The 72,089-nt window shown below is 41.7% G+C and overlaps 1 protein-coding gene across 1 annotated transcript; it reads left to right on the top strand.

Annotated features, from left to right (window-relative positions):
- The first annotated feature begins 11,545 nt into the window (after positions 1–11,545).
- SLC29A3 (solute carrier family 29 member 3) lies at positions 11,546–69,777 on the top strand. The gene is made up of 6 exons (XM_026672838.2): positions 11,546–11,684; positions 16,501–16,802; positions 55,347–55,429; positions 60,100–60,326; positions 63,233–63,395; positions 66,891–69,777. Coding segments are annotated over exons 1-6 (1,437 nt in total). The 5' UTR covers positions 11,546–11,683; the 3' UTR covers positions 67,552–69,777.
- Positions 69,778–72,089: the final 2,312 nt, after the last annotated feature.

Genomic DNA, 72,089 nt, shown 5'->3' with positions numbered 1-72,089 from the left:
ATCTTCAGGGGAGGGGCCCCTTGTCAGTTAACAGGAGTGCTGATTTACCACCAATCACCAGCCCTCAACACACCAATCAGCCAATAGGAAGGCACTACATAAATACGACTCACAGACTAGCCCAAAACTCGTACTCCAGGCGAGAAGTGCTGGATGGGCTCCAGCAAGAGTCCAAAAGCTCAGAAGGGTACATCTCTGGTCCCAGTGACCGACCCAGATTCGATCTTGCAACATTCTCCTGGGACACATATATTTGCCTTCATTCATGTATTGTACAGTTTCACGGCTGTTGAAAATGAATTGTTGGTCCATTGGTTTCTATCCAACAGAGTAAGATTTGCTGATAAACCTAAAGTGGCATGAACATTGGCAAGAATTTATAGGGTATAAGGTTATATTATACATGAGAATTATACATGAGCTGGTTCATGAGTAACATGAATTACATGTGAGAATATGTATAATGGGTGTATAATCCTTCAATGAGAACGTGGATTGTATAATTTCTGTGGCTGTTGAACACGGATCGTTGGTCTGTTGGTGCTATTTAACAAGGTAAGGCTGATAAAAAAGGTGTGAACACTGATAAGGATTTATAGGATGTGGGGTGAAACCAACAAAAAACTCACTGAAGTGTTTCAGAGCACAATTCAAGGGAGAAGAAAGCTGCAGAGGGGAAGTGCCCGGGATGCTTACCTGGAAGGCCATGGGCCAGAAGATAAATGGAAATCAGGAGATCAAATGTTTACCAATCAACCCAAGGTCACCTGTGAACTCTGTGAGGGATGGCAAATAGTGAATTGCTTTATGAGACCTTTACTTAAACCTAAATGGGTAAATAATAATCAGTAAAATACTGTGGTAAGTACACACATTCAGTTCATGTCTTGAGGAGGGTGAAATAAGCTGACCTCAAAGCTTTGAAGAATCAAACTTTACCATAAGAAAAATAAGCGTGAACATCTTTATTACTCCATGCTTTGCTAGAGAAAGGAGCAAACTGCCCACACAAAGAAATGCAAACTAATCAGCGTTGTTTAAGCTGGAAATGGGAACGTGATTATTTGTTCTGATAAGGCTTCCTTGATACCCAAATTATTTCCTGCTCCCTTTATATAGTGACTAAAAAGGAGGGAGCACCCCACACAAATAAGAAACCTGTGTGGACCTACCTGTTTCAATCAGATCCTCTGTTCTTTGCGCTATTAAGAGTCATCTATGTGTGAACCGAGTGGCGACACAAATTTGTTTAATAAATAAAATACAAATTAAAACCTGAGAGGGGCAGATCAACCAGGAGCAGTCTTTAGAACCTCAAAGAGAAACTTTTCCAGTTCTGGATGAAGAGAGAAGTGTTGAACAGAAGCCTCATCTGTGCAAAATATTTCATTTATCATCAAATAGACCTTTTGGTGGGGTGTGATGGCTCAGTGGTTAAGGACACTGAGCTTGTCAGTTGGAAAGCTGACAGCTTGGGTTTGAGACCTGAGCAACATATGAGAGGCCCGAGCTCCCGTTACTTGCCCCAGCTGCTGCCTAGCAGTTTGAAAGCATGGAAATGTGAGTACCACTTTGGTGGGGAAGGTAACAGCATTCCAGGCACCTCAATGTATACCGTGTTTCCCTGAAAATAAGACCCAGTCTTATATTTTGGGAAGGCTCCAAAATAAGCACCAGGGCTTATTTTGGGGGGAACGTCTTATTTTTCCCCATGTATGGGATGCCCACTTCTGCTTGCTCATGGCCACAATGGGGCAGGAGTCAGTACAGTATGTCAGTGCCACCACCGCTAGGCAAAGGGGTGGAGCTTTCCCACACACCCTGCACTGGCTTACCTCAGGGGCCCTGCAGCCAGGTGATCCATGCCCTGACACCTGCCTCGCCTCACCTCATGTTGGTGGCACAGCTAGCAACCAGATGGAATGAACAGGCTGTCAGCTGCACAGGCTCTTAAGTAGGGCTTACTTGGAGGGTAGGGCTTATATTAGGCACAGATGTAAAAATCATGCTAGGGCTTATTTTTGGAATAGGTCTTGGTTTTTTTGGGAAAACACGGTAGTCATGCTGGTCACATGACCACAGAAATGTCTTCAGACAATGCTGGCTCCTTCGAATAAGAAACAGACATGAGCATTACTCCCTAGAGTTGGGTACGACTGGACAGTGGAATCCTTTACATGTTTACCTTGGGTAGTGAAGAGTTAATCCCAAGACCACCTCAACAGTTTTTCATATAGTTTCTACTTGGAAATCAAGATATATTTTTTCAGGTACTTTGAAATGGACAATGTGATTAATCAACTGCAACATCACTTCCTCACATACCTTCCTAAAGGAAAACTTCAAACAAAACAAAGCCTGGGATTTTTTTTTTAATTATTAGTCAGGCATGATGTGGGTTCTAGGAAAGTGAAAATACTTTAGGAAAATTAGGTCAAAAGTTTAGATAAATCTGCTTTTCCTGCAACTGCTTTGCCTTCCGATTGCTGCTTTCTTGCCCATATTACTTTCCATTTAATCAGGGATTATTATAAACAGAAGAATCACACATCCATCCAGCTTACCAAAGGTATTTAGCGAAGGCTGCTCAGTTAAGTAAATATTTCCATAAGAAAACTTGAAAAATTACCCAAATAGAATAGAACACTAACAGATATAGTAATTAACAGGGTAACAATGTTATAGTAGCATTCAATAAATCCAATCTGTCCCTTTTGTTTTCCCATTTAGCTTTCCTTCTGTGTTTTCATATTCTCCATTTATGCAGAGATACCATCGGCAATACTATTTTAAAAATACCAAGTCTTATTTGGTTTGCTCACTAATATGGTTAATTGGAATGAATGATTGGAATCCACTCATCATGTAAAGAGGAAAGATTTCAGATATGAGAATATGCCATGAGATGGCAGCATTGTTCTTCCAACATTTGCTACAACTGGATATTCGGTGTTTTAAGTTTATTGTGCTCACTTGGAACAAAGCGGACCAATTCTGTTATTCACGTTTGATCAAAACTCACAGCCATACATCTATTGAACGTGCTTTGTATTAGTCATTAAGCAACTCACTGCCTCATTAGCTAAAGTTGGATGTGTACTGACAAGTCATTGCATTTCTCTGGAGGCTGGGAAGAGCTTCTTTTGTGTCCTACAACAATATTAGTTTCCCTATTATATTACAGTTGCTCGTGGCTAATGCAATCAGTATGACTTTAAGATGCCACAACATTTGGTTGGTTGAGTCAAAGTTAAGATGGGTGACTGTTGAGGTTTGTGTCTCCATTATTAGTATTATTCATCAGATATTAAGAGAAATGTTACATAGAATATCTTTGCTTTCTCTTTCAAAGAATATTGCCAATTCTATGCTCCAGTACTTGTGCTTCTTGGGACATTACAATGTCAACACACAATCCAGGAGGGGGAATAGATTTTTTTTTGTCTAGGGCATATACCCAAAACATATTTGTGTAACAGTCATTGCACATCCTGCTCTATGACTGGTGAAGGTTGTAGATTTTGACTTGGCAGTAAGCTAAAGCAAAGGAGAAGGTGACTGTAAGTCACCACATGATAGGATAAATGTCAGTACTGGAATTGTTAGATTGCTGGTTTGAATCCTACACATTACCATCTGGGTTTCCATGTCTAATGAAGGACAAACCAGTCACATGGTGCCTACAGATGTTCTACTTTTCTGGGATATTTCTTTGATTTCCCAGCCTAACTTAGAATTTTCTTCCAAGCAGTATCTAGGCCCAGCCCTGATTAGCTTCTGAACCCAGACAAAATCCATTAAATGTTGTCATCTACTGAGACATTTTGTTACTAATATTTGCAATGTTTGCCTTGGCTATTTCATTGGGTAGCATTAGGACCCCTCCATTCTGAAATAGACCAAACACTAAGGGGAAAAAGAGATCAAAATCAGGAAATCTCTCTATCACTCCCACCCACCCCCCAAAAAGTCGAGAACTGATTAAAATCCTTGGGAGAAAAACCATTAGACCTTCCAATGGGCTTTGAATAGCTGTCATTGGTGCTTAAGAAAAAGGGCAAGGAGAAAACCAAAGCAAATGTCCACCGATAAATTACTATTACATGCATATGCCAAGCTTACATTAGCAGTTACAGGCCACCACACATGTTTGTATTACTAATTTGTACTAGTAATTTAATACATCCATGCTTTTGCTTTCGAAGCTGTCTTTACTGATTGGACCGGAACAGCTACAGCTAAATGCAATTGCTTTCCGTTACTGCTTCCAACTGCATTGTTGTCACAGATCTGAGATCTTGTTCTCATCTGATCTGAGACACAGACTGTGCTCTGACTTATTCACCTTAAGGTATCAGGCATGTCCTTCTAGGTTCAGGTTCAGGTCACGGTTATATTGCTTACTGTTATTTAGTGTTTAATACTCTCTCTCTCTCTCTCTTTATGTGTGTGTGTGTATGTATGTATGTATGTATGTATGTATGTATGTATGTATGTATGTATGTATGTATGGTATTCAGCTTTGTTCGGGTATTTTCCCACGTCATTATAGTTGTGCTTTTAAAGTTGTAGTAACGTTTCGGCAGAATCTCATCTGCCATCATCAGGCTTCTGTATTGTGTTCGTCTGTGAGTCAGACTTTTACAGTTGTTTCAGTTTTAAATTTGGGGCTAGCCTACTGCTGTGCCAGAATGTTTTTTTTCTCTTCATCCTGATTGGTTGGAAGTCTTGGTCTGTGTTTATTGGTCTTGGAGTTTGCTGTGTTCTGCTTGATTGGTGTTTCTAATACCTTCTGTCTGTTTTTTAGCATTTTTTTGTCTTGATTGGCTGACAACATTGTGTTTCCTGTGTGTGTGTGTGTGTGTGTGTGTGTGCGTGCAGGTCTTGGGCTGTTCGGGTCTTTTCCCGTGTAAGATTTTACAGGAAAAGATCCGAACATGCCAAGACCTGCATACCATACCTGTACCTGTGAAAATCTATGAAAACAAATATATATATCCCACCTCTCTCTTTGTCTCTATAGCTTTCCCCATTTACTCTGCTTGTCAGAAGGTCACAAAAATGATCACATGACCCCAGGACTCTGCAACTATCATAAATATGAACCAGTTGCCAAGCGTCCAAATTTTGATCACACGACCATGGGGATACTACAACAGTTGTGTGAAAAACAGTCATACATCACTTTTTTCAGTGCTGTTGTAAGTTCAGTCACTAATGATTGTAAATCAAGAACTATCATCTATCTATCCATCTATCTATCTACCTATCATCTACCATCTATCATCTATCTATATCTATATCAATCTATCTATCTGTCTGTCTATCTATCTATCTATCTAATCATCTATCTAGTTGGGGTCTAGATCAGGGATCAGCAACCTGTGGCTCTGGAGCCACATGTGGCTCTTTCATCCCTCTGCTGCAGCTCCCTGTCCCCAGTCAGCAGAGGAAAAAGGATGCCCCCTAGGAGGAGACTCTATGGTGGGGGAAACAAGACTTCCGGTCAGCTCCAGAATTGAATGGGGAGCTTCTGGTTAGGACCTTTGTGGCTCTTTGAGTGTTTAAGGTTGCCAACCCCTGGTCTAGGTTAAGGGATTGCCTGGAAACTGATGAATATAAAAAACTTATTCTGTTATTTCAGCTTCAGCATTTATGGCTTTTTAATGTCTTGTCAGTTAAGCAATAGAGATCTGAGGGGCACTATCACTGGGCTAAGCTTAGGGCATCATTTGGCCTTAAACCAACCATCCTAGGATTATTTGATATGTGTAATCAGACACATTACCTGCCATATCACAGAAAAATGCACACACGTGACATAAAGATGGTCTTCGGAAAGGTTTGCATTTTCCAGGTTTACAAACTAAAGGATCCAATGCATATGCATGCAGAGAATTAGTAGAGAGCAAACTAGGCAATTTGTAATAATAATGATAAATAGCTGGTATAGACAAAGTTCAAAGAATGGAGCAAAATATGGATAACCTGAAATTCCTTGCCCTTATCATCACAGTCTGATGGAGAGGCTGCACTTCTGGATAGCAGAAATAATAGCATAGCATAGCATAGCATAGCATAGCATAGCATAGCATAGCATAGCATAGCATAGCATAGCATAGCATACAACAGCACATTATAGCAAGGAAAAAGGAAGGAAAGAAGGAAGGAAGGAAGGAAGGAAGGAAGGAAGGAAGGAAGGAAGGAAGGAAGGAAGGAAGGAAGGAAGGAAGGAAGGAAGGAAGGAAGGAAGGAAGGAACTTTGTTCTCAATTCTTCTGTCCCTCTTAGCAGCCCGGAGAAGGGATTTCAGGAAGAAAGGTTTAATCTTGCCCCTGAAATGCTATTTGTCTGTGGGCAAGGATTTTATTCCATGCAATACGGAGGCATGTTCATTTACACAGTCTGAAATGGCAGAGCTTAGGCACAAATTTATCTTCTCCATAAAGAACAAGGGGAGAGATAGGATCTGAAAAATCCTTTCATTTTTGTTAATATCACATTGCCTTAAAGGTGACTGGTTTAAATTTAAATGTTAAGGCAGATCAGTAACTTGCAAATGAAATCCAGCTATGTGATGCCTCCAAGGAAGTGAAGAATGAAAATGAATTAATTTGAAGTAGGCACTTTCTCTCCAATACATAAATGATTTGAACATAGCAACATTACTGAAAGTACAATAATGGGTTGTATTTCTTAAAGGAAGTTGTAATTCTTTATACAGAAGCTTATTCTTTATACAGAAGGTGTATGAACTTTGTTTCCATGTATTTGCTGGTATCTACCACCATGAATGTATGATAGATATGTTTTTCATATATCCCTCTTCTCTCAACACTTTATATCAAGTGTTATTTCTCAACCTGGCAGCTTCCAGATATGTGGATTTCAACTCCCGGTATTCCCCAGCCGGCTACTTTCCAAATAATCAAACCAAGTTTCATAATTTTCAATTAATATGGTCTTACAGTCCCACTCATCTGGAGGAAAGTGTTAAGAAAGTGATCTTCCATCATTTTAGCCAAGCAAAAAGCCTATGGCGTTCAAAATGAATGAGCATTTCATCTACAGTTTGGGAAAAAAAATAATTAGTCTGGCCCTAATATTTCAAAACAGTCATTGTGAAGAAAACCATTGTGAAGAAAAGGGTTATGAGACTGATTTGGAGATTTAATCAGAAAGCAATTTGATCATTCAGATTTCTGAATAGAATTGCAAAATAGGAATGCGAAGTCTTGATTCAGTTTGGATGCCTCCGACTTGAAATCCAAGAGAAATCAGTCAAAGTTCAGGGAGTTGAAGATTTCTGCACAGGAACAAACACTTTTCCTTGATCAATTTTTTGGAATGTCTAAATGGGATCAACTTGATTTTCCCCAAAGATCCCAAAGTCAAAATCAGATCAACTTTGCAGACTCATCTGAAACTCTGAATGGCTTTCTGAGCCAATTTTTTTCTCTCTCTCTCTCCCTCCCTCCCTCTCCCCCTCCCCCTCCCTCTCATTTTAAATAAATGCAGAATCAAATCAAACTTAGGCTTTGAGAAGAGCTTAGCTGGTTTTGTATCTTAATCAACCCATATGCACCATCTCATATGACACACGTCTTAGCCAGCCAACCAGAAAATTACCTTGTGACTCCACAAAATGATACTATAATTAAATGACAAACCGACCCAACCAATTTTAATCACAGACGTTAAAATACTGGGTGAAAAAAATACTGTGAGATCTATATGGGGACAAAGAGTTTGTCCCCTTTATTCAAGCGAAGTTTCTAGAGGCTGTAGGGGGTGCTGTTCAATCATATCCGCCTTCTCTGGTCATATTGAACAAACGGCCTACCCCAACTTGGTCTCTTCCAACTACAGTACATTGGTTCACAGTATACTGGTATCTTCAATTTGAAGAGTAAAAGACTGAAATTCCTTCTTCTTTGAAGAAGGAATTATAGGCTAACGTCTACCTGGCACACTGCTTTACTGTATTTTATTTTATTTTTTATTTTATTTATTTGATTTGCCAATTGTTTACAAGATAATAAGTATAAGTGTATACATAGTTGTGAATACATGAAATGGGTACATATAAGAAAAATAAAAGAAGACTAAGAGAAACAATAGGACAGGGACGGTAGGCACGTTGGTGCGCTTATGCACGCCCCCTACAGACCTCTTAGGAAAGGGGTGAGGTCAATAGTAGACAGTCTAAGGTTAAAGTTTTTGGGGTTTGGGGAAGAAACTACAGAGTCGGGTAGAGTATTCCAGACATTGACCACTCTATTGCTGAAGTCATATTTCCTGCAATCAAGTTTGGTGCGGTTAATAGTAGACAGGGTGAGGTCAATAGTAGACAGTCTAAGGTTAAAGTTTTTGGGGCTTGGGGAAGAAACTACAGAGTGTTCCGGAAGTCAGCTGTAGGTATAAACAATGCTGTGCAGCAGGTCGTGTTGATAAATGATTAACACTGTTACTTTATTCAACTGTACGTAGTTACAAAAGCTGCGTTATTAATTTACTGGCTCTGAAAGGCTTTGGGGGAAGAGAAGGAAAACCCAAGTAGTCAGCAATCAAAAACTTCACAACTGGAAAATAATTTTAATAGGTTCCAACCATGTCAAAACTGCAAATTTTCCAAATGGGGAAAAAGATAAAGCCAAACACATTTGTTGGGGGTTTTTTTTTGTTTTTTGTTTTGCTATTGCCCAGATCTAGCAAAACCGATGATGTAACCCAGAGCTCTCCAAACTTGGCAACTTTAAGACTTGTGGACTTCAACTTCCAGAATTCCTCAGCCAGCATAGCTGGCTGAGGAATTCTGGAAGTTGAAGTCCACAAGTCTTAAAGTTGCCAAGTTTGGGAATCCCTGATGGATCCATTTAAGACAGAGGTGTCCAAGCTTGGCATCTTTAAGACTTGGCATCTTTAAGATATGTTGGTTGGGGAATTCTGGGAGTTGAAGTCCACAAGTCTTAAAGTTGCCAAGTTTGGGAATCCCTGATGGATCCATTTAAGACAGAGGTGTCCAAGCTTGGCATCTTTAAGACTTGGCATCTTTAAGATATGTTGGTTGGGGAATTCTGGGAGTTGAAGTCCACAAGTCTTAAAGGTGCTAAGTTTGGGAATCCCTGATGGATCCATTTAAGACAGAGGTGTCCAAGCTTGGCATCTTTAAGACTTGGCATCTTTAAGATATGTTGGTTGGGGAATTCTGGGAGTTGAAGTCCACAAGTCTTAAAGGTGCTAAGTTTAGAGACACCTCTGCCTTAAGAGAAAAACCTCAGCCAGTGCCTCAAGGAAGGTTTTCAGAGGATACTGAAAATCCCCTCCCTTTTACAATACTGGAATAGAAATGTGCCTTCTGCCTCAACTTTTGCAAGAAAGTACACACACAATACAGGGACATAAGCACTCTGAAGGAAGGATCAATTGTGTATGTGTCACTAGGTTTGCATGACAAAGCCAATCATTTCATACACAATATGTAGAATGGGGTGTGTGTGTGTGTCCAACTTTGACAACTTTAAGAGTTGTGGGCTTCAACACCTCTTGACCCTTGACCACAGAGAACTACAATGATCTAATACATATCAATTTTACAGAAGACAATGCTGAAAAAGCACTATGCAATCTAAAACCATCTCTATCTATTGGACCGGACGGAATATGTGCCTACTTCTTAAAAAAGCTATCCACTGCCATAGCAGAACCTCTAAGCATAATCTTTGAAAAATGTTTCAGGACCAGCTCCTTGCCTAACCTATGGTCACAAGCCACAGTCATCCCCATTTTCAAAAAGGGAGCCCCCAGCCTAGTTGAAAATTACAGACCAATCTCCTTATGCTGCATCACCTGTAAAGTCATGGAATCAATTATTAACCAATCCATTATCCTCCACTTAAAGACAAGCAGCCTACTCTCTAATAAACAATTTGATTTCAGAAAAAAAACTATTTTGCAATCTGCAACTCTTACACTGCAAAAACATATGGACTACACAACTCGATCAGGGCAAAGCAATAGACACAATCTACATAGACTTCTGTAAAGCCTTTGATTCAGTGGTACACAACAAACTACTCCTAAAACTAAAATCTTATGGTATCTCTGGACACCTGCATAACTGGATAGAAGCATTCCTGTCAAACAGACAACAGATGGTCAAAATTGGGAGTGTCCTATCAAATTCTGTACCTGTCAACAGTGGTGTCCCCCAAGGCAGTGTTCTAGGTCCAACTCTCTTCATACTCTACATAAATGACCTCTGTGATCATATTAAGAGCAACTGCGTTCTCTTCGCTGACGATGTAAAGCTATTCAACACCACAGACAATACTGCTACCCTTCAAAAAGACCTCGACTATGTATCAAAATGGTCAAACAAATGGCAACTTCAAATCTCAACAAATAAATGCTCTGTCTTACATATTGGCAAAAAAATCAGAAAATAAAATACAGGCTGAATAGTCAAGACTTTGTTGATGATCCAAACTCTGTCGAGGACGTTGGAGTACTCATCTCTAAGTGGGCTAGAGCCCACTGTAACTACATAGCCAAAAAGGTTGTTAACTTAATCTTACGTAGCTTTTTATCTGGTAATATTACACTACTAACTAGAGCATACAGAACATTTGCTAGACTAATACTCGAATACAGCTCATCAGTCTGGAACCCACATTATGTATCTGATATTAACAGTTGAGAAAGTCCAGAAATATTTCACAAGAAGAGTTCTCAACTCCTCTACTCATTGCAGAATACCTTATGCCACCGACTTGAAATTCTAGACCTAGAACTACGCCGCCTTCAGTCCGATCTAAGTATAGTATGTAAAATCATACATTGCAATGACTTACCTGTCAATGAATACTTCAGCTTCAACCATAACAACACAAGAGCAAACAATAGATACAAACTCAAGGTAAACCGCACCAAACTTGATTGCAGGAAATACGACTTCAGCAAGAGTGGTCAATGTCTGGAATACTCTACCTGACTCTGTGGTTCCTTCCCCAAACCCCGAAAACTTTAACCTTAGACTGTCTACTATTGACCTCACCCCTTTCCTAAGAGGTCTGTAGGGGGCATGCACAAGCGCAGCAACGTGCCTACGGTCCCTGTCCTATTGTTTCTTTTATTTTTCTTATATGTATCCATTTCATGTATTTATAACTATGTTTATACTTATACCTGTTATCTTGTAAGAGATTGACAAACCAAATAAAATAAATAAAATAAAATAAAAAATAAAAAATTGATGGCTAGGGAATTTTGGGAGTTGAAGTCCACAAGTCTTAAAAGATGTTTGGAGACACCTCAGCCGCTGCCCCAAGGGAGGTTTCTCCCGGGGCGCCTCTGCGGCGTTTCCCGGGGCCCCTCTTGGCCTCAACCTTGATTCGAAACCGTCCCGGGGGACGCCGAGCCTGAAAAAAACCCAAGATTGGTCTCAGCCTTGTGGCATGAATCCGCGCTCCCACTAGGCCGCCGAAAGGGCGGCCGGTGTTGCCGCGCGGCTCCGCCCGACTGCAAAGAGGGAAGCGAGGCCGGGCCGAGGCGGCGTAGAAGGCGGCCGGTGGGAGGGGTTTTGCGAGGGCCGGCGGCGGCGCCGGCGGTGGCGTTGCTCGGCAAAAGCCCCGACCACGAGCCGGACGGATGAGTTTGATGGGGAGACGCCTAGAAGCGGCGAGAGTAAGTGGCTTCTCCGGCTCGCTTTTGCGCGGCCCTGCCGAGGCTTTGTTCGCCTTCGCGCTCGGCTGTCGCTCGTTCTCTTCCTTCTTTCTTTCTTTCCTTCCTCCTCCGCTTGCGGCGGCTCTTCGCTTTTTTTCTACCTTCCTTTGAAGGATCGGGGCTTTTTTTTTTTTTTTTTTAACGCGCGTCTTTCTTGCACGTCTGAACTCCGGTTGGCCGGCTCTGTCCCGACGAACGCTACGAATCCCCCCGAGTTGTTTTTGTTTTTGTTTTTTCCCTATAGCTAAATCGCTTGGGAAGGCTGTCTACCCTCCTTTACAGCGGGTAGAAAACCTTTCCTAAGCGAATCGTTTGCCCGCCGATCGTATGGCAGAATAAAGAGAGATTTCCGGGCTGGATGTTCCGAGGTTTCACATTCTGTTACTTTGTTCAAACGTGCAAGGAAGTGTGGCCGGCGGGGTGTGTGTGTGCGCGCGCGGGCGGGCCTCGTGCGCGCGCTTAGACCAAAACAACTTTTGAACGGCTTAGCCAAAGTCTTCAGCGTTCAGTCAGCTTCGGAGCGGCTGGCATCTCTGAGGGATGATCTCTTCCAGGGTTCGACTCAGAAGCCGACCCAGGAGGATACAGCCGTGGGGTTTGGGGTTTGGGTTGGCCCAGCCCTCCCCCATAAGGAGGTCCCTGAGGGTGTTGGCTATACGGGGTCGTCCTCGACTTACAACACTTTTGTTTAGTGACCATTTTGAACCTGGGAGGACAACTGAAAGCAGTGGCTCATGATCGTTTCCGCATCCCCATGATCGTGGGATGCTTGACAGCTGGTTCATATTTATGACCTTGTCAGTGTGGGGGGGGGGTCATGTGATCCCCTTTTGCGACCTTCTGACAAGCAAAGTCAACGGGGAAGCCGGATTTCACTTAATGACGGCGTCACTAACTTAACAACTGCATGATTCATTTAAGAACTGGGGCAAGAAAAGTCGTAAAAATGGGGCAAAGCTCGCTTCACAAATTTCTCACTTAGTAACGTAAATGTTGGGCTCATTGTGGTCGTAAGTTGAGGATTACCTGTAGCCCCTATTATCCCCACCTCCAAATGGGAGGGCAGCTAGAGAAAAGGGCTGTAAGAGATAATTATTCTTTTTTTTCTATTTATTTATTTTACACATCTCTATTTACATTGTTAACAGAATTGTGTCATTGATATTACATATATTTACATTTATGTCTATACATTAATCCTTATTCCTATGTTATATACACTTATACTATCTATCCCATACAGCATAATAATCTGATTCCTCCTTGCCTGTTAGTTTTATTGTAAGTTTGTCCATCTCGGCACAATCTAATACTGAGATAATTATTAAAATAACTGGGCTGTTGTGATTTAGAGCAGTTTTTCTCAACCTGGACAACTTTAAAATGTGTGAACTTTTAAGTAAAGTTGCCAAGGATGAAAAAAAAAACCTGATCAAGAGTATTTGAATCCCGAGACATCTATTGGGCTGGAGTCCTTTCTCCTTTTTATGCAGCCTTCTGTATGTAATCCTCAGCTTACAACCATTCATTTAGTGTCCGTTTGAAGTTACAGTGCCACTGGAAAAAGTGACAACTGGTCCTTGAACTTAAAGACTGTTGCAGCATCAAAATTTGGGTGTTTGGCCACTGGCATGTACAGTATGGATGTGGTGGTGCTGTGGCCCTCCAAAATGCATTGTATATAGTCATTTAAGAGCCATGGGTGGCACAGTGGTTAGAATGCAGGATTGCAAACTGACTCTGCCAACTGCCAGCAGTTCGATCCTGACCAGCCCAAGGTTGACTCAGCCTTCCATCCTTCCAATGTCGGTAAAATGAAGACCCAGATTGTTGGGGGCAAAAGGCCAACTCTGTGAACCGCTTAGAGAGGGCTGTAAAGCACTGTGAAGCGGTATATAAGTCCAAGCGCTGTTGCTGTTATGACGGTTACAGCATCCTGGGCTGATGTGATCACCATTTGCAACCTTCCCAGCCAGCTTCCAACACGCAAAGTTTAACTTAATGACCATATGAGTTGTTAACAACTGCATTGATTCGCTTAACAACTGTGGCAAAAAGGTCATAAAGCCAGGCACAGCTGACTTAACATCCACCTTGCCTAGCAGCATAAGATGTGGCCCAAATTGTGGTCGTAAATCAAGGACTACCTATAATCCCTCCAGAGGGGTTTTCATTATACACCAGACTCCTTTGTCCTGCTTTCTTTTAAAACCGAGCAAGTAACAATTTAGAGGTTTTCCCTCACCCCCCCAAGTAAATGAATAGCAAACTCAACGCATGCCCTCAAACTCTCTCAATAAAGCCATATGACAAAATAGAGACAGAAGACAGATTTCTTACTGGTACCAGTAAGTCCCAGTGTGCCTGCAGATACTGCCTGAGCACTCATTAGACTGTTCCACTGGAGTTTTTAGATATGTTTAGATTAGTTAAAATGTTTAGAAAGGGGCAGAGTGCGAGCCCAGAGTACCTTCTATTTCTGATTACAGTTATGGGCGCCAAATCAACTATAAGCATCTTGAAACAAAAAATAAAAATGGGATTTCTTTGGCCCATTTTCCCAGAAAAAGGTGAAAAGGGTGAGGGGTTATAAGGAACATCCATACTGGCAGAAGATCTCCAGTTGAGTCTAAAAAAAAAATCAAGATCAATACAGAATGATCCGTGTGTGTGTGTGTGTGTATGTATGTATATGTATATGTATATATGTGTGTGTGTGTGTGTGTGTGTGTATATATATATATATATATATATATATATGTATGTATGTATGTATGTATGTATGTATGTATATGTTTTCTTAAGTTTTCGCGGGTACTTACATGTATGGTATTCAGCTTTGTTCGGGTATTTTCCCACGTCATTAGAGTTGTGCTTTTAAAGTTGTAGCAACGTTTCGGCAGAATCTCATCTGCCATCATCAGGCTTCTGTATTGTGTTTGTCTGTCTGACTTTAAAAACACAACTATAATGAGGAAAGTCTGACTCACAGACGAACACAATACAGAAGCCTGATGATGGCAGATGAGATTCTGCCAAAACGTTGCTACAACTTTAAAAGCACATCTACAATGACGTGGGAAGCTCCCGAACAAAGCTGAATGCCATATATATATACATATATACATACATATACATATACATACACATACACACACACAAACACACACACACACACACACACACACACACACACATATATATATAAGTGTATAAGTGGCACATCAAAAATGTGTCTGGTCACCAAGACCTGGTCAGTATCTTGGTTTTTTTTGCCCCACCACTCCCTAGTCTCCTGATCACCAGCTTGCCTTCTGCCTTATATACCAACTATAGCAACCATTTTGTGAACAAGCAGTCAAACTGTCCTATTCCAGCCATTTTCTCTAAGTGTCCACTCAGGAAAGTTGATTATGGCAAATTATCTCTGTCTCTATCTCTCTCTGTAGATATAGATATAGTTACAAACACATACACACATACACACACACACACACACACACAGAGCAAAGAAACTGGGCAAAGCTGGTGCTGGATTACAAATTAGTGCACAATGCCTAACAGTTTTTCAGTCCAGTTCCAGGATCTTCTGGAAATACATCAAGAATGTTTAACCTGTCGCTGCAACACTTAACGATATCTAGATGAGATTTGGTTTCTCAATAGACCCAAGGATAGAGTTACCAGTTCTGCAAAGCAGAACTATGAATCACCAGTAGATGGCAGGAAAGAGTAAATGTTCTGTATCTTTGCTGCCATCTAGCAGTTCTCTGGAGTGCTGCAGTCTGTTTCTGGTAACTTGTTAAGGAGCCCACATCCTTTCATGGAGAAGTTCTCAGCCTCAGTCTCTGGTGTCTTCAGATAGGGCATGGGTAAACTCTCTCCATCCTAAAGGGAGCAAAAGTAATCACTGAGAACGCTGGGCTGAAGAAGCCAATGTCTGACTTGGTACAAAATATTCGATATCAGCTCAAATAATATTTATATTCTTTCCCTAAGGCAAACTAGTGTTTCCATTGTCATATTTCATAAGATGAGAACTGAATTAAGATTGCAGGAGCTAGAAGAAATCCCCATTGTACATTTCTATCAATCAATTCGTTTATTACAGTCTTAGACCAGAGACCAGAACAAATAAAAATGCTCAGTAAGTATACAATTAAACATTCTAGTATAAAATAATAAATAACAATATAAAATCTATAATAAAATCCAACCTGTCAATTATGCATGGTCTAACTGTACTAAAATTACAGTCCATAAACTGTGAGGCCCATTGTAGGTTCAATGCTAAAAGGGAACAGACTAAGCAGTGCAAAGCGTTTGCCACATTTGTTATATAACATAATATGGTGGAGAAGACACGTCTTTGCGACGAATCCCCAGTGGTGCTGTGCAGAATCTGCCACCTGAGCTGTAGTTATGGACTGTTCATCCTTAAGCAGCCACTGGAGATAGGTAGTATCGGAACGGCCAGGATAGCTAGCAGTTATTGGCAGAATGTGTTTTTTCCCCTAATCTCTGTGTAAAAGGAACATCTAAGGAGTATGTGGCCCACATTTTCCACTTCTCCTGAGCTGCAGGCACAGAGCCTTTCCGTCTTTCTACCTGAACGAAAGCTCTAACTTAATTTGTAGCTTTTTGTTGGTGCAAAGAATCGAACCATGCAATAATTCTGATGGTGAGGGCTTGCCTTAGTCATTCTAAAAGTCATTGGGTAACAACGTTTTTGTGATTAATGTATTATCATAATGATATTTATTTTCTTCCTAAAAAGTGTCTCTTGATTTGGAAGACAGTGAACATGACTTCCAGCCCAGCACAAGCTCTTTGTACAAGTCAAAGAATCCGACGATCCAAGTAGAGAAACCACTCCATGAGGAACCGGGAGAGAACCAGTATGTTTTCAGCAAGCCCAAAGACCATTGGAATGCCACCTATATTATTTTCTTCCTCCTTGGGACCAACTCTCTCTTGCCCTTAAACTTTATCATCACTGCAAAGCACTACTGGATGTACAAGCTCCAGAACTGCTCAGAAAACATTTCTCCCGAAGACCAGGGATCCTCCGATATCCGTGTAAGTACGACATTTTTGTGATTTAAGTTAATTTTGCTCACATAAAATCAGGACACAGACAACACCTTCTAAGACTAACAAGTTTGATTAAAAGGCATGAAGTTTTATTAAATTTGTTAATCTGAAAATGTGCTACTGGACTCCTCTTGATTTGTGATTGCTGTAGACGAATCAATTTCTCCTATAGGGTATAGAAAGAAATCATTGACTGGCCTCAGGTGGGTTGTCAAAGATATATGTGATTCCTGTCACTAAATAATTGGGTGTTTTCATTTGGAGAAAAGTAAAAGAAGGATGATAAAGCAGGTCAGGTCAGGTGATGGTCTTCTGATTTTTTGGGAAAGACAACTTCCGCACCTCTTTCCCAACAACCACACTCGTGGGACTGATGAGAGGTGATGTCCAATGTGGTTGGTAAATAGCAGAGTTCCTACTCCTATGCCGTCTGTATTATTAGAATTTATAGAAAATATACATTGGGTGGAGAAATTGAGAGAGGACAGGTTTTTCTTCCCAGTCTCTGGATTTTTCTTCCACCATGGGGAATAGAATTTGGAATTAGGTGGATTCTTTGTTTTATGCAGTGAAATCGACTTGCAGAAGATTGTAGATCTAGATCAGATTCTAGATTGGGCATCCAACCTTGGAAACTTTAAGGCCCGTGGACTTCAATTCCTAGAATTCCCCAGCTAGCTGTGCTAGCTGAGGAATTCTGGGAGCTGAAGTCCACAAGTCTTAAAGTTGTCAAGGTTGAACACCCTTGGTCTAGATACGTGAAAAATTGGCTTTGTCACACAAAACTTTTTCCACATGATCCTTCATGTTCTCTCCCTCTCTCTCCCTCCCTCCCTCTCTCTCTCTCTTTCCCTCTCTCCCCCCCCTCTCTCTCCCTTCCCCTCCTCTGTGTGTGTGTATGTAGTTTCCTGCAAAAGAAAGTTGAGGCAAAAAGCACATTTCTATTCCAGTATTGTAAAAGGGAGAAATTTTTCAGTATCAGTAATGCCTTTTCAAGACTGGGAATTTTTCAACGATTTGATTTAAACATCTAAATTAATTCCCCAAAATTGGCATCTGCAAAACATGTTTAAAAGCCTGTAGCATAATGTTCAGACACCCTTTTGTTGTTGTTGTTGTTGTTGTTTCTATCTAGGATGCAAAGATGGGGATATAAAGCTCCGTTTTTTTTCTACATTAATCCAAATCCTGACCCCCTCAAGCTACAGCTTTGTTTTAACTATGTGTTTGTCTAGTCTCATCGGCTGCATTAGGTTTATAGGTAGCCCTTGACTTACAACCATTCGTGTAGTGATCATTTGAAGTTGCAATGTGCTGAAAAAAAGTGACATGGACTGTTTTTCACACTTGTAACCATTGCAGCATCCTCACGGTTACGTGATAAAAATTCAGACCAGAGGTGGTGTTCAGCAGGTTCTGACCAGTCCTGGAGAACTGATAGCAGAAATTTTGAGTAGTTTGGAGAACCGGCAAATCCCATCTCTGACTGTCCCTGCCTCCATCTATTCTCTGCCTCCCGAGTCCCAGCTGATCGGCTGGGTTTTCTTTTGTTGCATTAACAGAGGGATAAAATCAAGATCAAGTGAGGTACTAATATCACTCTATAAAGCCTTAGTAAGACCACACCTAGAGTACTGCATCCAGTTTTGGTCACCACATTATAAAAAAGATGTTGAGACTCTAGAAAAAGTACAGAGAAGAGCAACCAGGATGATGATGAGGGGACTGGAGGCTAAAACATACAATGAACGGTTGTAGGAACTGGGCTTGACTTGTCTAGTGAAGAGAAGGACCAGGTGAGACATGATAGCAGTGTTCCAAAATTTGAGGGGCTGCCACAGAGAGGAAGGGGTCAAGCTGTTTCCCAAAGCACCCGAAGGCCAGACAAGGAATAATGGATGGAAACTGACCAAGGAGAGATTCAACCTGGAAATAAGGAGAAACTTTCTGACAGTGAGAACAATCAACCCATGGAACAGAAGTTGCCCTCGGAAGTTGTGGGAGCGCCATCACTTGAGACTTTCAAGAAGAGATTGGACTGCCATTTGTCAGAAATGGTGTAGGGTCTCCCGCTTGGGTGGAGGGTTGGACTAGATGACCTACAAGGTCCCTTCCAACTCTGATTATCTGTTATCTGTTGCCCTGTGCAGGAGAACGGAGCTGGAAAGCAGGTTAGTGGGGTGAGGAGGGAATGGAGATCTTGCAGTGTCCTTCCCCTGCTAGGCCAGGAACTGACTTATATTTATGACGGTTGCAGTGTCCTGGGATCACGAGATCCCCTTTTGCGACCTTCTGACAAACAATGTCAATGGGGAGGTCGGATTCACTTAACAACCGTGTTACTAATTTGACAACCGCAGTGACTCTCTTAACAACTGTGGCAAGAAAAGTTGTAAAGGGAGCAAAACTCACTTAACAAATGCCTCACTTAACAACAGAAATGTTGGGCTCAATTGAGTGGTTGTATAAGTTGAGGGTTACCTGTATTGCTGACACTTAAGGGTTACTTTTAATGAAAAGAGCATGAAGCAAATTTGAGGTCTACCTTTTATAGTGAAAGGATCTCACTGCTCATCCCAACTCCTGAAAGATTTTGCTGATGTTTAGAAGAGGTAAGGGTGTGTGTGTGTGTGTGTGTGTGTGTGTACAAAGAGAGAGAGTTGGTTGAATGCTATTGCTTTACAAATAAATACATCCTTTGGCTTTTTAAAATGTCTGCATAAGCATTTGAAATTCCTTCACTGCCCGGCATAGGAGTTCTAATTCATAGAGAAGAAATCAATATATGAGAGGGTACAAATTGCCAGCCTTGAGATAAAAGAGTTTCTGAGCCTGATAAATGTTTATAGCTTTTGCAGTTGCCCTGACCGTCGTCTGTTAAGCTCACAGACTTAAAAAAGAGACTTTGGTATAATATATGGACCGTCACAATTTTCCAGCTACATAATTGTAACTGCTATTTAAATCAGGGGCTCCAATCGAATAAGAGAGCAATGCAGACCACAGGTTTGGATCTGACGTGCAAAGATGGAGACATAATTCTCACGGTCGGTTTTGGGGATGCAGTTTTTAGTCATCACGTGTAGACCTCATGGCCATGACAAGTTCAAGAAGCAGATTTGGGAGGCTTGAATCACTATCAGGCATACAAGGCTGACCTGGGCCCAGTATTTATTGGCCTTCCAGCTCGGCTGAATAGCAGAATTAGAGAAGAGGCAGTGTAGATGCCTTTGGAAATGGTGGTAGAGATATCAACTTTTCTAGCCAAGCAGAAAGTCAAATCATAGTTTCCATATAGTCAGATCTTCTAGTTATTTGGAATATATACTGTATTCAACTCCAGTCTTAATCAGAGCTCCAGTATTGAAGGAGGATATGTTAGCCCTTTGGCATTGTTCTAGACTAGATTCCCACTTCCAACAGCTATGAGATTCTCAACAGGAGCTTCAGTAAGAAGGTGAATTTGATGCAGAAAATAGGGAGGAAGTGAAGAACTACGCGTGTCTACTTCTAGCTATTCTGTTCCAATACAAATCAAAATTTCCAGAGGCTGACTGACTACATTTAAAAATGCAGAATCAAGATCCTGGAAGATACAATAGTACTAGGTCTAGAGCAGAGGTGTCAAACACAAAGCCCGCGGGACAGATCCGGCCCGCAACGTGATCGGATCCAGCCCACGGGGCCGTCCTGGAAAATGTAAGGGGACGCTGCATCGCTTTGGCACAGTTTACGAAGTGAAGAGGAAACATCGAGCCAGTGTGGCTTTGGGCGAGTCTACCCACAAGAGGAAACATGCCAGCAGTTTGGGAAGTGGAGTCAAGCTGGCCAGGCCCACCCAGTCAACCACACACACACACACACACACACACACTCACACGGTCAAACCACAGCCCTAATTCGGCCCTCGATGAAATTGAGTTTGACACGCCTTGTCTAGAGCAAGGATGCCCAACCCGTGAATTTGGAATGGTACCCGTGAGTACCAGCAAAGCAATCTGAGAATGCACAAAACTTTGTTTGCACATGTGCAGGATTAGACTGCACACACAAAACCACCCCCTCCCCCCACCTCTGCCACCACTGCTGGTCCATGGAATAAAAAAGATTGGAGGCCATTGGTCTAGACCAGGGGTGTCCAACCTTGGTAACGTTAAGCCTGGAGGACTTCAACTCCCAGAATTCCCCAGCCAGCAAAGCTGGCTGGGGAATTCTGGGAGTTGAAGTCCTCCAGGCTTAACGTTACCAAGGTTGGACACCCCTGGTCTAGAAGATCCTTCATGTGTAACTTTTTGCTCCTGCAAAGAAGAGCAAGTGGATGAGATATCTGCCTTCCTAAAAGTTTTAACATTTTGCCAGCTTTCTGCTTTTATTGATGAAGCTGTCAGTTTAATCACATGCCTCTCTTCCTCAATTTTCTTAAGAGTGACCTAATTTTCAGATTGAGAAACATCTGCCTTCTGCATACAGGCAATCCTCCACTTACAACCACAATTGAGCCTGTCTCATTGCTAAGAGAGACAGCTGTTAAGTGAGTTTTGCCCTGGGGTAAGATTCTACCGGTTTGGACTGGTTCTATAGAACCGATTGTTATGATTCTGCGTAGTTCGGAGAACCAGCAAATCGTGCCCATAGCTGTACCCGTCCCTCTCCGCCTGCCCCTCCTCTCCTCTCCCAGTCACTCCTTATCACACACGCGCGACATCGCGTACACGCCCGACATCGCTGACTGTGTTCTTCCCCGCCCAGTCACTCCTTAAAGTATTTCTTTTTTTTTTCCCCTCCCAACGATCAGCTTTTCTGATGATCAGCTGTGCTGGGATCCCCCTCGCTGTCTTACTGCTTCACCCAGGAGGCTTCCCTGAGGCCCAGGAGACTAAAAGGGGGGGCGGAAGGGGGTCGTACCCCCCCTGCGCTCCGTTTTTTGCCTTCCTGGGCCCCAGGGAAGCATTCTGGGAGTAAAAATGCTGCCCCCAGAACGCTTCCCTAAGGCCCAGGTGGTAGAGAAAAATGGGGGGGAAAGAAAAAGAAGCCACACCCACCCAGTCACATGATCACACCCATCCTAGCCACACCCACAGGACCAGTTGTTAAAAAAAATTGAATGCCACCCCAGTTTTGCCCCGTTTTACGGCCTTTCTTGCCACAGTTGTTAAAGTGAAATAGCTGCAGTTGTTAAGCTCGTCCCACAGTTGCAAAGTGAATCTGGCTTCCCCATTGACTTTCTTTGTCAGAAGGTCGCGAAAGGGGCTCTCATGACCCCGGGAAGCCATCATAAATGTGAACCAGTTGCTAAGCGTCCAAAAGTTGACGACATGATCATAGGGATGTTGCAACCACAAGGATATCGTAAAAACTATCATAAGTCACTTTTTTTTCAGTGCTGTTGCAACTTTGATCACTAAATGAATGGTTGTGAATCAAGGACTAAATATATTGGCAAACAAGCACTGTTTTCTACTCTCTTGCCAGAGATGAAACTTCTCTGGTTATTTTTAAGAACGTTTCTTTCTATCCAATAGGCCAGAGGTCTCCAAACTTGGCAACTTGAAGACTTGTGGACTTCAACTCCGAGAATTCTCTAGCCAGCTATGAATTCTGGGAGTTGAAGTCCACAAGTCTTAAAGTTGCCAAGTTTGGGGACCCCCTGCTATAGGCTGTGTGATGACCTGGGGCGTGGCACAAAAGCAACAAAGTCACAAAAATAGGTAAAGTCCCTTTAATACCTCCAACTTGGCCCCCAATGTCCAGTTAACATCACTGGAGAAAAAACGCTCCCAAGAACAGTTTTTAAGGGGAAGAAATTCAGTCCGAACCCGAAGTACATATAAATTATAAATAAAAACCAACACAAACCATGCTGCAGCAATTAACGAGACAGGGCAGGATAAGGAATTGCGGACTTCAAAAGATAATGAAACACACACGTTGGGAGAACCCAGATAAGACTTGACAAACAAAATTCACGCATTGCTTCTGTTAAGTTTGGAGAATAATGGAGACCAGACATCTGATCAGTGACTTCAACTCTTTAATAACAGTAGATAGAACAGAACAGAGCAACCCTATGGGCAGCAGTAACCCTTTTATAGGGTTAGCTGCTGCCTTATTAACCAATGAAAATGTGCAACAAGTTCAAACTACTAACCAATAAGAATAGTCCCAAAAGTGGCCAATCAGGGACTAGTTCTGGCCCAATCCCAAGTTGTTGTATAAGGACCAATCAAGTGTACAGGTTTTCAACCCCTAATTTGCATTTAGGTTATTCACTTTTATTGATTCACAACACCCCTCCCCCTTGGGTTCCGTTTGAGGGGAGCTGTAATAAAATCCTCAAGATAGGCAGGCCGTTTGGTCTGCCTGGATGATTTCGAGCTCCACCGGGTTTTGTCTAATGTCCGGTTCCGGTGGAGCGTTTGGATGACCTTTGTTAAATTCTATTTCGCTGCACGGCGATTCTGTGCTGTATTCACTGTGGCTGTCTCTGCTACTCCGTGTTTCTTCGGGGTTTTGCAGTTCATTTTCCCCCGTATTAAAGTTCCCTGAAAACGTCAACTCCCTCCCCGCTTCACGTTCCGGTGCTTCGCTGGGCTGTAGGGCTCCCGTTGACCTGCTATTAGTTGTATCAAAGTCAATTCCTCGATACTTCCTCCCCTTGAGTTGGTGAACCGGGAAGTCATGGCCGCTGGGTGGTAATCTCGATCGGAGCTGGTCTATGTGGCGTTTCCACACCCTCCCATCGTCTGTTAGCAGGCGGTAAGATCTAGGCCCGTGAGGTGGGTAACGGTTGCGGGTATCCATAACGGGTCGCCGGAAAAGTTTTTGGCAAAGATTAAATCGCCTACCTTAAATTCCCAGCATGTGCTGCTGGAGCCGAAAGGTTTTTCCGGTGCGAAAGCGGGGTGGAGCCGGTCAAGGTGCGATCGTATTTTCCGCCCCATAAGAAGTTCAGCGGGTGTTTTGTTGGTCACGCTGTGGGGCGTGATGTGCTGCAACAAGAGAATTCGATTGATTTTCTCGTCGATGTTGCCAAATTCCATTTTGTGAAGGGTTTTTTTTACAAATTGTACCATGTGTTCTGCACGTCCATTCGCCGCAGGGTGCGCGGGCGAGGTTAGCGCATGGCGGATGCCCCGATCAGCAAGATATTGTTCAAAGGGCAATGCAGTGAACTGTGGGCCGTTGTCCGAGACCAACACGTCCGGAAACCCGTGTGTGGCAAATAGTCTGTTTAATTTATTAATGACTGAGTCTGTTGTAGTTGTGTGCATTCGATGAATCTCGAGCCAGTTAGAATAGGTGTCGACAGTAATCAGGAAAGTGTGACCTTTGGTAGGCCCCGCAAAGTCAATATGAATACGGGACCACGGTCCCCTCGGCATTTCCCATTCGGTTGGGCTTGCTTTAGGTGGGGTGTTGCTGACGTCCTGGCACCGTTGGCACGTAGCGACCCAGGCCTCGATTCTTTTGTCGATTCCCGGCCATCAAGCATAGCTGCGGGCGAGTGATTTCATCCGCACAATACCCGGATGTCCCTCATGCAATACCGCCAAAACAGTCTGTTGCAATTTGCCAGGGATTACGACTCGATCGCCCCACAAGATACAGCCTTTTTGGGAAAACAGCTCGGTTTGGCGGGCTTTGAAAGGCGCCCATTCAGGTGCTATTTGGTCCGTCGGCCACCCCCGTTCAACCCAGTGTAGTATGTGTTGTAGAACTGGGTCACGTTTCGTTTCAAAAGCAATGTCTCTAGCCGTCAATGGTGGTGCATGTAGAGCTTCAATCTGTAGTGTTGAGAGGGTTGGGGCTGGATCCACAACAGCGTCTGGAAGCGGTGTTCTTCTCAATGCATCGGCGTGGAGAATCGATTTCCCCGGGCGGTGTTGCAAAGTGTAGTTGTAGGCCGCCAGGAATTCAGACCAACGGGTCATTCTGGGGGACAATATATACGGGGTTGGTTTATTACCCGCAATGATCCCCAGTAGCGGTTTATGATCAGTGATTATTGTAAACGCACGGCCATAAACATATTCATGAAATCTTTTAACTGCAGCAACAATGGCTAAAGCTTCTTTGTCCAGCTGACTATAATTTCGTTCAGCTTTAGCTAAGGTTCGCAAAAAAAACGCGATGGGGGCCTCCGCTCCGTTTGGTAACACGTGGGCCAGAATTGCCCCAACCCCAAAAGGTGATGCATCACACGTGATAGTGAGCGGCAGAGTCTCGTTGTACTGCATAAGTACTGAATCAGAAGTTAGCAATTTCTTTACTTGTTGGAAAGCATGTTGTTCCCGTTGCCCCCAAACCCACGTTGCTTTTTTGTCTAATAGTCTATGCAATGGTTCAGCTACTGTTGCTTTGTGGGGTAAAAACACATTATAGAAATTGATAAGTCCAAGGAACGCCTGTAGGTCTGCCTTGTTCCTTGGAGTGGGTGCCTTTTTAATTGCTCGTAATTTGTCTTCAGTGGGATGAATTCCTTGGCTGTCCAGGAGATATCCCAAAAATTCTACTTTTTCAGTACATAACTGGCATTTATCCTTTTTTACTCTGAGGCCTGCATTTTGGAATCTTCGTAAAACCTCTCTGAGTCGTTTTTCTAGGATGTCCTTGTTAGGTGCGGCGATGAGTACATCGTCGAAATAGGGGACAACGCCTTTTATCCCTTGTAACAACCTTTCCATTAAACTCTGGAAGATTCCCGGGGCGACGCTTACCCCGAATTGGAGCCGGTTACATTTAAATGCGCCCCTATGTGTTACGATCGTTTGCGCCTCGGCTGTGGTTGGGTCTACAGGCAATTGTTGATACACCTGGGCTAGATCTAGTTTGGCGAAAACTTTCCCGCCGCCCAGGGAATGGAGTAAATGTTGCACTACCGGTACTGGATAAGCACTTTGCTGCAGTGCGTGGTTTAATGTGGCCCGGTAGTCTCCGCAAATTCTTAGGGACCCATCAGGCTTGATAGGTGTCACTATCGGGGTTTCCCAACGGGCGTGGTCGGTGGGTTCCAGTACGCCCTGCGCTATTAGTTTATCGAGTTGTTCGTCGATTTTAGGCTTCAAGGCGAACGGCACCCGACGCAGGTTAAGGCGGATGGGTGCTATCTCAGGGTTCAAGTTAAACGAGATTGGGGTCCCCTTATACTTGCCTAGTCCGTTCGCAAAAACGTCTTGGAATTCTTGCACGAGTGCTTCCTCCCAATCGACGCTCTCGGCCTTGTGGACTCTGGCTACAGTGATCCCGAGCGGCCTGAACCATTGAAGGCCTAGAAGACTAGGCCTGTCTCGATCCACGACCGTTAGTGGTAGTGCGACGGTGCGGTCTTTGAATGAGACCTGGAATTTGCGGGACCCGACAACGGGAATTCTGTTACCCTGATAGTCTTTGAGTATAACCCTTTGAGGGTTAAGGTCTTGGCGGCGGATCGTGGGAATGAGTTGTTGGAGCGTTTTCCACGATACCATCGAGAGGGAAGACCCCGAGTCTACCTCCATCACGCAAGGTTTGTTTTCGATGGCGACCTTTACTCGGATTTTCCCGGCATCAAGGGATGTAGCGTGGCCTATGGTGATTGTTTGATGGGTCTCTTCCCGCCGGGTTTCTTCACGCCTGGTGGAAGTGGTAGACGGTTTGTTTCTGTAGGAGTGGTTTAATTTTTCTCGGTGTGTGCCGAAGAATCCTGAAGATTGGCATTCGGCCTTTCGGGGTTTGGAGTTTTGTTTGCTTCTGCAAACCTTTGCGATGTGACCTCGTCTCCCGCAAATTCGGCAGAGTGCGTCGAGGAATTTGCAGCCGGATCATGGGTGATTGGCTCCACAGCCAGCACACGGTCGCAATGAGTGTTGTGTGGACTGGTCTTTCTCCGTTCGAAGTCGGTTGACCTCTTCTTCATCGCTGTTGGACGGGGACTCTAGGTCTTCGTGGTGCGTTGATACCAGGTGTCTCTCCGAGCGAGGCGAGGTATCAGTGGCGAGTTTACGTAGCGGTGCGTTGGTGCGGCGCATTCGGGCTGCCGACTTCTTGGTCGCCTCTGCTGCCGAGGCTTCCTTAAGGGCATCGGTGAGACTGATGTCCCCCTTAGCCATAATTTTACTCTGGATTGTGCCGTCTTCTAGGCCCAGAACCAAACGGTCCCGGAGAGCTTCTTCTAAGTCTGCGAATCCGCAGAGGCCTCCAAGGTTTCGGAGGTCCGCGATATAATCAGCAAGGCTTTCACCTTTCTGTTGGTCCCTCCGGTAATATTCGTGTCTTCGGACTAAGGTTGGCACGATGGGCGCGTAGTGAGCCCGTAGTAAAGGCTCGAGGACGTCCCAGTCCATCTCTTTTACCTCTGCTGGCTTGGCAAGTGACTTTGCCATTTTAAACACGGTAGGGCCGCAGTGGGTTAGAAATATAGCTCTTTTTTTCCCGGCTGTTGCATTTTTCAAATTGTTGGTCTCCAGAAACATCTGGAACCTATCCATGTACGACTCCCAGTCTTCAGTTTCTGGGTCGAATGGAGCCGGTGGTACGACACCGCTGGCCATGTTGCCATTGATGGTGCGCGTTCAACCACGTGCTCTGTTAGTTGCTCTGTAGGTTAGTCAGCTCTTCGGTCTCCGAATCCCATCCTCGTCGCCAGTGTTAAGTTTGGAGAATAATGGAGACCAGACATCTGACCAGTGACTTCAACTCTTTAATAACAGTAGATAGAACAGAACAGAGCAACCCTATGGGCAGCAGTAACCCTTTTATAGGGTTAGCTGCTGCCTTATTAACCAATGAAAATGTGCAACAAGTTCAAACTACTAACCAATAAGAATAGTCCCAAAAGTGGCCAATCAGGGACTAGTTCTGGCCCAATCCCAAGTTGTTGTATAAGGACCAATCAAGTGTACAGGTTTTCAACCCCTAATTTGCATTTAGGTTATTCACTTTTATTGATTCACAACAGCTTCCATCAAGGTGCTGTGTGCAAATGCACCTTTTTAAATCCTGTTTTCCCAGCTGCGGCTAATGAAGGGAATCCGGGGCCCTTTTCTCCCCCATAACTAGTGGTGGGATTCAGCCAGTTCCCACCAGTTCGGGAGAACCCGTTGTTAAATTTTCTGATCAATTTGGTGAACTGGTTGTTGGAAGGAATCATTAGGACAGAGAACCGGTTGTTAAATTATTTGAATCCCACCACTGCCCATAACATACGTAACTCACGGACCCACACTCACACTCCCTGTCAGCTGTTCAACCTCCCCCTCGGAATAAGATTCCAACAGGGGCACGACAGGGTGATTGGAGCAATACTAAAAAGACTTTAGCAAGAATGCATGCCTTTGAAATTGTAAGAGAGCAATTTAAAAACTTTCCAAATTACACCTTGAAGGCTTTCCTACAATGAAAGATTTCCTCCAATTTCCAGAAGTTAGGCTCAGCCACAGAAAAAAAAAGGCCCTCTTCTTAGTTCCAGCTAGAATTATCTCAACTCTAGCTTCTTCCAATTGTGATCTAGACATGCAGGCAAGTTGATCCACAACGGCAAGAGCCTTCAAGTATCAGCTGGTTCTGTTTCTAAACTGTGTAGGGTTTTAAAGTCAACTGCAGTTATGGAGTAATGTCCTTCCTGTTAATAGCCTTGGAGCCAGCCTTTTCATCCAATTTTTAGTTCTGGAGACTGTATTGAGGTGTTGTGTATCTAGCCACTGCCCTGCTACTCCTTGGTGGTCTTTTTATGTTCTAAACACACAGGATTATTCTGGTGCTGCTTTTTGCTGAGATTTCTTTGCAGTGCAGTGTAGTAGTCCACCCCAGACAACATGTACCTAAAGCATAAGTCTCCTTGACAAATCTGAGTTGTTTAGGCTTGGCATAGCAGCCTAAGCAGAATAAAGATATTCTTGGGCAAGGGTCTTCAAACTTGACAGCTTTAAGACTTGTGGGCTTCAACTTCCATAATTCCTCCTCCAGTCATGTTAGCTCGGGAATTCTGGGAGTTGAAGTCCACAAGTCTTAAACTTGCCAAACCCCTTGCTCTTGGGGTTTAGTAAAATCTGGGCCTTCAAGCTTAAAAAAATGAACCTGTTTTCTCAAGAGGAGTGCTACTATTCAACATAGCTGAACTCCAATTCCCAAGTCAATTCTGTTGGTCAAACAATTCTTTTCAGAAGTTAACTGACTAGCTAACAGATCTCTGTTAAATGTTTAAAGACCTCTATCACCTGCTTGGAATGAGATGCAAAGAAAAGAGAAAGTACAGTTTTGTCTATTTATTATTGACAGAAGGCTCCAGGGGATTTATGTAACTGTTAAATAGCATTGGAGGAATAGTGTAGAACCGTATGAAATGCTATAAGCTAGCAGCCAGAAGGTCAATAGAAGAGTCTCAGTGTTGACTGATTCTTTGTCATTATTATGGTTCCTCTCATCGCCGAAGATGTTCAGACTGGATTTGGCATTTTTGTCCACCTATCAAATCCTTCCCAAGAACCTGGGATAGGCAGATGTGGTTGTTTCATGTGTTAAAGTTATCATGGCAGAATGTAAGCTGTTCCGAGTAAAGTTGCCTTTTGCAATTGACAGATGGTGAATTTGTCAAAGCCAAGGGTGTTCAGGTGGTGCTCCCACAGTTTTGGGATTGTACCCAAGCCACCTATTACTATTGGTACCACCCTTGTTTGCCTTTACCACAGTTGTTCTGTTTCTATTTGCATTTTGTTATCTTCTCCAGCTCCTTCTCTTCTCTTCTGCTGTCTCCAGATAATGCCATTTCCATTATCCAGAATTTTTTGTTTTTATGGACAGTTGTTAAATCTGTTGTTATTTGGCAGGTTCCTGTTCGCTTGAAGTCTAAAATTCCAATTTAGCTTCTTCATTTACTATTACTTTCTCTGAGAACATGTATAAACAAGTGCAAGGGAGAATATGAAAAAAGAGCAAAACAATACAATACAAATAAATAAACCAGGGATTTAAAACGTCATGGAACTCATAACTTTCCAAAATATCCTTTTTTATGAATAATTAGATATTAAATAATAATGGTCAACACAATATCAATCCATATTATTAAAAATCTATGCATTCCAGGTTTCTCACCTCTTACATCACTATTAAATGTTTATTTTTATTAAGAAGGCGGTACTAAGAAATTTGTTCAGTATGGAGGTAAGAATTCAGATTGCAAGATTTAATTACTAATAAGGCAAAGATAAAATCCTTTGGCATACCTAACTTCACAATGGTCCATATTACCTGACTGGGTTCAGTATCTTTAGATACTGTACGTAGCATAGGTTATAAAAAAAAACTACAAAAGCAAAGAGAAATACTGGGAGAGCTGATTAAACTAAATCTGGACATAACTGAGCACTAGCTTTTGAGCTGGACTGAAGGACTGAAGCTCCCATGCACCTCCAAGTACAGACCTGTACAGACCTGTACTTCAAGGGTCTTCAAACTTGGCAAGTTTAAGACTTGTGGACTTCAACTCCCAGAATTCCTGAGCTAACATGACTGGAGGAGGAATTATGGGAGTTGAAATCCACAAGTCTTGAAGCTGTCAAGTTTGAAGACCCCTGTGCTAGTGTCTTTCCCAGAGGGCTTAGTGGTAGGCATTTTCAAAAGACACTTACTATATTCAGTTGCCCTATGTTTGTGTGTAGCTGGACCACACAAAGCATTCGAAAGGAGTTTATTCACAGTGCATGCTAGCACAAGCAAACTTTCCTTGAAATGTTAAAGCTACCATGTTTGTTTCAATGGCATGGCTCCTATGATGAGTCTCCAACTGGTTGCATATGTTTGTACACACACAAACAATACTAGTCTGCTGGTAAAGTAATAGTGCGTGGACACAGCTCGGTCACAGCTAGGGAGAGATCTGGAGCCAATTGTGAGATTTCCATAGGATATGGCTGTTTTATTGTTTTCAGGAAGGGCACTTCACTCCTGACAACATGCTTTGTGTCCCAAGCCCCACTTCTCAATGCTTTGCACAAGTTTAATATGAAGTAACGGCTCCTTTTCTTCAGAAATGCATGCTTCCTGTATTTGCTGCTGAGTTTGTAAAGTAGCGGCTGCAGCTCTCGAGGAAAACCAATTTTTGCAAGGGCTATCAAATTCTATCAGAGGCTTACTAGCCTATCTGACAGATTGCAAAAGAGTCTAGGGAGGATTAAAGTAAAGTTTGGACAGCATAGCTTAAGCAGTGAGGATTGGCTGTTGGAGTGCGGTGTTGAGAAAAGCATAAACAAATAAATTAATCTGGATCTTGAGAAGCGCTCCCCAGAGGACACAGAGGATATTTAGGACCTTAAATTCCAAAAAGAAGGAAGCCTATCTCTGTTTGCTTTCTGATTGAAATGTCCCTTGGAAATATTAGCTGGCTGCGCATGTGTGTGTAGGCTTAGACATCAAAGCATTAAAATGGGTATGAAAAGAAAGCAACGTTCATCAATACTACCCCCTGAAGATGTATGGATGAATGCATCTCAAAATATACAGTGAACAGTAAAGATAGTGCCTGATGTTTACTGTAAGGCTGTTTTGCTGAATGAAATAAGAATAGGAGGGACTTCCTGTATGTGGACCCTTCTTGACCACTAAGTGACTTCAAAGCAGTATGTTGTCTGGGCAATGGGTAGCCCACTGTTTACAGAATCCTCAAAGATAGGTGGTCAATATGGCACAATGCTATGGATATATATTTTTTTAAATAATTAAAATAATTTCCTAGTTTGGGTGAAAGTACTGCAGAGTGCCTGTAGATTAAAAAAAATGTTCTCTGAACCATGGTGGCTCCCAAAATCTGGGGCAGGGACTGAGGGAGGGAGAGAGGGAGAACAAATGTGGAAAAGAAAAAGAGAAAGCATTGCTGGTCCCTTTTCTAGGAGTTGGTGTGGTAGCCTAGAGATGGAGCTCTCGCCTCGCAATCAGGAGGCTGTGAGTTTGATCCTAGGTAGAGGCAGGTATTTCTCTCACTGAGAATATATCTGCTGAACTACATTCCACATTGGCAACAGGAAAAGCGTCCGACCATTAAAACACTCTGCTAGCTCCATTCAGTTGCCCAGATTTTGGGGTCGTTAAATGAAGATGATGGTTCCTGGTCCTTTTTCTAAATTCAACCAAAATACAACTGCTTATAATCATTCCTAAGAATAACATGCTGGTCTGAATTAACCAAGAGATCCTGATTTTGCCTCTAAAGTAAATGCAAATAGATTACTATTACTACTCTTCTAATAGGATGTTATCATCTCGTTCCCAATGCTGAAGGAGCATAGAAGAAGTGGAAAATGTTCAACCAATGGAACTGCTTGCCTTCAGAAATTGTGGGAGCTTCATCACTGGAAGCTTTCAAGAAGAGACTGGACTGCCATTTGTCAGAAATGGTGTAGGGCAGTGGTGGCTAACCTTTTTGGGCTCCTGTGCCAAAAATTGTACGCGCGCTTGCATGCCAGGACCCAGAAGGCAATGCGCACCCTCCACGCCCCCTGCGCATGCACGCGCAATCTTCCTCCCAGCCCCCTTACCTGCACTGCGCCTCCCAGCTGATTTTTGGCCTCCCAGAGGCTTGAGGAAAGCCTCTGCAGCCTTTGCAGGCCGAAAAATGGGTCCGTTTCATCACTTCTGATATTTCCGGAAATACAGGAAGTGATGAAACAGGTCTATTTTTCAGCCTGCAAAGGTTGCAGAGGCTTTCCTCAAGCTCTGGGAGGCCAAAAAGGCCTCAAACGGGCTGAAAATCAGCTGGGAGGCGTGCGCATGCCCAGTGAGGTAAGTTTGCCTGGGCCTCGCATGCCGGCACAAATTGCTCTGCACGCCACCTGTGGCATGCGTGCCATAGATACGCCATCATGGGTGTAGGGTCTCCTGCTCGGGCAAGGGGGTTGGACTAGAAGGTCCCTTCCAACTCTGTTAATGTAATCTATTCTCCTTGCTTCTTCCGTTCACCTTCACCTGGCACATGGAGAGGACAAATCCTATTTCTTTCCACATCCTTCCTAGCCAGAGCATACAGTTTTGTGCAAAAAGATTTTTCTGGCAAAAATCTGGTGTAATCTGAATCTGTATGTCTTGCTGCTTGAAAGCTCAGAACCAAATACCTGTGTATTTCACAGGATTTCCACAACTTAGTTATTCCTGGAGAATTCAAGAGAAGGGAGTGACTTAAGGAAATCAGATATCAGCTCCTAATAAGTTAATATTGTGCATTTTGCTTTTGGGTTCGGTTGTCCACATCCTATTTCTTTGCCAAGGTAGGTATATAAAAACAGAGTCCAGATGTGGTCTAGAACTCTATAGGTGCCAATTATGGCCTCTCTTTTCCAAGGTGCAACCTTATTTGGAACGTCGCAAGCTGCCTATAGTATTTTATGGCTTTTTCCAATGCCCTGGCAGGTGTGAAGAGGCAGCCTATTGCAGCCATGAGCCTCTGGTCTTGGCATGCAGAATTAGGAAGATGTCACTTCTCAATTCATGGTCTAGACATTCTACTATGAAAAGCCACCTGAGAACACTTGGTAGGCGAGTGTGGGGTGTAGCTTTTTCCCCCCCTAATTTTTGCTTCTTTTCTTTTCCCCCTTTGGATTTTTAAACTGTTAGTGAGGAAGTAAATAACTTATGGTAAACATTAAGACATCTATCATAGCAGGCAACTATAACATGTTGCAGTCTATTTTTTTCTTTCATTCTTTAGCTCGTCTACTCCAGCTTGATTGTATGGTTGGATGCGACTATTGTATTCATTTTTCAAACTGTGACATGGTAAAATTAACTAACTTGACTTGCAGCTCTACTGAAAACCCATGTTTTCCTACTTAGACGAATAATGCTGTGCTTGGGGGGTTGGGGAAACCCCATACATTTCAGGTAAATTGTGAGGAAAAACGAGTAATATACGTTTTTGTTTAATGTGTGGTTTCTGTGCCTCAATGGAAATGATTTGTAGTTACCTCCTTCTGGGATATTTTTTCCCAATTTCCCAATTTATGAGGCTATAAATACTAAAAACCAGGTATTACTAAAATGGCTGTTAAATGAAATACCACCATAGAGTTGATAGCTACACCCAACCAGCAAGCAGAGCTAGAGAGGCAAGAGAGAAGTTCCCTTAAGATGGGCTCCAGAACAAGCCTCTGTTCCCGATGTCAGACCTCCAGATTGGCTCCTGCCACATTATCCTGGGACACGTATATTCGCCTTCATTCATAAGCAGAGCTAGGCATAGTTAGAATCTTATGAGTCTAGGTTTTCCTGGGAAATCTGAGCCGCGGCAGCACAGTGGTTAGAGTGCAGTATTACAGGCTACTTCTGCTGCCTGCCGGCTGCCTGCAATTTGGCAATTCAAATCTCACCAGGCTCAAGGTTGACTCAGCCTTCTATCCTTCTGAGGTGGGTAAAATGAGGACTCAAATTGTTGGGGACAATATGCTAACTCTACAAACCACTTAGAGAAGGCTGTAAAGCAGTGATCCCCAACCTTTTTTATGCCGCGGCCCGGTACCGGCATCAGCTGCGCGCGCGCGCGCGCCCGGTCCGGCATCAGCTGGGCGCCGCCATCTTTTTGATGAAAAAGTGCTTCCGTGAGGTCACCGGAAGCACTTTTTCATCAAAAAGATGGCGGCGCGCTAGCTCGGTGAGCTTTTCTGGGTAGAAATGGCTTTCTACCGGAAAAGCTCACCGAAAGCTGCGCCGCCATCTTTTTGATGAAAAGTGCTTCCGGTGAGCTTTCTACCCGAAAAGCTCACCGGAAGCACTTTTTCATCAAAAAAAGATGGCAGCGCCCAGCAAACCAGCGGCCCGGTAGGACTTGTTTCATGGACCGGTACCGGTCCGCGGACCGGTGGTTGGGGACCCCTGCTGTAAAGCACTATGAAGTGGTATATATGTCTAAGTGTTATTGTTATTATGGAAGGCAACAGCATCAGTATAATTGCCAGAAAAAATATCATCAAGCAGGACTCGGGGGAGCCTCTACCTTAGATAGGATGTGTGGCAGATAGAGGTTAGATTAGCTTTATTGATTAGCCTATAGGCCATATCAAAATACAAAGTTCAAACATGTATTATTAATAAAATCTTATAAAAACCATTTAAAATAAGAATAGGGTAAAATACAATAATTATGGGATAAAATACTATAATTTAGTACATAAAATATGTAAAATGGAATGAAATAACATAAAATTATATTTCTGTATCACCCCTACAATCTACCCCAGTGAGGCCCACATATGTCAGTCGCAGACCATTTTAGTCAATGGTTGAGATATAAAATACTGAAAGCACTTTGCCAAAACTCTGAGTAGAGAGCATAGCTGTCATGCACATGAGTTCGGAGTTAATAAACTAGAGATACGGGTGATTATAATTTACGTAAAAGCATCCAGCATGAGGAGAGATCTGAGGATGGACTCCCTAGCTCCTTATTCCTGTGTTGATGAGATGCATGGAGATAACTCATTTCCCACAGCGGTAGAACATATGCATAAACGACAAAGTGACTATTTCCAGCGGTGACTTCGTTCTGTAAACTCAGTGAGAGACATTCCTGCTAGCAAAAGCAAGAAATGATTATAGATCTTCTCCACAAGTGCCATCACTGTATTTTGGTGGTTCTCTTGACACATGGTTCTTTTGCACTGGTGGCTATCATGGGGGCAGTTTTGCTCCTGAACACTAGTTCAATCAATAGACTTGCTGAATGGCGTGCGGCTCTCGCTTCTCATTTAACATAGGAGTGATGTTCAGCTTGAAACAAAACGTCAGTAAGAAATGATATGTGCCAACTTGTGCAGTGCTGTTTATTTAGGATAACAGCTCAGACACTGAATTATAACCACCACTGGAAATGAATCACGGTAAAGCAGCCCAGAGGTATAATAGAAGAACAGCAGTGCACCAAGTCACAGGCATTGTGATTATATTGGTGGTAGTGCAGCTTTGCCTTTAGTAAATTGCCTAGGAGCCACTGGAAAATATAGTCTCTTATAGGACAGGGGTCTCCAACCTTGGCAACTTTAAGACTTGCGGACTTCAACTCCCTCAGCTGGCTGAGGAACTCTGGGAGTTGTAGTCCGCAAGTCTTAAAGTTGCCAAGGTTGAAGACCCCTGTCCTATAGGAAAGTGAGATGGATCTCTTTAGTCCATCTTCTGATGGAACTCTCAGTGGTTGTGCTAGCTTGAAGAAAGGCATTCCGTTCTTTCAAACAAGACTAGAAATGCAGAATATATACATATATCACACCGATCTAGCAAGTCTCTATTTCTACATTTGGGATGTTAAAAATTAGAAGCCTTTGTTTCCATGTTAATTGCTACCCTTTTTCTTCAGTCGGCCTGGAAATGAGGCTGCTAGCCTTGTGGAAATTTAATAACATCTTCTTCCTAGCTAATAATATTTGTTGCCTTGTTGATATGGCTTATTGAAGGTCATTCCATACAACCGCTTTGAGGTCACTCCATCGATTTGGTATGGTGTATTGTGCAGACAGATATGATAAGCAGATGTGGAAATATACGTAAGTGCCCGTTAGATCTTCTAGTGGTCGGGACACTAGGCTAAAACCAGGAGGTTGTGAGTTGTAGTCCAGCCTTAGGCATGAAAGCTACCTGCTGGGTGACTTCGAGCCAGCCCAGCCTGTCTCACATGGTGGCTTTTATTGTGTGGAAAATAGGGGCAGGAAGGCATATTATGCATGTTTGCCATGAGTTATTTATAAAAATAATAAAGGTGGGATAAAAAAATAAAACAGTGAAGGTACTTAGTTATCGAATATATGGTAGCAACTCCTTCAGTATCTTATTAACATGCACTCCATTAGGTAAGAATTGTTTGTTTGTCTGTTTGTTTGTTTAAAGCATTTATATAGCCCTCCATCTTAGATCAAACTCCAGGAGACTCCCAATCAAGAATTAAAACAATATAAACGTATTAAAACTATTAAAACCATAAACATTAAAAACACAAATTTGGCACCAATTCAAGCTTCCAACATGCTGTCACCTCCCCAGCACTTAAGGCAATATTCTTCAGTGTTTTTCGGGAGGCTAGGGGGAAATATTTGGCCATTAATGGGGCTGGCATTTGCCAGCTTCAGGAAAAAGCATGATACAGGAGGGCTTGGCGCAGTAAATTTGAATTGTCCCTTTAAAAAAAAATATTAAGGATTTGTCCTTTATAAAATGCTAAAGCCAAAAAGGCACTTTTTGCAGCCAGCGTGTTTTAAAATTCCAGGCACCTCTTCTCTGCCTGAAATTCATTTCCTTCTGATGCTGATTTGCGAGGAGAAACAGCAAGTACGAAGTCGTTTATACCCCCTTTTTTTTTTCTCTCTCTCTCTCTCCATACCTGTTCTCCTTCAGCACTTCTGGAACCTTACAGCTTTCTTTTTATAGTACCTGTTAAGAGTGTAATATTTCTATAGTGATTGTAAAGGGAGGTTTTACTCCTGCTAAAGATCTCTGGTGTAAGGAGGAAGCCAGTCAGGCGGAGGCGGCTGCTACTGCTGGTGTGATAGGAACTATCACCCAGCACTGTTTGATTTTTGTACAGATGCCCTATTGTCTTGTTTTAGTCTTTTAAAAAAGATTAAAATTAAATACAGGTAGTCCTTGGCTTTCAACAGTTCGTTTAATGATGGTTCAAAGTTACCAAGGCATTGAAAAAAGTGACTTACGACCGACCCGACACTGGCTGAGGAATTCTGGAAGTTCACTAATCTTAAAGTTTGGAGACCCACAACTTCCTGCTTTAAAGTAACACCTGCTATGTATGTGCCCTCGACATTCCAGAGCTTGTCTTTGTTCCTTGACAAGGAAATGACAAAACATGACATCAAACTATGACGGCTTTGTTGCAGTGGTGGAGTGGGGCCAGTCAGAGATGGTATTTGCTGGTTCTCCGAACAACTCAAAATTTCCGCTACTGGTTCTCCAGAACTGGTCAGAACCTGCTGAATACCACTTCTGCTTTGTTGCTTTTTCTTTCCTACCTTCTCTTCTCCTGGCTCTATTTTCACATCTTCCTCCTCCTCTGTAAATTCCACCTGTTCTTGGCTGTTGATTAACAGAAAACCAGTTGAGTGCCTTTGGTTATGTCCTCCATGGCTGTAAAGCTTTTATTATCTCTGTGCTTATTTGGGGAAAGGAAATTGGTTCTGGGGGAGGGGAGGTTTGTGTCTTCACCTTCCCTCTTCCCAAAAGCTAACATTTAAGGTCATAGTCTGACATCCTCCCATAAATGTGTCCTGGCCTTTCATTGTTACTTATGAGGGCTTTGCAGCTGTATAGTTTGTTCCTTCTCAGTTCTTCAAAATAGAAATTCCCTTCCCCTTTCTTACCTATCATCCAGTGGTGGGATTCATTTTTTTTTTTTTTACTAACGGTTATGTGGGCGTGGTGTGGTTTGGTGGGCGTGGCTTGGTGGGGGTAGCAGGGGAAAGATACTGTAAAATCTCCACCCACTCCTGGGGGAAGGATACTGCAAAATCCGCATTCCCTCCCCACCCCACTAACCTGCTTTCCAGCTCCGTTCTCCTGTGCATGGCAACAAAAGAAGACACAGCTAATCAACTCAGGAGGCAGAGAATAGATGGGGGCGGGGCCAGTCAGAGGTGGGATTTGCCGGTTCTCCGAACTACTCAAAGTTCCCGCTACTGGTTCTCCAGAACTGGTCAGAATCTGCTGAATACCACCTCTGCTATCATCCCATGTCATGCCTATTACCAGGTGTGTGTTTTTTGAGACCTATAGAAATTATGCATTTGACCTCGTGATGATTTCATAAACCCATTCTGAGGTATGTTGTAGATAAGATGCAGCAACTGTTGCCCCAACGGCTAACCTTGTTGCCCTCCCAGTAATAAGGATTGGGTGAGAATGGATCTCCAGCTAGCAGCCCATTCTCAATCCCTCAAAGACATGTCTTGCTCATGAATCTTTTGTTTGAGAAAGATTTACTGAGGAGCAGGATGGAATCAGCAGTTAGAACAGGGCTCCTCAAACTTGGCAACTATAAGACTTGTGGACTTCTGGGAGTTGAATTCTGGGAGTTGAAGTCCTCAAGTCTTAAAGTTGCCAAGCTTGGAGACCTCTGAGTTAGAAGAAGGGGAGCAAAATGTTGAGTTTTTCAGGATGTTCTCTTTCCTTAGAGAAAGAGGCATTATTGTTCTTTGTTCACTTGCCTCCTTTTCCTGGGCAATCTGGTGGAGAAAATTTAATTCATCATATTCCAATTCAGTCCACCGCAGTGTAGCAGCAAAAAAGGAGATGCTGTGAATGAGACAAATGATGAACTGGCTTCTCCTTCTACAACTCCATTTTAGCTTAGCTTTCCTAAACATTGTACTGCTGAAACTCCCATTGTCATGACCTTTAACCAAGTGAAACAGTGCATCTTAGGGCAACAATTTTTGGGACCGAGGTCTCTCAAATGGGCTTTCTTACAGAACGTGTCCAAAATCTGGGGCATGTGGCTCTAGAGGAAATGAAATTTGGGGAGGTTGTGGTTGTTCAGTCCCAGCCAATCTTGCAATCCCTCACTTACTCCTTATCCAGCAGCAGTCACTTAACCTGTTTTAACATGAAAAGAAACAGGAAGGGTGAAGAAAGGGAGAGAGGGAGTGGGAGAGGGAAGAAAGAAGAAGGGAGCCCATGGACCCCGCACACTTCCCTGACTGATGCTTCCCGCTGTGCACCTTCTGTAGTCCATGCCACCTCCCATGTGCCTTCCCCTACCCATTAAGCACTTCTTGCATATCCCCACACACCTTCCCTGACCCTTACCATTCTCCCATGCCCTCCTTGACCTGCATGACATCTTTTGCACAACCTCATGCACTCTTCCCAATCTGCGGCTCTCCCACAACCCTTACCCAACCCATGCAGTGCCTCTTGGGCTTCCTCTACACCATTCCTGATTCATGCCACTCTCCAGTTCACCATCCCCAATTGGCAAAGTACTCTCTCACACACCTGCAACCCCATGTGTTCTTTTTTTTTTTTTTTTTTAATCAAGTTTTATTAATTTTTAAAACACACAAATTGTCATTATTCATTACATGTTTAAACCTTTTTTCATTGTCAATTTAACAAGTCAGATAAATTATAATTCTGTTTTAAACCATTTCCATACAACATACCAAAACCTCTTATTCAATTTCTCTTTACTTCTCTTTACTCTTATTCAATATCATTATTATTATTTCATCTGTTTCTTTCTGACTTAGTTACCATTATTCTCAATCTATATTTCTACAATTTTTAACTAATTCTCCCCCAAAAGACATATACACACAACACACAAAACAAAACAAAAATCTTTTGGAAAGTAACTTGGACCCAGGTGTCTCTCTCTTCATGGACTTCAATTATATTCATGCTCATCTTACATATCATTACTTATTTTATTTACCATTCTCAGCCTTCTATATTAACTTCCCCACATATTTCACACTTCTTACTTCTATCTTAATTAATCATCTTAATTTGAATCATTATATTTATATCTTTTGTCCATTTTTTATCATCCCTTTGTCTCATTCCTTATAAAAAAAAAAGAAAATAAGTTTCTCCTGAAATCATTAATCAGAGTATGATGCCTTTCTATCTCCCCTAAGTTAATCAAATTAATCTTTTAAAATAATATCTAATACCCAATCCGATTTTGCTTGGTACATTCTATCTAACTAATACATCCAACATAATTAAGTACATAATTAAACAATAAATCCAAATATTAAAAAAAGATACTATAATAAAAATTTTATAATAACATCAATACCATAGTCTTATTAAACTCTTTAATTAAAACAATATTCTAAACCTCCCCTATTATTAAGTTTTAAAGCCAATCATTTTTAAACATTTTAACATTTTAATCTCTTATCAACTCTTAAATCATTACAATACTACCATCTCATCTTATGTACCTTGCAAAATCTTTTTTTTTAAAAAAAAAATTATACTTTATCCATTATCCAAAAAAAGCTTCTTTTTTCATTTAATTTCAAGACATTGTAGCTTTTCTCCACCTTTTCCTTTCTTTCTTCTCCCAACAAACCTTTCTACCCCCTTCTTCTATGCCTCTGCCTTGCCAGCTTCCCTTCTCTGTCGTATTCCTTTTCCCTTTTGTTTACTATCATCATATTGGTTTTGCACCTTATTTTTCCCTTTCTTAAATGTTTTTTAGATCTTAAGTCCTTAAGTCCTTTAATTTTCTTCTTTTCTCTTCTTTTCTTTTCTTTCTCTCTTCCTTCTTTCTGGATCAAGTTCTGAGATTCATTAAAGATGGCTCCTTTCTTTCTTTCTTGTTCCTCTGCTGTCTTCATCTGTTGTAATGTTTGTTGATAATTAATAAGCGCCATTTCTAAGAAAAGGAAAGCTTCTTCCACACCATCTTTACCATTTTTTTTTGCTTGTTCATATTCTTTTCTTAGTTCCTCAACAGAAAGAGCCATTATAAATCTTTTCTTTCCTTTTCCCCTTCTTTCTTCTTACAACAACCAGAATATTCAAAAGAAAATAAAAAAAATAAAACAGTCCCAAAGTTATCAGTCAGTCCAAACCAAGGCAGAATTCTCACTTTCTCCTTCTGGGGCAATATCAATCCAAGAGAAAGAAAGTCCAAATCTGTTTAAAATCTTATTGCAATATATTCTAGTCTTCAAATCCTTAAGGCATCTGCTCCAACAAATCTTAGCATACAAATGTTTTCTTTTTAATCCTCTCTCTTCCCACTCATCGCTTAAAACCAATTTTCACCTAAAAGAAATAGGTTTCTTAATATCCAGTTATTTATTCCGTAGGAAAAGAGGGAAAGCTATCCTTTCAGCACCTTCACAGCCGCTTTTTCCTCTTCTGGCAGGTATTATTCAGAAAGTCATACTTTTCAGGAATTTTATTAGATATGTCTTAGAGTCCTAGGAGCCGAGAAAAACTTTCTCCTCTCAATCACTTTCTCCACTTCCTCCTGCGCATTCTTACCCGGCTGCCAGCTTCTTTGTGGCGGCCATTACAGACCGCCGCTGCACCGTCCTGGGAAAAGGGAGTTCTGCCGGCCAGGAGGGAGTCTGCAGCACCCCAAACCCTTCTCCGGATCCCCTACCTTCAGCTGCCCCTGCAGGGCAGCTCAGCTCCGTACCCGGCTGGGTCGGAGCCCCAAAAACGCTAGCGCGGCAGGGATCGCGCAGCTTCGCAAATCCCTGCCGCCGCGAAGCCGACAAACCGGAAGTCCCCATGTGTTCTTTTTGATCTGCACCAGAGGTCTCCAAACTTGGAAACTTTAAGACTTGTGGATTTCAGTTCCCAGAATTCCTCAACCAGTATAGCTGGCTGAGGAATTCTGGAAATTGAAGTCCACAAGTCTTAAAGTTGCCAAGTTTGGGGACCCCTGATCTACACCATCCTCACCAACACCTTACTTCACCCATGTGACACGTCTTACACACACTACGACCTCAACATACCCTTCTTGAAATATATCACCATCTTGTGCTCCCTTCTCAACCTGCACAGCACACCCCTGTTGGCAACCTTCCCAAACTATGCTACTCACCCACATGGCATCTCTCACATACTAACATGTTCTTGATTAATAGCAGTGTGCCATCTCTCCCTCAACAGCAGCCATTTACCTGCCTGCTGGCCTTGGAATTGCAACTTCCCACTGGCTTCCCCAGTGACTTTCTCCCTGAAGGCTTCCCACAAGAACTTTCTAACAAATCTTGGGAGCATGATGGAGGGAACATGACTACTACTGGAAGAAGCAGGACTGTTACAGAAAATAATAACCCTGCCTAGTTATAAGTTGAGCTGGGAGAATTACTTCGGTAGGCTTCCAAAATTCTGTTGTACTAGTAAAGCCCTTTCCAAAATTCAAATGGTTCTAGTTTCCTGAGGTTGCATGCCTCGAAACCAGTCAGATGGGTGTCAGTTGGAGTGGGCATTGGAGTGGATTGACAAAACAAAGAAGTTTGGCATTGCACAGCATTTCTGTTTCTATTTATATATATTTTTATCTACTTTTCCTTTAATCTGAGGGGTGGGGAAGCCAACGGGGGGTGTAAGAATTAATTTATGGTTGGACTAAAGCTATGGACAGCCAAGTTCAAATCCATCCTTAGCCTTGGAAGTCCAGTGGGTGACTCTGAGCCATTAATTTGGCCCAGCCAAATCTACTCAGAGGTTGGTTGCGGGGGTGGGGGACATAGGGAGATGGTCGTGCTACCTGCCTCGAGTACAGAGAGAAAATTTAGCTCTTGAATAAATACAGTAAATGAGTTTCTCTAGAGACTGAGACGTTACGCTGAGTTTAAAAAATAGAAATGGAAAAGAAATTTTGGGCTGAAATTGTAAGCACTATTTAAGTCACATTGAAATCAGTGCTTGTCCATTCTGATTTAATCAAGGCACTTATTAGTGCAGAACAGACTTTACTAGAATTGTGTGTGTGTGTGTTCCATGTACTATCGCCTGATTTCCTGTAGCAGCAAGAGATGTAGCTCCAGATTAAATTTGACTAAAACTAATTCTGTCGCTTTCCTTTTGGGCCATTAATGCAAGTTAGTGCTGGGAAAGCAGCACTTTCGTGCTGTTGCCTATGGCGTAGGAAAAAAATGAAAATCTATTTTGAAAGGCTGTTGTTATACTTCTAAATCATTCTCTTCCTCTATTTCTACTTTTAAAGATTTCTACTCTTGAATTATCAAAGAAGACAGGTGGAGTGACATGACAGGAATTGTTCTTCACATTCCAAATGATTTCTATGCACCTTTGACTTATCCGCATGTGTATAAGAGTTGTTATGTCTGTCTACAAAAAAGCTAAATAATCCAAGTCATGTTGCTAAAGGATTATTGCTGGATACTGCTCATCTTTTCATTGCCCCCTCTTCAGGTTTACATAATCTAACAAGATCTCAAACGGTGTTGATAAGGATATCTATGGAGATTTTCTGTCATCCAAGTCATAGTTGTCCCGAAGGTGCTTTTTCAAAAGGCAGCTGTACTTTTATTTATTTATTTATTTGTTTGTTTGTTTGTTTGTTTGCTTGCTTGTTTGCTTGCTTGCTTGTTTGTTTGTTTGTTTGTTTGTTTGTTTGATTTGTCAATTGCTTACAAAATAATAGGTATAAGTATAAACATGAGTAAGAATACAGAAAATAGGTATGATTAAATGGGGACAATAGGACAGGGATGGGAGGCACAATTGGGCACTTATGCATGCCCCTTACAGACCTCTTAGGAATGGGGTGAGGTCAATAGTGGATAGTTTAAGGGTAAAGGAGTGGGGGTTAGAGGATGTAACAACAGAGTCAGGTAGTGCATTCCAGGCATTGGAATCTGTTGCTGAAGTCATACTTTCTGTAATCAAGTTTGGATCGGTTTACATTGAGTTTGTATCTGTTGTGTGCTCTTGTATTGTTGCGGTTGAAGCTGAAGTAGTCATTGACTGGTAGGACATTGTAGCTGATAATTTTGTGTACTACGCTTAAGTCCAACAGTAGCCGGCATAGTTCAAGGTTGTCCAAGCCCAAAATTTCAAGTCTGGTGATATACTTCCTTTGTTTTTCCTCACTTCTCATCCTAAAAGCTTCTTCAGTTCTGACTGAAGGATGGAAAAAGGAACAATGTATATTCCTGGTAGTCATCTGGTCATTAGCATTCTCTCTGGGGTCTATGACAATTTGCCACGGCCAACTCGCCATGGCCAACTCACCACAGGGGGACAAGAGTTACACTAATATATATAAAAAATGATGGGATAGAATCATTAAAGAAAGAATGCAAAAGGAGGGACAGAATGAAATGTGAATGTCAGAAATTAAAATAATTTTTATTTATTTTAAGTAATGAAATAGAATTGTTAAATTGTCCCGCAGCGAGTTGTCCCATAGCGAGTTGGTCGTGCAGAGTTGGCCATGGTGAGTTGGCCACAGCAAGTTGGCCGTGGCAAGTTGTCTCATTTCCCTCTCTCTGGGAGTTGTTGAGGCCACTTGGAATATCACAGATAAACCTCCAGTTTCCTGAATAATTCTTAGAGAGAGTGCTAATGATCAGGTGACTGCAGGGAATATAAATCCTTCCATCCTCCAGCATTCAGCCAGAACTGAAGAAACTGCTTGGATGAAATGTCTTCAAGAGAAAAAACAAAGAAAGTCCAGTTGCATTTTGATAAGGATATTGAAGGGGCTGGAATGGATGGGAGAAGAGGAACCTTAGGTCATTGTGAATTTTTTTTGCTTATGGAAATGGCTGGCATTTTAGGCTTGGAAAATGAAATTATTATGTTGTGGTCCTATCAGTCTGCTGATTGGGGGGAAAAAAACCAGGATAACTTGTTTACATTCTTGCTCATTCACCCTGAAGTTCAATTCTGTAAGTGAGAAGAATGAGAATTGTTGAAAAGGCAGCATAATCCCTCTTTGTAGGATTGCCTAGAGAAGTACATATTGTTTACACCACAATATGGTAACCCAGGATGAAATTTTGGAAGGTGCCACCTTCAGACTGTAGGTGCCATTGATATATATTTCATTTGTAGTGAGTGCTGGGGAAAAAAAACCTCAAAATGCAAATGATTAGAGTTGTGATTCTCTCCAATCCTCTCCTATATTATTCTATAATATGAATAACCAAATATTAAATAATATGTTGATATATGAGGAAATTGATGTTCATAAACCTTATGGCTCTAAATATGGGGTTGAAGCATGTTGAGGTTATCTAATAAAATTTCAGAAGGTCTTGCATCATATTCTAATAATGGGATAGGAATAGGGACCTTTTTTTAAAGCATGCCATGGTTTCCAGTGTTTCAGAAGTACCAAAGTAAAAATTAGAATTAGTCAAAATTGCATATTTTACATATCTCTGAGAACAGTGTCTTTATGCCAAATTTAGGTTATCTTGTGATGAATCAAAAATAGTCCCTTTTTTTAGCTTCATGCTTTGTTTGTCTTTGGATTGGTTCCTGCTTGCTAAGAGAACCACTTAAGAACCTTACATTTTGAAATACAATTTTCTGGTCAGGATCACTACCTTTTTAAAAACCTCTCTATGTTAGAACTTATTGTTCTGACCAAGGCTTCCTGAGACCGTAATTAAGCACACGCTTAGTTAAAACAACTCTTGTTTTATTTCAACCCTGGGAATTATGTTCATTCCCAGCTTGTAATGAGTCCCAAACAGTCTCTCGAGATAAGCAGCCACCTTTATCTCTTTGAATTGCTGCCAACAACAAAAGTGCCAAATGAACTATAAAAAAAACCAACCGAAGTACAAAGTCCAGCTTCAAGGATTAATCCAAACAGAACGAACGACTTTGCTTCCTGCAAAGGTTTTTTTACCTTTGCATGGCCTTTATACCTTATGGGAGGGGCAATTATCTCCCAGCCTTACTCCCGAGTTGCCCCTTTAGTTTCAGCTGCTCTCACTTCTAGCAGCTCTGTGCACACGCGCACTGGGAACAGGCTCCCCTGGGTCCTCTGCCTTGCTGCTGCCAGACTCCAAAGTCTCCAAAGGCAGCACCCCACTCCCAGATGGTCCTGGCCCCATCCCTGCATCGGATGCAGGACCCTCGTCCGAGTCCTCTCCAGACTCCCAGACTGGTCCCTGTTCTTCCCCACTGTCCGATTCCGCTGCCATCTGCACAGGCTGCCAGCGAACCACAACATTTATCTTTATGCTTCTATCCGAGTTGTCATAAAATGGCTAGATGTTCCCCAATCATCGTCTGTTTTTTTTTTCTTAAAGAACAATGAAAACTGAAGCCCCTAAATAGTTCTTCAATATTTCATCTGTCGTTACACACACATGTTAATGAAGCCTTGCCAGGTTATGTCCAAGCAGCATCAAACGCCAGCAAAGGAGTCTAATGTGCGTATATGTCAACATACGAAGCTGATTGCACAGCCAGGAGCCTGGCTGCTTGCTGAAAAGACCTGGCCCACTCTTTCAAGAAGCACCGGCTTGCATTAATAGCTCAATGCAATTATGGAAGCTTTTATTTTTAGGTTATTAGAGTAACAGCATGGATTTGATGCCTTAAGTGATTCCCTCTCAGAACTGAAGACTAGAGAACCAACTACCAACTGCATCTTAATTTGTGCCAGGGCCAAAAGACAGAGACGGAACAGGCTTTTGGCACATAGTCCAACTGAACGATCAGTATTCCCTCCCACACCAAAACCAAGCAGAGTAATCACTGATTGGGGGGAAAAAAGTACCCTAATGCTATGGGTGTTTGGAATCACCAAGAACACTCTCCTAATCAAATCAACCTCTATTTCTTTTTCTTTTTAAAATTATTATTATTACTATTATTATTGATTTAATCTTCTATTTGATCCACCGTCTGGGACTGGTATAAAAACCTAACAGTTCAAGGCCTAACCAAGGACCTAAGAGCTGTTAAAGTAACATTATTGTTGTTGCTGTTGTTGTTAATTATCGCATAGTCAGGCAGATGTTCCAACTGGGTTTGGCATTTTTGTCTACCTATTGAGTTCTTACCAAGGACCTGGGATAGGCAAAGCTGAATGTTTGATGCTGTTACAGATATTGCCGCAGGATGGAAGCTGTTCCAAGTAAAGCTGCCTTCTGCAATTGACTGATGGCAAAATGCCTATGGTGTTTAAGTGGTGCTCCAGTTGTTTTGGGACTGCACTCAAGGTGCCTATTACTATTGGTACTACCCTTGCTTGCCTTTGCCGTTTCTAGGTCTTTGTATTTTGTCATCTTCTCCAGTTCTTTCTCTTCTCTTCTGCTGTCTCCAGGCACTGCCCCCCTATCTTCAGCTACCCCTGCAGGGTAGCCTAGCTTCGGACCCGTCCGGATCGGAGCACCAAAAGCGGCTAGTGCGGCAGGGATCGCTCAGAGTCGCAAATCCCTGCCGCTCGCGAAGCCGACAAACCGGAAGTCCTGTCTGCTTGAATTCTAAAGTCCCAGAACATTTAAAATTTTTCATTTCTTATGACTTTCTCTCTTTTATAGTCTCACCAGTTCTTGCTTGCAGGAAAATGTTGTTCTTGCTGCTGCTATTGTTATTGTTATTGTTGTTATTATAATTATTATATTTCTTTTATTCATTAAACATGAAATTCAATCAATTGAACTTTAAAAATGTATCATAAATATCATTGACTGGCGCTGATGGTTGATATGGGTTGCTGCCAGCATCCTAGGTATCAACCAAGTATCTTCTTAAAATGTTGTTGTTGTTGTTATCAACTGTGAAGCAGAGGTAGTATTCAGCAGGTTCTGACCAGTTCTGGAGAACCGGTAGCGGAAATTTTGAGTACTTCGGAGAACCAGCAAATGCCACCTCTGACTGGCCCCACCCCCATCTATTCTCTGCCTCCCATTGAGTCCCAGCTGATCGGCTGGGTCTTCTTTTGTTGCCCTGCAGAGGAGAACGGAGCTGGAAAGCAGGTTAGTGGGGTGGGGAGGGAATGGGGATTTTACAGTATCCTTCCCCTGCCACACCCACCAAGCCACGCCCACCAAGCCACACCCACAGAACCGGTGGAAAAAAAATTGAATCCCACCACTGCTGTGAAGTCAGTTCTTTCACTAGTATTGGCCTTCATACACATCAAATTCTTCCCAAGGATCTAGAATGTCATAAAATATTGGCATAGTGTATGCGTGAATCCAAACAGTTTGGTCTTTTGCAATTTACAGATGGAAATGTTGTCAAAGTGCAGATTTTGGATAGTGCACCTGTAACCACTGGGACCACCATACCTGGTTTATCCCATAATCTTTTACCTTCGATTTTCAAATTTTGATACTTTCTTTTGCAGTTCTTTGTCTTTTTTATTATCCCCTGCTATTGTTACATCAATATAATCCACATGTTCTCCTTTTTCAACCACAGTTAAATCTGGTGAATGTCAAGACTTTATCAGTTAGCATTTGGAAATCCCACAATATTTTAATCTGCTCATATTCGATTACTTTTTCAACTCTATTTTCCCACCAATTGTTCATTGCTTGCACATAATGATTTTTTAAAGATCTTCCATGATCAGATGGTCGTTTCGGTGACTGTTATGTCATTATTTTTAATCAGCTTGGGCAATCTTCTTGCACCAACTGAGTATATAATCCATTGTACCTTCTGCCTCTGCACAATCTGCACTTTGAATCATTTGACAATTTTTCAATTCCAGTCTTGATTGCATTCGTTTGAATAGCTTGCTCTTGAACAGCCTCAACCAAGCCTTCAGGTGTGTGTTTTCTTTAAAGGTTCCAGTTGTAAGCGGTTGCCAATTTTATCTTTATCCACTTTCCCCTTGATCTCTTGTAGACATTGACAGTGTAGTGCCTTTTTCTTTCTGGCATGCAGTTCCTGTTTTTATTACATTATTTCTATATTTGTGTTTTGGTTCCTACACATTCAGGAAAGTCCGATTTAATTCGGATCAGTGCTCGTTCCTGACTGTTTTATAAAATTATTATAATGAATGCTTTTCTTCTTTGACAGTTTGCTTAATTTGAAGTAAACCTCTCTCTACATTATAATTTAATAATATAATTATAATGCAACATAATATAATATAATAATATGATTTTATTATCTTATAAAACCTTAGTAAGGCCACACCTAGAGTACTGCATCCAGTTTTGGTCACCACATTATAAAAAAGATGTTGAGACTAAAGTTCACAGAAGAGCCACCAGGATGATTAGGGGACTGGAGACTAAAACACATGCAGAACGGTTACAGGAACTGGGCATGGCCACTCTAGGGAAGAGAAGGACCAGGGGAGACAGGAGAGCAGTCTTCCAATACTTGAGGGGCTGCCACAGAGAGGAGGAAGGGGTCAAGCTATTTTCTAAAGTGCCTGTAGGCCAGACAAGGAATAATGGATGGAAACTGAACAAGGAGAGATTTAACCTGGAAATAAGGAGAAACTTCTGACAGTGAGAACAATCTACCAATGGAACAGAAGTTGCCCTCAGAAGTTGTGGGAGCACCATCACTTGAGACCTTCAAGAAGAGACTGGACTGCCATCTGTCAGAAATGGTGTACAGTCTCCTACTTGGGCAGGAGGTTGGACTAGATGATCTATAAGGTTCCGTTCAACTCTGATTCTCTGTTTATCTGTATATTATTTTTTATCCCACCTTTATTAATTTTAGAAGTAACTCAAGGCAGAAAACATACATGATACTCCTTCTTCCTCCTATTTTCCTCAAACAATAATCTTGTGCGGTAGTGGGGCCGAGAAAGTGAAAGGATATTTTCTTTCGGGTTTTTTTTCCAAATAATTTTTTTATTTTTTTTGTTTCAACAAGCATATCAATGTGTGAACAGTGTGGTTCTGGAGTGCCTTACATTTTAAAACAAATATGACAATATTCATCATATTTAATACAGTTGACAATCTTTTAAAAATTGATGTTAATACACATATTTTTTTAAATTATCAATCTTGATTATTTGATTTTACAGTATGTTCTTTTTGTGTCAATCACTATATTCTTAACATCACTCTTTTTACTACAGATAATATATTTTCTTTTGGTTCTGAAGTGTTGGCTGCTTGTTAGGACTGAATTTATGGGAATGTCTTAAGTGTATTTCTGAAGATGGAGTTACACAGACAACCGTTTCCAATGAAGAACTTGGTAATCTTTAAGAAATCAGGCATTCCTTCAGTTTTCCTGAACCCTGATTTGCAGTATTCTAAATTTGGGGGAGGGGTTGCATTTCTACAGCATCCGAAACACTCTCTGGAATTCCCAGATTGTGCAAAATTGATTTGAGGCTTTAGAAATCCAAAGGTATCTTTTGAATGATTGTATTGTTGAGATACTCTGACAACTACTGTAGATTTTTCATTGCTAGCAACATCTTGTCAAGTAGTTTATGCTTCCATAAATCTTATCTCTTACATCAAATGATGTTTCTGAACGGTTTTCATTAATAGAAAATGTGGATAAATCCAATTATGTCCATAACTAATTCCTTTTTTTAAAAAATGCAGTCTTGCCTGCTATGATAATTTTTTTGAAGCCAAGTAAACACTGGATGACCAGTTCCAAGTCAGGTCAACCTAATAGTTTATTTCAACAGCTGATGGTTTTCCTAGCAGTGAAAATCTCCATCTTTTCAGCTTGGTTTGGAGCTGGCTGGACAGCACCGGAGAGGGGAAGAGTTCATGGGCCTTGCACAGAGTCATTAGAAATAGGGTTCTGAACTTGGCTATCTGCAGATAAGCTTACAACGGTGAGGTATTCCTGGCTTCAACCTGCTTGCCACTGCTAATTTCATGCCCTGTGATCCAGGTAACGCACTAGTGCTTGCTTCGTCACCCAGGGCTTCAGCTCCTTTCTTTAGCACAGCAGGAGCCCAGAGATGCCTCTGCTGCTGAATTTAAGCTGACTAAAATTTTACTTTGCCAAAGCATCTGGGCAGGACATGGCTGGCTTTTCCTAGCAGCCAACAGTATTTTCTGTGTGGGAAACATAAACATAGGAATGCTTAAATATCCAGTATGATTACCTGTGCAGAAATATTGTTTGGTTTGGATGAAGAAGCAATTAGGTACCGTACTAACAGGCCATTCCATCACCATATCCTTCAAATAGCTTGGATTTTGATTAGGTTGATAAGTTGGATGTAAGAGCTTTTTTTCCTCAGGGAACGCTGATTGAGCCGGCTTCTCCGCAATTTTCGCAAGCGATCTTTTCACACATCAGGATTTTGCATGTTCCTGTTCTTCTAAATGAATGAAAGGAGTCTGTGGGAATTAAGCCACAGGGTTTGGGACAGCTCTCTTGATTTTTAGGCCTCCCATCCTATAAGTAAGTTAGGGGACATAAAAGTATTACCTGGACTGTCTGAATCATAACGTGCCAATGTTAGTGATGTGTGACAGTATATCTCAACCTTAGCGACTTAAAGAAGTATGGACTTCAACTCCCAGCATTTCCCAGTCAGCAATGAAGAACAGAAATAGGAATAGGGAATAGAGAGTAGAATACAAGAATAGAATGGAATGGAATGGAATAGAGAGAAGAGGAGAGGAGAGGAGAGGAGAGGAGAGGAGAGGAGAGAAGAGAAGAGAAGAGAAGAGAAGAGAAAAGAGAATAATAGAATGGAATAGAAATAGAGAATAAAATACAAGAATAGAATAGAACGGAATGGAATGGAATGGAATGGAATAGAGATTAGAGAACAGAACAGAACAGAACAGAACAGAACAACAGAGTTGGAAAGGATCTTGGAAATCTTCTGAAGTCCATACATCTTAAAGTTGCCAAGGTTGAGAAAAGACTGATCTGTAAGATACCAAAGGCATGTAGAAATAGAGCTTTCCCCAATCCTTGAAAAGATTTCTAGCTTTAAAAAAGAAGGAAATGTTTTATAAACAGATGGTCAGCATGCTTCAGAATGCTGCCACAGATGATGGTAGGTATAAGCAGAATAGTTTTGGTGAATTTCAGCCTTTTCTTAGTAGTGCTAGAATGGAATGACAGCCATATTCAGTTTAATTTGTACGAGAGAAGTACATAACTTTTCCCCAATAATTCTATTAAAGATCACATTGAACCAAAGGGACTTTCCCCCCCCCAAAAGGCAATTGGCCTTTTTTTTGGGGGGGGGGGGTTGAAGATGTTTTGCTTCTCACTCAAGAAGCTTCTTCAGTTCTGAATGAATTTCTTAAGAACTGAAGAAGCTTCTTGGATGAGAAGCAAAAATGTCTTCAAGCAAAAACAAAGGAAGTCCAGTTGCTTTTTGGAAGCAAAAAACATAAAAATAAAATAAAAGCACCTTTGGGGCAACCATGGCCTAGATGACTGATAATCCCCATACAGAGTATATTGAACAAATAAAATTTTCAAAGTTTTTCTTTAAATCAGTTTCACAAAACCCTGTCATTTAAAATTTTTCACGAAACAGCTCACCCCTTTGCTGAATATTGCAAAAAATAAAGATCTTACAAAGCTGAAAAGAGATTATTTTCTTCCTTTTTAAACAGACTGCAGTGAAACTCACACAGTGGCTGGTAGGCTTGTGGGTCCTAAAGGTTTTTCAATCTTAAAAAGGCAATTAAAAAATAAAGCTCCAAAGGGAGTAAAAAGATGAGGCTTGGTCAAACCTTGAATCCATGAAAGGCTGCATTTATGGCTCAGCACAATAGAACCCATGACTACCAGCTGACCCCAAGGGGCTGGAAAAACTTCAATTCTGCAATCTATTCACACAAAAAATCAGCAGATTAGAGTATATATGGTCAATCTCTAGATCTCTTTATTCCAGAGAAAATTTTGTAAGTCTGAATCTCACAACCAGCTGCCTTCTTGGCTTTACTGCCCCCAAGATCCACAGTGTAGAGAAAAATGTGGGCATTTGTTTGCCTTGTCACACTAGAAGTTGGGAGTTATAATCTTTTTTTTTTTTTTTTGGATAAGACCAATAGTAGGTTTTGGTCAAGAATTACCTGGAGCCCCTAGTGAGGAAGACCAGATACAAACTAAAATAGAATTTAATATAATTAACTAAATGCATTTAATCCCTTTGTATTCATATAGTTACACACACAAGATAGATAGATAGATAGATAGATAGATAGATAGATAGATAGATAGATAGATAGATAGATAGATAGATAGATTTGGATGGATAGATTTGGATGGATAGATAGATTTGGATGGATAGATGGATGGATAGTGTGTGTGTGTGTATTACATGTAAGATTATAAATGATTGTTTGATAGCAATTGTCCTTGATCTCTGAAACAGTATTCAAAGTCTGTCAATTGCTTTTTCTTTCACCCTTTTCTGTTGCACGAAAACCAAATGTTATTGAGATTTGCAGCCATTGGAGATGGGAAGTTGACTCTTTCCCTTCCGATCCTCCACCATTATCATCAAGAGTGGAGCTCAGTTTGAAGGGGATATTCATTCATTCATTCATACATATGTACATACATACAATTTCTAGGTCACCCAATCTCAATCACTCCAGGTAGCTTTACCTTCTGGTAATGGCCACAGAAGGGGACTTTTTCAAGGATATCATGGCTTTAGTGAGAAGGGTTATACTCCCTCCTCAACACAATATAATCTTCATGATAATCAAGTGGGCACATCTGTAATGAAATTCACAAAAACAAAAGACATTTACTGCATGTTTCCTCAATAAATAAGAGGAAGTTTGCCTCTGAGAGTCTTAAAGCATTGAATTATTCACATTAACTACTGTCTGTGATTCGATGTTTGACTCGGTAGGAGAATATAGTTCTGAATGCAGCTTCAGAACTTCCTGGAAGAAAAGTAAGTTTATTCCAAGCCAATCCCAATGTTGGCAGAATGGCCCCCTCCCCATCTGTAGATCACCATCTCAATGCTGGGATTCACATAGTATGCATTACTGGTCACGGGAATGAGAAGTTCTCCTTTTTCAATTGTGTTGTAGACAGTCACATGATTGACGTTCTACCCAACACCCTATTAATAGTTACTTGGAGGTAGTAGGCGTGCTTCTCAGCTAGAGGTTGGTGGTTTGATCGTTGTGCAACCTCTGCAGTTTCTTGCATTTCTTGGGTCCCGTGGCTTTGGTTTGTGACGGAGAGTTCTGGGTGGAGGTCATAACAGAATAACAGATTTGCAAAGGGACCTTGGAGGTCTTCTAATCCAGCCTCATGCTCAAGCAGAAGACCATGTATCAGGGGTGTCAGACTTGATTTCATTGAACGCCGCATCAGGGTTGTGTTTGACCTCAGGGAGGTGGAGTGGGCGTGGCCAGGGTGGGTGTGCCCAGCTTGATGTCATTCATGTCAGCACTCTGCCAGTGAAAACGGGCTCCCGAGCTCCATTTTTGGCTGCGATGGCCTCCTGCAACCCTCTGCTGGTGAAAATGGAGCTCCAGGGGAGGGGGAACTGGTGTGTGGCCCTCTCGAACTCTGTTTTTGTTGGCAGAGGCGCTGCAGGCCAATTCATCACTGTTTCCAGGGTTGGCCCCACAGGCCAAATCTAATCACCCCCATGGGCTGGATCCAGCCTCTGGGCCTTGAGTTTGACAACCCTGCCTGTCAGCTTTGGAAGCCATATTGAGACCAGACACTTCCACACTGCCACCTTCATGAGCCCTGGGAAAATGGGAAGGGGGAATTTCTCCAAGTTGGGAGACGGATGGTGATTGGGGCATGTGATGGGATGACGGGTGCAGGGGGTGGATTTATCGTTTTTACTTATTGCAAGGAAGCCAGGAACTTTCCGATTCGGGATTCCCCAGATGTGCCAGTTTACTATCCAATTAAACAGAACTTTTGAGAAGATGTGTGTCTCAAGAGTTATTTATTGGAGTGGAGGTTTTCTGGAATGCTGATACCTGCCCTGTATCATTCTGGGCAAATGGCACAAGACCAACGAACGACCCAGAGGGACTTGAACCCACAAATCCCCAGCTCCAGAGGCTGATGCCTTATCCATTAGGCCACTGGGCCCCTCATGCCTTTGTCCCTTTTGCAGCACAATTTCTAAAGCTCTGTTTTGATGCTTTTTGCTTTTTTTTTCCCCCTCCTTCCTCCTAGAATTTCTTTGAAAGCTACATTTCTGTGGCTTCCACTGTGCCTTCGGTCCTGAGCTTGATTGGGAACTTCCTGCTAGTCAACAAGTAAGTGTGATTGCATTAGTGGCCTTACTTTTCCCTCCTCCCCTCTGCCCTGCCTCCTCTGGCCTTGGCTATGCCATGTGCCTCCCCAGGCTGCAGCATTAACACAGCAGTGACTTTAAAAGTCAAGCTAAAAACTCTTGATGAGAAAATGGGCTTACCCAAAAAATCCTCTGCCACAACAGCAAAACTTCTCAAAGTCATAGCGTGTCCTAAATTAAGACAGACCGTATCCAAAATTGTCTAGATGATCATTTTTACTAGGTTAATGGAGGCTGCTCCAAACAGATGTTCTCCGGGGGAACTACAATTCATCACGCTGGGCAATATCAGTAGGAAGGATTGTTAAATGTATGGAAAAGATGAGAATCAGCAAGAACTTAGCAAAGAAGGCAGTGGCCTCAAATTCAGCAGCTCTACGCTGGGCAAAGAGGAAGGAGAGAAAAGCGGGAACCGAGGTCAAGATCTCCTTGCGGACTTAGCTGTCTGCAGTGGCATGGAACTCAAAGAAGTCTTGAGTGCTACTTCAATGGCAACGGACTATTTGAAGGCAGCATAGTTGCTAGCCGTGCAAGCGTGCCTCTCTCATATGTGAAATGAAAGTAGGTCACTGTTTTCGAAGGAGAAGGTGGGATGGAGAGATCAGCACTTCTCTAGTATCCTGGTTCCTGCATGATCCCTGTGCTTTGCAACTTGAAAGGGCGAATGTACAGGGTAGCGCAGGAAAAGGGATGTGGAAAAAAGGTACAAAACCCATAGGCTTCAACGTCTCAGGATTGAGAATTCTATATGAAGCCCCAGAATCCTCTTTTCCATTTCTTTTCTTGCTCTGACACCACTAACTTACATTTTGGCATGAGAATTCTTATCTGCTCAAAAGGACAATCCAAGCCCCACCTTTTAAAATGTCCTTAGGTGTGTTCTAAAGCAGAGGGTATCAAACTCGATTTCATTGAGGGCCGCATCGGGATTGTGTTTGACCTCGGGTGGAGGAGGGGCAGAGTGGGCATGGCCAGCTTGACGCCACTCTTGTCGGGGGCGGCCCAAGCGCTTTGCCAGTGAAAACGGTCTCCGGATCTCCATTTTTGGCTGCAACGGCCTCCTGCAACCTGTGTATGGCCCTCCTGATCTCTGTTTTTGCTGGCAAAGGGTGGCCCCGTGGGTCAGATCTAAGCACCTCACAGGCTGGATCTGCCCCCGCCCCGGGCCTTGAGTTTGACCCCCCCTGTTCTACAGGGATACCGGTCATTTAAGTGAGAAAATGTTGGAATTTGATAGATGATCCCATTAGTTATCTACTTAAGGTCTCCGATCTATTTCAGTTTAAAGCCCAGTCATCTTCTTGCGGCCTTGCCTATTCCCAGATCTAAAACTCTGGAGTTGTGGGTAATTATAATTCAGAACGTCGGCAGGGCACTGGGTTCAGGAGAGTTGCCCTTCAAAGATTCATTCTGGAATTATTACTTTGCTTGCCATATGCAGACTTTGTGTACGTTCAGTAAATTGAGGCTAGGCTTGGCAGGACATTAACAGCAGGCATATCCAACCTTTCTGGCTTTGAGGACCAGTAGGGAAGGGAGAGGGGATGGTTCTGTGCAAGCAGTGCGCGTGTGCATTTACACAAGCAGCGGGTGCACACACCTGCCGCTTGTGCAAATGGAGTTGCACATACTTGTCTGCTGCTTGCACGGCCCAGTTCTGAATGGGCTGTGTGGCCCAGTACTGGGCCATGGCCCAAGGATTAAAGGACACGTCTGTCTTTTTTAAACTATCGTCACCTATCACTGAGGGAACTGGACAAACTTCCCCTAGAGCTCCACTCCTTCTGGGTGGAAATCCTTGATTCTGGACTGCAGTGCTTCTCAACCTTGGTGGCTTTCAGAGGTGCAGACTTCAAATCTCAGAATTCCACCGGCCAGTCGAGGAATTCTGGGAGTTGAAGTCTACACTTCTTTAAGCTGCCAAGGTGAAGAAACATTGCCACATTGAAAGGCATCTTGGTTTCTGGTCCTCTGAGCAGAGGGTGGTATTCAGCCGGTTCTGACCAGTTCTGGAGAACCAGTAGCAGAAATTTTGAGTAGTTTGGAAAACCGGCAAATACCACCTCTGACTGGCCCCGCTCCCATCTATTCTCTGCCTCCCATTGAGTCCCAGCTGATCGGCTGGGTCTTCTTTTGTTTCCCTGCACAGGAGAACGGAGCTGGAAAGCAGGTTAGTGGGGTGGGGAGGGAATGGGGATTTTGCATATCCTTCCCCTGTCATGCCCACCAAGCCACGCCCACAGAGTAGGCGTGTACTAGTAGTAAAAATTTTTGAATCCAATCACTGCCTCTGAGGTTCCGGGAAGGATACTTAATACTGTATTTTTCCACATCTTTACAGAAAAATTGATTGACACAATAAAGGCGTGATATACTGGCTGAAGCCTAGGAATTGATACTGGAGAAAGCCCACACTTACTTAAATGGCATTCTCTGTCAAAAATGCCCCCATTCTCTTAGTTATACTGTGACTATCCTTATTTGCAGAATTCCTTCAATGGAGAATTAAATTATCTGCCCAAATTCCATGAAGTAAAGCTGATCCAGAGACCCGGAACATCTTATATATTCTCTAGCTTGGGAATCCCATTTCACAAAACCCATTATGCTTAATGCGTTACATTTTAAACATAGCATTCATTTATCTTCGGCACATTGTTGATTCTGCCGAGTGGCGCATCCATAATCAATAAGTGTTTTATTATGCTAAGTTTTCAGCATCATAAATACACATGAGCCTGGCTTGCATTTATGGAAATTCCCAGGAAAATTGGTTCCCTGTAGCTTGATTGCCTCCAGAGATTAACTTATGACTACTCCATGCTCCATCCTCCTTAAGGCGCTCCGTGATCATTAAAATGTGACAATAGGTCTGAACTGGATCTCAGGCCTAACTTTTTTTTTTGCAGGATTAAGGTGAGGAAAAAAGTGAGAGGACCTGGGTTGTCCATTAGCATGTCTTTTTGCCCAGGAATAATTCATTTTGTTTGCTTGTTGTACTTCTTTAAAGCTATTTGTTCAAACAGATAGGGTTTGTCAAAAGACGTAGGGTTAGGGAGGCAACATTTCTAGTTTTTGCAGTCTCATGGCATGAAAAAATACTTATGATCCCAATTGAGTCCCATTGCTAAAAAAAGGCCCCATTGTTAAATGTGTCTTCCCCATTTTATGACCTTTTTTTTGCCAGAGCTCTTAAGTTGTTAAGTAAATTATATGGTTTCCCTCATTGAGTTTGCTTGTTGGAAGCCAGCTGGGAAAGTTACAAATGATGACAGTGCAGTGGCCATAAATACATGCCAATTGCCAGCCACCCAAATTTTGACCACGGGGATGCTGCAACGATCATAAGTTTTCAAACTGGTTGTAAGTCACTTTTTGTAACTTTGAGTGGTCACTAAACGAATAGTTGTAAGTCGAGGACCATCTTCAAACATTGATAGATATAAACCACATACACCAAAGCTCTATTCTAAATCATTTTCCAGATAGGTCTTTTCTTTTTTATTTTTCTTCTTATCGTCATTCTACTTTCATTTTCGTTTCTTTCCTCTCCTGTCCATTTCCCCCTGGATCCACTTTGGACAGTACTGCCCAAGATGATCTTTTCCACATTTAGAACTTCCTAACTGGGATTTCTTCTTTCTAGCTGTTTAACTTCCTTTTAAGTGTTTTGAAAATTTTCACTGGGAAAAGCAGCAGCACATATGTAGAAGCTAAGAATGTTTAATTTGTAGAGAAGGACATTTAATTTGAAGTACAAAGGCTGCATTCAGTCATTTGGCATTTCTTAATTAAGCATATGAAAGAGAAAATCTGTGTGCTGTTTATCCATGGCATCTAATTTCTTAGCCTTTTTGTCCTACCACATTCAGCCTCATTCTTTCTACCCTGTATCTTTCCCAGGATAAAAATTTAATACTTCTGTTAGCTTCTGAATAGCACAGAGGCCTTCAGTGAAAAGACACATGTTCTGACCTGATAACAGAACTGGAACCAAGCAATTTTTGGTTGGTTGGCTTCTTTTGTCAGAGATGCTCGCCACTTATTTGATTACGGTGCTGCAATTCTTCAATATCTGTGTCAGGATTCCAGCAGTTGCCCTAATTAAATCATGAGCCTCCAGCCCAAACTTCAAAACCTATAATGAATTTATTAGGAGCAAACATGTCGGCAGGACCTGGTTGAAGCCGATTCTGAGACACGTAATTCACTGTCACCCTTGACCCTGGTTTCCCCCCACCGCTTTGGGTGCATCATAATTTATATTCTCCAACAAAAAAATGTCCATAGCTAAGAGTCATCAATCATGTTCTCCAATGAGAGATTTACGCAGCAGAAACTCTAGTCGCCTAGTGACAATCTTGCAAGTTATGAATGGAATGCACTTGTGATTCCAAACTGCTGCACTGCTCTTTCTAACTCCTTCCCCCCCACTTTCTGTTGGCAACTATAAAACGAGCATAGAAATGTTTTGTGAGTTGACAATCTGTTAATATCCATTAATTTCTCCCCTGGCCATTTCAAAGCAAAGGAGCTTTTACTGAGGTATAAATATAATCTCAGGACTGGGGAGAATCTTAGGGGATGTTTGTTAACAGACCACCCACCAACTCATTTGTTTCTTTTTTCCAGGGTTTCTGTCAACGTCCGAATACTCTCCTCCTTGGCTGTCATGCTGGCCAGTTTTCTGGTGATTACAGTGCTGGTCAAAGTGGACACATCAGCTTGGACACTGTGGTTTTTTATCATCACTGTTGTTTGTGTGGCCGTCATCAGCAGTGCTGCCACCATCTTCATCAGTAGCATCTTTGGCTTGTCAGGATCTTTTCCCATGAGGAATTCCCAGGCACTGATTTCAGGTTTGCTGTTAGTTTTTTCTTTTTTAAAAAATATGCTTAAATAGATTGGTTATTATAGGAGCTTGGCGGGATTCTTCTAGTACTGTGTCCTGTGGTGATAGTTGGATTAACATTTGCACTGAGGGTTTTGTCCATGTGAGATGATGTGACAATTATTTCAATCTCTGTGACATTTTTTTAACCTAGTGTGATGACCCGGGGCGTGGCACAAAGGCAAAACAGTCACATAAGTAAGAAAAGTCCCTTTAATACCTCCAACTTTGCCCCCAATGTCCAGGTTACTTTCAGCTGGAGAAAAAACTCTCCCAAGAATAGTCTTTAAGTGGAGGAAATTCCATCCGAAAACAAAGTACATACAACCTGTAATAAAAATCCACACAAACCACGCTGCAGCAATTAACTGGACAGGGCAGGATAAGAAATTGCAGATTTCAAAGGCCAACAAAACACACACAGTTGGGAAGATACCAGGAACCCAGATAAGCCTCGACAAAACAAGATAATACACAATTTGTTTCCAACAAGTTTCTGTGCGCAAACTCCCTTTTTAAACACTGTGTTCCCAGCTTCAGCTAATGAAGGGAATCAGGGCCCTTTCCTCCACCGTAAGCACAAGACTCACGTTGCTCCATTCTCCGTTCCTCCCTGCATGCCCTAGGATGAAGAGGGGCTGGATCTTCCTCTGAATTCCCTCTGCCTTTCTCTACCTCTCCCCTGCTCTGCCCAGCAGGACTGTGCCCTTCCCCAATTACTTCCACAGCCAATGGAGCCACACTCCCACTCCCTGTCAGCTGCTCGGCCTCCCGCTCAGAATCAGATTCTGACAGGGGCATGACACCTAGATGACTTGTGCAATAGAATGAAGGGATGTTTAAAATAAAATTTATGTTAAGAGGTCATCTTTTTCTTTTTTTCTTACTCTCTCATTCTGTGCCATTTCTTTTGGTGCGGTTTAACTTTTTTACAGGTATGGGTAGTCCTCAACGTATGGCTGTAATGAAGCCTGCCATTATGATGGTTGTTAAGTGAGGCACCCATGTAATCGCCTCAGGGTTTGGGGGGCTCTGGGAGGCCTTGTGCACCCCCTGGTCCACCTGCCTCAGACCTCCCCAAGCCTTCTTCACCCCCTGAGGTACCCTGTGCTCCTCTTTGCCCCTCTTGGAGTCCCAAACAGGCCTTGGGCTTGCTAACCAGATCCCCACAGGTACCCTGTAGGTTGTGTGGTGCCATCTGAGAAGCAGGTGCAATTTCAGAGCAGCCCCAACTCATTGCGGTCGCTCCCCAAATGGCGCCCACTTCGTGGATTGAGCCACATGGCCTAGGGATGGCGACAGGCAGAATGACCTGCTCTCCTTCACCAGCATGATCTCCAAAGCTTCCAGAAGGAGATCTCTAGTAAAAGGTGAGCGATTGGAGAGGGGCAAGAAGGTGTGGGACCTGGCAGGGTAGGTCCCTGCAGTGGGTCATAAGGGCTTATCCACCCAAATTTTGTTCACGTGACTATGGGGCACTGCAGGAACCATAACTTCAAAACCAAGTCATAAGTATTTTGGAGGGAGGTGGATATAACTTTGAACAGTCACTAAAGGCCAGTCCTCATCCAAAGACTGACTACCTGCACTGAAACAAAACATTTGCATTCAGCTCCATATTTGTTTATATTTTGAGGTGGCGGGGAAAAAACTTGAAGCTTTTCATTGTCTTATTTGGTATTCACATTAACGCTCATCTCCATAACTGATGAGTTCCAAGTTTGCAGGTATGAATGATGAGTCCCCTTGAGGTTTATCAAGGATGGATGGCACTGGAAATGCAATCTGAGAATTTAAAAAATGTGGGGGAAGAAAGGAAAAGACAAAAATCAATACAGAGATTTTTTTATTTTTTTACTTTTGTTCCTGGACGGCAGAAACAAAAGTAGTTAAGGTTGAGCTTGGTGGAGATTTTCACCACAACCCTTTTTGGAAGCCTTCCAACATTTAATCATACATTATCATGAATTTATTTTATTATGACTATAAAATGGAAAGTCATACGTTGTGCTAATAAACCTTTGCATTGTATACTTAAACATCTTTTTGACAAAAATGGAAGGTCAAAGGACATAAGACCAGCCTAATAAGCGATGATATTTCTGTTTGCATATATTTGATCCAAAGAGCTAAAGTTAATATATATATTTTTAACATGTTGAACTCTTGGTTATCTATCACTTTCCTTTACAGATTTGTCACCCAAATATGGCTGGTAATCTCAAGATTTTGAAAATAATGTTGCCTTTTTATTTCCCCAGAAATAGTTTTTTTCCAGTCTCCTCAGAGGTGATTTTTGAAATTCCCACAAGATTCAAAAATAGTTTGCTTTTTATAGCTAGGGAGTTCCACTACTCTGGTATTAGATAAATGAATTTATCTTACTTTTTGATATATTTAATCCCTCTACATATGTTATCTTGGGTTAAAAGCAACATTAGTTAATGTGTGCATGTTTTCATTACTCAAATTGTACAGTTGTTATTTATGCATGTGTGTGTATGTGCCACCTTGCTGATGAGCAATTAAGAAAACTGTATGAACTTAAAAATCACCTTACATCCACATTTATGGAGTGACAAGGGAACACATAGTATAGTAAATTGGAACAAAAGAAAGTACACAAATTCATTATGGGCATAATAAACTAAAACTTCAGAATTCCAGGCAAAATGTCTAACCAGGATCAAAACTGGGATTACGGTTTCTAGCTCCATTTCAATCTCTTGCTCCTCGATTTCATCGTCTCCAATTTGGGCTGCCAAGCAGATTCTCATTCAACACGTTTCGTTTTGACTAACCCAGCATTGTCTGGAATTTATTTCATTGACATTTGCTCCTCTTCTTCCTCATCCCCATAACCTCATCACATAGGTCAGGCCATGGGAGGAACGGTGAGTGCCTTGGCATCAGTGGTGGATCTGGCAGCAGCATCAGAAGTCACAAACAGTGCTCTGGCCTACTTCCTGTTCGGGGATGTCTTCATTGTTTTGTGCATTGTGATGTATCTGATTCTTCCCAAGCTGGAATACGCCAGGTAACAACCATTGTCCTGTGAGATCATTAATCAGCCAGATGTTTAAGGATTAGGCTCTAAAATATTCAGCTCTGGATGTCACGAGGCTGCCTTTTCATGAAAGCCCTTCCTATTATAGCTAGGGAGAGTGCTAGGCAGTGCCTCTGCTGCTTCTGTTTCCCTTTTCTCTCCCCAGGCTCATCAATGCAATCTTGGAATGAAAGTGCATGATATATTACAAGTTGCATTCTTTCCTTTTTCTTCCCCGACCCAAAAAAACCCCAGATCCATACAATCTGGTAGGGATACAGTGTCAATATTAAATGAACCCCAGTTTCAGTATCACTTGTGTTCCTGATGGTAGGGGTGGCCACCAGTCTTAAAACTCTGGAGCACAGTCTGTCTGGGTCTTCTAACAGAACTTGGCTTTGGCTTTTATAGATCGGCTGTTATCTTTCTTCCCTGCGCAAGGAGAAAAACCTAGCCATCCTTAACTGATCTTGGAAGCTAAACGCATTTAGCTCTGGTTAGTTATTTTGATAAAGGACCATGAAAGTATTCCACAGCTGTGGGATTGAACTAGAAAGTTGGCAGGAAAAAAACCACGTTGAAAAGAACGGAAAAACTACTTTTCAAGGCTGGCAAGGAAAGGATGCAGATTAAGTGCCAGGATTGGAGCTAGATTCGAGGATGACTTTTCTCTTTTTTTTTCTTTTTTAATTATCCCTCTTGTTGCTGCTATTGATTTGTTTGCAGTGTAACATGGTTGGCAGCTCTTTCTTAAGGCCTCTTTCTGAGGCTTTTCTGGCACATTTTCCAGAATTTGAAAATAACAAGTTCATGGTCTTTTACGCAATTGAGCAACTCAGTTGAATTTGATTACCGTCCAATCCATGGTTCTTCAGATCTTATAAATTCTGTGTCCCATAATTCATAATCAGTTTGCCCAAGAAGACATCAATTTGAATTATAGTCCCACACACTTAGCTTAGACAAAATTGTTCTCTGAGGTGGTATGGGAAGCATTTCAAACTTCCTCTGTAATTTGGCAAAGAAGCAATGTTTTCTCATGGATTAAGATCCATGCAATGCTTCTGTCAAAGTTTCATTCTTTAGATATAATTTTAAACTTGGACATGCTGTGAAAATAGTTCCCCAAAGTTGTGGTAGTCTGTTCTTAAATAAGTAAAAGGTTGAAGGGTTTTCCCCTTCTCATCCATGAAAAAACAGTTTTGTAATTTGGGAGAGACTTAAGAAGTATCATCAAGGCTTCTGTAGAATCCAGTTTCCTACTTGGTCCAAAGAGTTAAATTAAAGCAAACCCCAAACATGGCAGTCCACTCTGCATAAAAACATTCAGCAAAGTAGAACATCCGACCTCTTTGGTAATTGGTTCCTTTGTTAAATTGTTCTTCCTGTTAGGTAGTTTTCTGCTGAATTCTGCCTTCCTGAAACATGTCATGTCCTCCATTAGAGATGAGATCAAGAACGGCTTTGGGGAACAGCCATAGAGCTGCAGAATTTGTAAGTCACTAATATTGAGTACTGGCTCAATAGCAATAACTGCAACAGGGAGTCCTAGTGGACAACCTCTTAAATATGAGCCAGCAGTGTGCTGCAGCTGCTAAAAAGCCAACACAGTCCTAGGCTGCATTAACAGAGGGATGGAATCAAGATCACATGAAATGTTAGTACTGTTTTATAAGGCACTAACTGATACTCATGCTTCATGACAAAACTTTGTTATTGGACTATGCAGGAGAAATTGGTTCACCATCTGTTGGCTCAGTGGTGGTCGGTGATTGAAGCACATAAGGGAATATCACTCCCGCTGCCTTGAGTCCAGAAGCAGTTCCATAGGTGGAAGGTGTATTTTGGTGAGGAACTGACGTTTAGTACTGTAAGGAGCCCCAGACTGCTCCTGAGTGAAGGAGTGGAATGTCTGCCAATTTGAACTGAGGTAACAGAATGTGAGGTAACTGGCAGTTGGAACAGAGTTCTTTTCAGGTGGGGAGGGGGAGTAGAACTCCTTAGCATCAGAGCGTGTTAATTACTGTATAAGAAATAGTAATGCTCTAACGGTCATTTCAAAAAATCCTTTCTCAACTAGCACCTAGAAGCCAAGAGGAACATACGTGCCAAATTTCAAGTTTGTAGGTTCAGCTTTGTTCTGGAGATTTCATGATGAGTGAGTGATGTGTGTGTGTGTGTATATATATATGTGTATGTATGTATGTATGTATGTATATATATATATATATATATATATATATATATATGTATGTATGTATGTATGTATGTATGTATGTATGTATGTATGTATGTATGTATATGTATATGTATATGTATATATGTATATATGTATATATGTATATATGATATATATATATGTGGATCTTTGGTTATTGTTTCTCGCATAAGATTGGAAGTATCTAGGCAACGGCGATGAAGTCTCATTCATCATCTCAGGCTTGTGTCTTGGCTCTGTCCTTCTCAGAATCCTGAGAAGGACAGAGCCGAAGACACAAGCCTGAAGATGATGAATGAGACTTCATCAAACGTTGCCTAGATACTTCCAATCTTACGCGGAGAAAACCCGAATAACCAAAGATCCACATACAAATACCCGCGAGAACCTCAGAAATATATATATATATATATATATATATATATATATATATATATATATATATATATATATATATGTGTGTGTGTGTGTGTGTGTGTGTGTGTGTGTGTTTTCTTAATTTTTCATGGGTACACTATACAGAAGCCTGATGATGGCAGATGAGATTCTGCCGAAACATTGCTACAACTTTAAAAGCACAACTACAATGACGTGGGAAAATAGAACAAAGCTAGAATAGATAGATAGATAGATAGATAGATAGATAGATAGATAGATGATAGATAGATAAGGTAAGACCACACATGGAATATTGCATCCAATTTTGGTTGCCACAATATAAAAAAAGATGCTGAAACTGAAAAGAGGACAGAGAAGAGCAACAAAGATGATTAGGGGACTAGGGGTGACATGATAGCAGTGTCCCAATATTTAAGGGGCTGCCACAAAGAAGAGGGGGAAGGGGGTCAACCTATTTTCCAAAGCACCAGAAAGCAAGACAAGAAACAATGGAGGGAAACTAATCAAGGAGAGAACTTAGAACTAAGGAGAAGTTTCCTGTTGCAATTTACCCTTGGAATGGCCTGCCTACAGAAGTTGTGGGTGCTCCATCACAGGAAGCTTTTAAGGAGAGGCTGGACAGCCATTTGTCCAAAATAGTCTTGGATCTCCTGCTTGAGCAGTGGGTTGGACTAGAAGACCTTCAAGGTCCCTTTCAAACTCTGTTATTCTATTACAGAATGAGAAGTAACTGAACGACTGAACAAACAGCAACATGAACCAATGAGCTCCTTTCCATCCCCTAATTTTCCTATCTCGATTTCAATTTTGATTTTTCTATTGGTTTGCTTTTCTCTGACTATTTTCCCCTCCCCCACATCCTCTTTCAGGTATTATACTGCAACGTTCTCACCAAATGCTTTGCCCAGCAATTGCTTGGAGGAAGAGGACATGGCAGCAGATAATCCCAGCCCGCTCTTGCCAAACAGAAACTATACTGATAAAATCCCTCCTCTGTGGCTCATCTTGCAGAAGATCGGCATGTTAGGTTTCTGCGTCTTCTATGTCTACTTCATCTCGATCACCATTTTCCCTGCAGTCTCGTCCAGCATCGAGTCTGTAAACAAGTTCTCAGGGAGCCCATGGACAAATAAATACTTCACACCTCTCACTAGTTTCCTTCTGTACAATTTTGCTGACTGGTGCGGACGGCAGATCACCGCGTGGGTCCAGGTTCCTGGACCACAAAGCAAGTGGCTACCAACCATGATTCTGCTGAGAACTTTGTTCATCCCCGTTTTCATGTTATGCAACTTTCAGCCGCGCGCGCACATTGCAAAAGTCGCCTTTGCCCATGATGTGTACCCGATGGTGTTTATCGTGGCCCTAGGACTCAGCAATGGCTACCTGAGTACATTATCGATTATATATGGTCCCAAAGTCACTGTGAAGGAACTGTCGGAGGCAGCAGGAGTGTTGATGATGCTCTTCATGCAGGTGGGGTTAGCTCTAGGATCAGGTTTCTCGGTTCTTGTTGTCCATCTCATATAGATGGGAGATTTCAAGCCACTTTTGGAATGTCACTTCCACAAGGACATTGCGAAAAAAAGGCAAATCGCAAACACGGGCCAATCACTGAAGTATTCCAATTCTTTTTCTGGCCTTTGGTTGTGCAGAAAAAGCTTGGAGAAACACCACGAAATGCAGAAGTGAAACTCAAAAGTATTTTTGAAGGTCTCGGTTGTGTGCTTTTCTTTTTTTGCAAATGAGGTTTTATTTTACTTAGCAATACGACTCCTGTATCTTCGCAGGTTTATAACATGGAAGCTCTTGTGTTTTTCCTAGGGAGATGAAGGAATTACATTCTAGTTTCCAATGTTCTTACTAACATCCATCCTTTAAATTATTCAAAATAATATACATCCATTTGGAGAATTCTGCAAAGGGATCAATAACTCACTGACTACCTTTCAGTGTACGTTTCACATGGCCTTTCTTAAGAGAAATATGCCTGTAGTACAGTGTCTGTTAAACAGTTTAAAAATATAACAAATGCAGATCAAATAAGAAGGATTCCCAAAAGCTTTTCATATGAAGGGTAGCTGAGAAATAATTTTGGTTGAGGAACACGTACCCTTAACCAATAAATCTTTGCTGCATATTTTTCAAGGGTAAATTTGCAAGAGTGAGTGCCAAATGAAGTTAAAGAGAGATTAAAATGGGACCAACCAGGATTTTTCATTCATTCTACCCTTACATTCCACCCTTATGTATCCTGGATGAAATTGATAGGAATTGTAGTATATGCAATACACACACACACACACACATCATTGGACAAGAACATTAGCACATCAGATATTAGGAACTCCTTCTTTAATGTCAGTTGTTGTTAGATTCATTTCTGTTTTGCAATCTGGCTGTTATGAATCTCTGCTATTCAGAAAAGAGGACCACAACACAACGTGACTTAATCAAATTAAGGCATTGGGTAGTAGATTTGCTACTTTGCTATTAATTTTTACTTATTTAAGGCTAAAAATAGCTTTTATTTTTACATTGAAGTGTAATCCTTTACAGAACCCAAGTAGGGCAACCAGATTGCAAACATCTGAATGACCGCTGAATAACAGCAAAGCATGAGTGTTTTCTATGTCTGTTTGCTGCCATCTCACGTTCATTCAGGGGTTTGCAGACCAGATGGGAGTAATGCTATCTTAAGTTCCTTTGATGGCAAATATTTCATTTTTACATTCTTGAGTAAGCATTAAGCAATAAAAGCACTTTCTTTGGATTTCACTACATACACTTTTTCACACATTGTAATTTCTGACGAATATTACATTTGTGTATAGAGGAAAAGTCACTCTGTATAATGGCCAGTGTCTTTGGAAATTCTCAGTCATCCAGATCATGGTTGTCCCAAAGGTGATTTTTCAAAAGGCAACTCGACTTTCTTTGTTTCTGCTTGAAGATATTTCACTTCTCATCCAAGAAGGTTCTTCAGTTCTGGCTGAACTGAAGGAGAATGAGAAGTGAAACGTCTTCAAGCAAAAACAAAGAAAGTCCAGTTGCCTTTTGAAAAAGCACCATTGGTACTACAATGGCCAGTGTAACAAATCTATAAACTTCTATCAGCCTGGAAACAGGGAGAGAAAAATGATTGTGCTGATCAGATTTGATGATATATACAGTCAATATCCTTGTATGAAATCTGCACGTGTGAAGTAAGTGGATTGGATGATTGAGGAAAATGTGAAGCATCGTTTTTAATATAGGTCTGTAGTCATGAAGTATAATTTCTGTCCCGTTTTCTTCCTAAAACCTGTCTACAGAGATTTTCGACCATGCAAATTTTACACAAATGCATCCAACTTCTAAAAGAACAATATAATCTCAGTGGCATCCTGCCACCACCTCATCTAGACTTTGCATAATCAGATCTTTCCAGATATGTGAGGTTTGTAAATCCATGAGTTGCAGCTTGCATAATTCTCTATAAGGTCAGTAGCCCGGTACATCTGGAGGACAATACAGTGTGGAAAGCTGATGTAAACGATGCTTTGTATAAGATTCTATTGTCTAGCTTGTTTGTAAATGCACTCGTCTCTTTTTCAGTTTTGGAGCTTGCATTGGAAATGTATTTCTACCCCATTGGTCAAGATTTAATTTGGGGGGGGGAATTGTTAATTCCAAAACATGGTACAATATAATGTAAGTCTGGGGACTGGTATGTTTGTTGTGATATAACAAGTATTGAAAAGATTTTAAACTGGTCGTCTTGTCGTTTTTCCCCTTATTTATTTAATTTATTTTATTAGATATATATGAAAGAATATAGAAATAGGAAATAATAAGCCGACATGATTGAGAACATGATTGACTTCCCGAAGTGAGCATCCATGATTAAGTTTAGGTTCACTAGTAATGCATACCGAGTCTAGCTGAATAAGTATTTAAAAATAAATATGCCCAGATGTGAATAGAATATTTACTAGGCGTATGATGGAGAAGAAACAGCTGTATGGTTTGTGATAGGCTTTTGCATAAACTCTGGAAATTGTAAGAGAATACAATTAGAAAATCTTTCGCTCTCTGCTGCCGGGATTTATGACATTGGCAGAGTAGTTTTAAATAGTCTCAACTTTCATTAGCTTTTCCATTCAGAAAACTGCAAAGAGTAGGAATGGAAGAATAGCCTTGATGGATAGTACCAAAGATTATTTTAGTCTAGTATTTTATTTTTCACGGAGGCAAACTAAATACCTCTTGGGTGCTTCCAAGTAGGAGGTGAAATGCGATCCTCTCTTGCTTCCTTGCAGCTAATACGAGGGGGTCACGCCCCACAACCAGAGGTAACATCAGATTAATACTCTTTAATAAAACTGTCGTCCATTAATGTATCCAGTTCCTTTCAAATCATCATAATCTGAGGTCCACAAGTTAATTGCTTAGTGTGAAGAAATTAACAGGTTAACAGAGTTGGAAGGGACCTTGTACGTCATCTAATCTAACACCCACCCACCCAAGCAGAAGGTCCTACACCATTTCTGACAAATGGAAGTCCAGTCTCTTCTGGAAATTATTTCATTTGTTCTAAACCTGCTGTCCCTGAGCTCTCCCATTGTAACTCCAAGATTGGTTTATTACAGTCAGACTTCACGAGTGTACTATATTTGTAAAGTTAGTGAGGTTCTTCAAAGATGCATTGCTTTAAATTTTAATCATGTTTATGTTTACATTAATAGAATTTTGCAAAACTCTGAAAGTATTCCTCCCCTCCTTTTCTTTTACCTTCTGGAAAATTAGGGAGGGTCCTTTATGAAATGCTTGCCACTCATCTCCTCCTTCTTTTACATTCTGGCTGTCCAATCAATAGCTCTTCTTCCTGTCTCCCAAAGTTGTACCCATGTACTGTTAGAGAGGTTGACTAATTACAGTTTAAAGCAGTGGTCCCAAACTTGGCAACTTTAAGACTTGTGGACTTCAACTCCCACAATTCTCCCAAAATTCTCCAGCCAGCCAGAGTTGAAGTCTACAAGTCTTAAAGTTGCCAAATTTGGAGACTTCTGGTTTAAAGAGATTTTTTGGAGCTCTTCACAATCTGCTTTGGCTTTCACTTCCCCGAATAATTTAGTATCATTTATGAATTTGGCCAACTCATTGCTTACTCCCTAAGGTAAGTCACTCGGGAGCATCTGATCTATATACACTTTGAAGCTTGTGAGTTTGTGCGTTTACACAGAAGAACATTATTTCAGGGTGGGGTTTTGGTTTTTTTTGGCTGTGGTTTTTATTCATGCCCCTATCCTTTTTAGGTGTAGATAAAGGAAAGTTCTGTGCTATTCTTTCATTCCCAAATAAAAACATAGCAAAATATAAGCGCATATATTTCCTTTCCCCTTTCAACTTAAACAGCAAAATAGGGGAAGTCTACAAAAAAATGTAGAAGTTGTCAGAGAAAAAGCTGTAGTGAGAAAGAACAAACCAAATGGACCCAAAAGGAAAAGGGATCAGAATAGAATAGAAGAAAAAGAAACTTAGGATACTACAAAGGGTTAAATTCACCAGACAAATATCTCCCAAGGATCAGGTGATCTTAAAAAGTATTGCCTTTCTCTGGCAAAGAGACCTTTAGCCATTTGCACACACACACACGCACATACACACACACACAAAACAAGAACCTAGCTTTTTTTAGTTCTTACCAGCTGATTGTTAGTTGACCAACTCTCTTTTCCCAGCCAACAGGTTTGGAGGAAAACTTCATATTGGTAAGTATAGTTATGAATAATTGCTTTTTGGAAATACGTTTATGATTTCTCCCATAATGGTCATTATGTATTATGATGGAAAGGAATTTGTAACACAAAGAGGAAATGGTTGAATAGGATGAACTTGAGGACAAACATAGAAGACTCCTGCGAGTAAATCATAAGGAAAAGGATGTTGCAGGAGGGAAGAGTTGGTTATCTTGGGTTTGTGGAAAAGATGGATAATTCTTCCCTATTTCTCATCAGTTTTCAAGTACAATGTGAAAAATATTCTGCCTCTGTGACAATCTTGCAATGTAGTATCTACTTCAATTG

Source organism: Notechis scutatus, chromosome 4 (genome assembly GCF_049901735.1).
Source record: "Notechis scutatus isolate UNSWTSFEM ecotype Mainland chromosome 4, rNotScu1.2, whole genome shotgun sequence".
NCBI lineage: Eukaryota > Metazoa > Chordata > Lepidosauria > Squamata > Elapidae > Notechis > Notechis scutatus.
The sequence above is the reverse complement of the archived record's forward strand: the minus strand, read 5'-3'. Positions and strand labels throughout refer to the sequence as shown.

Coding starts and splice junctions, on each gene's coding strand:
- SLC29A3 (XM_026672838.2), top strand. Junction 16,803..55,346: donor AGGGATCCTCCGATATCCGT/GTAAGTACGACA, acceptor CCTTCCTCCTAG/AATTTCTTTGAAAGCTACAT. Junction 60,327..63,232: donor TTCCCAGGCACTGATTTCAG/GTTTGCTGTTAG, acceptor CTCATCACATAG/GTCAGGCCATGGGAGGAACG.